Source organism: Pithys albifrons, chromosome Z, assembly GCF_047495875.1.
Source record: "Pithys albifrons albifrons isolate INPA30051 chromosome Z, PitAlb_v1, whole genome shotgun sequence".
Taxonomy (NCBI): domain Eukaryota; kingdom Metazoa; phylum Chordata; class Aves; order Passeriformes; family Thamnophilidae; genus Pithys; species Pithys albifrons.
In genome coordinates, this window is record NC_092497.1 from 55,280,857 (window position 1) to 55,352,945 (window position 72,089).

At 42.3% G+C, this 72,089-nt stretch overlaps 1 protein-coding gene across 1 annotated transcript; it reads right to left on the reverse strand.

Annotated features, from left to right (window-relative positions):
* Positions 1-8,810: 8,810 nt before the first annotated feature.
* On the reverse strand, positions 8,811-47,634 carry RAD23B (RAD23 homolog B, nucleotide excision repair protein). The gene is made up of 10 exons (XM_071580530.1): positions 47,483-47,634; positions 34,523-34,604; positions 29,099-29,178; positions 25,743-26,005; positions 22,316-22,371; positions 18,137-18,264; positions 13,493-13,619; positions 12,094-12,221; positions 11,523-11,699; positions 8,811-9,703 (listed from the first exon to the last, which is right to left on the reverse strand). The coding sequence occupies exons 1-10, from the start codon at positions 47,546-47,548 to the stop codon at positions 9,590-9,592; spliced, it is 1,221 nt and encodes a 406-aa protein (XP_071436631.1). The 5' UTR covers positions 47,549-47,634; the 3' UTR covers positions 8,811-9,589.
* Between the last annotated feature and the right edge of the window lie 24,455 nt (positions 47,635-72,089).

Genomic DNA, 72,089 nt, shown 5'->3' on the forward strand with positions numbered 1-72,089 from the left:
AGGAAATAAATCCCCACCAGAATGATAAGGCTGCATGACAAAAGTAATTAAAATTGAGGACATAGATCAGTTAGGGGCCTCTGGAGATCTTTAGCCCAACCTTCTCCTCCAAACAGGACAAGCCACAGGATCATATCTGAGTGATCTGGACTTTGAAACCTCCAAAGATGGAAACAGCACAGCCTGTTCCAACAGCAAACTCAAATCTCATTTTATTAGTAACAATTACCTCCATTACTCAAATAAGCTCAGACACAAATGATCCTGAAACCTGAACTGATTCTGTGTGAGCAGTGCATCCACCTGACAACCTGACCATAAAGTTTGGGCTACCCACAGGAAACACTGATTGAAATTCCAATGCTTCACGTTTCAGATAGTGGTGAACACCACACAGCCTTTCCACTTGATCTAAAGCAGCAGCTTATAACCTTTACAGGGCATCATCCTTCAAGCATAACAGTAAGGAGAACAAGATGACAGAAACTCTGTTAGCAGCCTTCATAGGTATTTGCTGACAGCAAAGGACACGGTGCTCCAGATTCTCAGGAGTTCCAGAGTTCAAAGTGCCACGGCTTAGTGATTCATACCCCTGTGATCTGCACTGTATCTGTAAGCAGCCCCATAAACTGCTGCCAAGCAGAAAAGGAACACCTCAAAATAATACATAAGCAAAAAGGAAAAAAAGGAAATTAATAGAAACGTCATCAATGGAGACCTTGAGTTTTACATCCCTCTAAAGCAGCACAACATAGTTTCATTTGCTTTTATTTTAGGCCCAAGTGGCTCAAAAACTCTGCCTTTTTCAGCACAAGTCTGACCCCCTGGGCTCTCTTCCTTTCCACTGCTCCTGTCCAAACATCAAGCCTACAGATTCCACGTGTTCAAACTTCTCACAGCAGTCAGGAACTGCCACCTTTCCATGCCTACAACGAACAGGTGGTCTGTGCATGAACAGCAAAACTAGTGTACTCAGAACAGGTCAGGTAAATATTTATGCACAAGACTAGAAGCATTAACTTGCTACATACAAGCTTTCAAATTTGTTGATGTGGGCAGAATGGATATAGGTAAGAATTCCAAGCTTCCAGCACAACAGAAGCTCTGCCTGGACATTTAACATTGCATACCAAGCCAAACCAAACCAAAAATATGAAAACAAAACAAACAAAAATCCCAAACAAACAAAGCCCCCAAAATCAACCCTCATAATTTTTCCTTCTCGTGGCTCCAGGCACATAGGTGGGAAGAAAAATAAACCACATCCAATAGCATCTAGGTATTTAGTGCCTCTGCTCAATGAAAAGACCTTGAAATTTGAAAAAATAACGTCTTCCCTCAATTCTGTTTGACGAAACAGCAGAACTGGTTATTATCTGAAACACTGGCGGGGGGAAGTCACAGGCAGACACCAAGCATGGAAAGTTTCCTTCCAGATCATTTAAAGCTGAAAAGTTAAAAAGAACAGATCAGAGGATCTTAGAGGACGTAAATTGGAGCTACAGCTGGTTCTAAAGAGTACTGGAATGGCAAATATTTTTAAACACCTCATCCTATTTCTTTCATAATCATTGCTTTTTCTGAGTGAAATTGCTAGTCCTTAATACTATTTAAACTGCTCAGATCTGATGAACAGACTACTCTGATCAAGTGCAGGACCCAACTCTGGTCTATTCTCTCAGACAAACTCCAATGACTGTGTTTCCCACCTCTATGGTCAACCCATCTGAAGTTTTATTTGCTCTCAGATTTGGGATAACAGCCTCCATTCAGAAGTAGCACACATTCTGGCATTGTGAGGTCACACTCAGTCTGCATGACAGAAGTGACACAGTTTTGGGCAGAAATAACAACTTAAATCCAACCCTGATACTGCAAACCACATATACTTCTGTATGCCTATAAAAACATCCAGGTTTTTTTCAGGTATTTACCTTCTCCAGACACCTGATTTGCACATTGTTAGACCTTCTAAACTGGGACTTTCAATTCTATGGTCTCAATAGGACTTCACAGAAAGCCTGGCAAAATTTCACCTTCTCTTGCCACAAATGCAGAATGAATCACTTTGCCCTCTTCCCCCCACCTTTCTCCCAGTTACTTTATAAGCCAACTATACAAGATGCCTGTCAGCTTTGTGTGACCCCTTATCTACACTTCTCTAGCTGTTACTTTGACACCTGAACTGTTCATTCCTCATCTCCCAAGTGCAGTCGAGGTCACAATTACAAAATCTGAGTGTTAACATGAGGACAACCAACACTGTGTCTGGGGTCAGAGGTAAAGGGAGAGCAGGATTAAATCTACGCAAACTGTACCACCTGTTCCACCTGATTAAAGCCACTGCATAATGATGACCCTGCTACTGTTTCTACCAAAAAAATTGCAGCCCTTTTCAGAGCATGGGAGTGTCTACAAACACACAGGACTGGATATTAGCATAATCCAATAAAAATACACAACACTTAATTTGTCTCTGCATTCTAAACTACTTGTTTCTTCTCACTTTCTAAGTTCAGCCCCAGACAGCAACTAAGCCCCTACACAGCTGCTCACTTACTCCCTCAACAGTGGGATGGGGGAAAGAATCAGAATGGCAGAAGGTAGAAAACTTGTGGGTTGAGATGAAGACAGTTTAATACGGATAGCAAAAGCCCTGCACACAGGCAAAGCAAAACAAGGAATTAATTCCCTGGGCAGGCAGGAGTTCAGCCATCCCCAGCAAAGCTGCTGACTTGGGAAGACAAAATTACATCATTGCGAAGGTTCCCCACTCCTTCCTTCTTCTTCCCACAACTTTGCATGCTGAGCCTGATGCTGTATGGTCTGGAATATCCCTTGGGTCAGTTGGGATCAGCTGTCCTGGCTGTGCCCCTTCCCAGCTCCCTCTGCACACCCAGCCCCCTCCTTGCCAGAGATGTGTGACGAGCAGAAAAGGCCTTTATGCTGTACAAACCTTGCTCGGCAGTAACTAAAACATCACGTTATTATCAACACTGTTCCCAGCACAAATTCAAAATATAGTCCCACACTGTAATCTTCTTACTGCAAGGAAAATTAACTCTATCCCAGCCAAAACCAGAACACTCACCATAAAGCAAAACTCCCAAGGAGAAAAGGGTCAAAAATCCAGTCACTTGCAAAAATAACACTAATTGTTCCATGCAAGCTATGAAGATGATATGAGAGCCATGCAGAGAGAATTTTTTAAGCTGGAACGAGTAATCTGATGACAGGCTTGCAGCTCCTCCACCTTCAAACCACAATCATGCAAATAACATCTTCCCACTGAGACACCTATTTATGTAAGCACACGCATAATTACTTGGATAAAAGGCATACAAATGGTATTATTAGGGCATGATAATGCCTAGTAAGGCATAACACAGCACTCTAAAGACACCACAACCTCCAGCAGTGCAGCAATGAAGCAAAACTGCAGCATCAGGGTCGTAATTTCAAAATTTAAGTACAGAGAAGATGCATTATAAGAAGTCCTATTAGTCAAACATATTTTTCTTGCCACCCTACCTTCCAATAGGGTATTTCTCTCTAAAAACACCACTTTGTGACAGCATCAACATCGACACTGTGCTTTAAATGGATGACTTCAACTCCAGCCTCACTTTGCATCAGAATGCCCAGCTGATGTGACTCTTCCCAAAACCAGCTGAGTTCAGCAATATCAGCCCTCCATCCTGCTGTCCTGCATGAGCAAAATCACTCTTGTTCATGGCAAACTGAAGTTCAGTGCTTCAGGAATGACAATTTGCCACAGATTTTGAAGGCAACATAGGCAATATACACACACTTCAACCAGCCGTAGAAAATGGCCTTTTTGTGTATTCTGTTTCTTTTATATTTGTGTACCACTGAGCCAGGTATTGAAAATTCTGTGAAATGTGAAAAACAAGATAGCTATGTACTTATTAGCAACAACTTAATTTCTTACTGCAGGTAAAATAAATATAGCTGTTAATTTGTTATAGTTATTTATGGTATAAATGTTATTTGTTATATGTATTATTTATGTAGATTTACGTTACTTACACTCATATTTAATATATTCTAATAGCTTCTCATTTTAACCTCGTTTCTCTTCCAAGACTGAGTATTCCCAGCTTTTGTGGCAGCTTTCCACAGGAGACAGTTTACAGTTTTAGACACGCCCTCACGGGTCATGAATTACATCCACGCTCAAGCAGCATAATCCCATCAGAAACAGTTGTCCAAATGAACCCTGCAGCACTGCTGTAATGCTTCATCCTGCTCTTTGCCAAAGGGAAATCTGATATTTTACATGGAGAGAGAGGAAGCAAGCAGCAGTGTGACTATGAAATGCACACTTCAGGCGGATCAGCCATTCCTCTCACTTCAAGAAACAGACTCCTGAGGAGTATCAAAGAGCAAATCAGGTCTTAGCAATGTAAATGTAACTAGAAATAAAAATCACATTGCTTTTTTTCCTCTACCCTTGAGCAGAAGCACCTCAGTCCCCAGACTACACGATGTCTGAGGTATATGCAGAGATACAAACTGCTTTGTTTCTTTTTACTGCCCTTATTGCTTTATAACCTCTGCCACCTCTCTCAGAGCTGGTTTGAGAAGCAAAGTACTGTGCAAAAAGTTACTGGTCAAAAAGAAACCCATCATTTGTCTCTGAAGTCTCCTTAAATATGTTAATTCTGTTCACAGATTCTCTATCAATCTCATATTTACACATACAGAGTCACACAAAAAGTCTGCTCATTAGCTGACTCTCCATTTGGTCCTGCCCCATCACTCCATTTATTTAACAAACCTGTAACTCTTCCAGGTGTGCCCTTTCACAGACACTACTGCTTTTTCCTGGTGTGAACTCCTCATTTCAGCCTCCCTAGAGAGGAAATCTGTTCAGCACTTCATTGTCCTGTTTCACATCTCATCCCAAAGACTGACCATTTCCTATTCCTTTTTGTATTCTTGAAATATTTTTCTCCCATCACCTAACAGAAGCTGGTATCACTCCCTTTGCAGCTTGCAAAGTTTCTCCAAAATAATGAAAAGAAAGAGAGGGGAAAAGGATATTTAGAGTAATGACAGAGAGGTGAGAGAAAGCATGCTTAATTCAAAGATATAATTAAAAATACATGTCTGATTTTACGAGACTTTGACCAATTCTACAGACATTTGGGAGACATTGCCTTACTTTCTCATTTTTGGCTGCTGCATATTTAAAGTCAAATGCTTCACATTACAAGGACAGCAACCAACCCTTAGCCTGGGATGGCAAACAGGTGCCTGCTGGAGTACCCAGTTACTCCTAGTCTGTCACATCCAAAATCTCTTGTCTCGGCCAACAAGAATCGCAAGGATGCTGCCCCTTGCCATCAGCACCACAGAGTATTCCCATTAATGTGTTGAGCCATGTGAAAATAGAAAGACAACCATTTTGAAAGAAACTTTGCACTCTCGGCCTCTAGGCACAACTGCATAAGTACACAGAACACGAAAGATTAAGTACTAGACTTTCAGCAAATGAAATGTATGGCAGATGCTGCTTTATAAGAGCTCACAAAGGAAATGCCAAAGCAAAGGAATGAAGTGGTGGCATCTTCAGAGCCTACCACTACTTTTCTAGGCTACTGCCATTATTGAGGAACGTGTGTGTGTGTGCGTGTGTGTGTGTGTGTGTGTGTGTCTGAGTGTGTGTGTCTAAGTGTGTTTGTCTGTGTGTCTGTGTCTGTGTGTGTGTCTGAGTGTGTGTGTCCTCATTAATTCCACTGTAGTTTGGACAGGAAACAGCACAGATGCCAATGCATTCATAAATGAGCTTTGATTAGAACTGGAGTTGAAATGTGTGTGTGTATTCAGAGTATTTATTTCTCTTGCCTAGTCAATAAGCACTTCTCCCTATCAGGATGAAGGGAAGAAGCTGAGTGCTGACCAGAACCAAGATGTTTCATGTTCTTTTCTCCCCCTCACAGGTCATATCTTCTGTGAAGAAATATATAAATACAGCACTGGCACTTGACAATTGAAGCCAGCAATACCAGCCACAGCCTGCAGCCATAAGCATCAGCAGTGCTGATGTGTCATGTATTTCGTGGTAATTAATTAAATTATTCCCATACATCATTTAAATCACAGCTGGAATGAGCCTACCTTTCTGGATAGATCAGGGGCATCACAATGTTTTGTAACTCGTGGCTTCATAAACACACAGCTGTAGGTTGAAAATAATGTTTTCAAAAGATAGTGTGTTGGCATCCCAAAGCAGGCAAGAAAGAACTAAAAATGTTACTGACAGATGTTCTCTCCAGTCACACCATATTGTTTCCATTGACCCACAAAGTATTTTCAAGTGCAGAAATTCTGGGTTAGTTTTGTGCAATGATCTGGACTTAGGAGAAATCAGAAAAAAAAATTAATGTGGCTGCCTCCAAATCTCTGTAAAAGCCAATGAAATATCCAGTGAAACCACAGGTGACAGGTCTGTGTACATGATTTGAGGACTTTGTGTCTCAGTTTCACTCATTCATGTGCGTTCTTGAAGTGAAGCTCAATCTGACATTTCAAAATCAGACACAGTTTGAGTTCAGGAGTGATTATCTCACATGTAGGGTAAGAACAAGGCATATAATCAATCAAATTACTTGGGTTTTAGCTGGATTCATCAGACAACTCTGGACAAGGTCAGTGAACCACAGCATTAAAATGTGTACAGAGGACTTAAAAATAACAACTACAGAATTAATATGACTTCAGAGTAATTTTTTAATCCCAATTAAAAGTGCATCATAAATAGCTTTTGACTAAGCAGATATTCAGAAGTTTTACAACAAAGGTAAGGACTCCAATACCAAAACTTAGGAAGAAATACTTTATTTTCTTAGCTACTGTTCAGAAAGCCCTGAGGAAACTGATCCCCATATCCCTAAGAGGTCTGCAGCAAAGAAGCTGAAAAGCACTTCGTGCAGACAGCTCCCGGTAGTACTTGGTAAGAAAACGAGGCACAACATACCCAGAAAGCTTGCTCAGGTCACACCTTCTCAACACCACTTGAATTCCATGTATTCTTCCCTTTTGGCAGCAACTACAAAGAGAGACACGGTTCTCCCTGGCAAGTATCCCGCTACTGGACAGGTAACAGTTTTTGCTAGCAAGTAAGGTCAGACACCTGTTGCTCATCAGAAGTCACAAAAACACTGTTTCACTGCCAGAAAAACGGGAACAGCATTACTAGTAAGGCTTCAAACACAGCAGCCATAAACCCCCTCAGTCACTCCGCATACAAAGTTACAAATGAACAAAGCTACTAGCTTTTTTTTTGCCTTTTTTTTTAAACAAAGAACAAGCTCAACAGACTTTAATTCAAATACACTTATAATAAGTAAACATTTCAAAATCAAAATTGGAGGGAGCGGACTGAAACACCCAGACATTCTTGCTTTACTCTCCACCCTCCTAGAGAAGGAATGGTTACTTCTGATAGCAGTTTGATCAATACAGAAGACTCCCACAAACTAAAAGCTTTTGTCTTAGTTAGGTATTAGCTATATAGTTAAGTACATTCAAAAGTCCTTGTATCAATTTGGTGTTTTTCAAGTACCTGACAGCTGGTCCTTTTACAGATAACAAACATCCCCTTCTGGCCTGCAGTATTACATCAAAATCCATCTCTCCCAGTCCATATATAAACTGAGAATCTTATTTAGGTGAAGTCTACTGGCTGACTCAGGTATTAATGTTAACCTCTCTAAAATGAAAACATTATGAAAGACTTATTCTCTATTTAGCAGTGTCACATCTCCTACTGATAGATTTGGGTTGTGCTCCTGATCACTCAGATGACACACACCTACAAAATTTTAGAAGAATAAAATCTGAATAATTAAAATACACACTATCTGGAAAAATATTAGAGATGTGTAAGATTAGGAATAAAAAAGCAAACAGCTGTAATGCATTTAATTGTTTTGTGCAGGTAATATTTTTACAGGCTATAGCCAATCAATAAAGAAACAATACAAGTATTTCAGTCTTTTTTGCTCCTTTTTTCCAAGACACTTGACTTGTACTTTGAGCTTAAGTAGTAGTTAGGTAGTTAATCTACTGACAGACAATCTAAACAGAAAATAATTTTTTTGTTGTACCACTAAATCATTAATATCATTAGTGGTACAGAAATTCAGTGCTGTACCAGTAATAAGATTTTCCTGGTTCCTTGTAGAGGTAAATCTGTAATCCAGCTAATTGGACTACAACAGTAGAAAAATCAAACTATCCCCAAGTTGTGTTCAGGAAATGTTGCACATAACAGCTTTAGATTAAATTACCATTTGTTTTCATCCAGAATATTGCAATGATGGGCAAAATTATCTCTAAAAGTAAAATGTGTACTAAAAAAAAAGATTAACACTTTATGATGACTAAACAAAATAAATGACAAGTAGGTACCCAAGAAGATTCAAAACTCTACAACCAGAGCTTATTTTTATCAGAAAGGTTTGAGTGCCAATTGTTTCAGGTTGAAATAAATTCATTGCTTGATATCTCAAGTTATGAACTTCTCTTCATTCATAAAGTGAATAAATCCCCAAAAGTCCTTACTTAATAAAAATACCTTGAACATTACAATCTACTTAAGAGCAACATAACACTTAATAGCTGTACTGTAAAAGCTGATTCAACAAAGTTGTGAAGGTGAACTTTGATTTGATAAAGTCTCATTGCAGCACATAAAAATGAAGCTTGCAATTTGTTTCCTGGCAGAAAAAAGAATATTCAATTCACTAGAGTGCATATAACAAAACCAAACATGCAATCTATTGCTTTTAAAATTTTTACTGCAACATAACATTGAGAGAACAGTAATTAGATATTTGTATTTTTTTCCCCAAAAGAAAATATGTAAACAGGATAGTAATTTTATCTGTATGTATACAGCTTCTCAGATTTGAGGGGGACAAAGGAGAGGGTGGTGTTTCTCAATAATCAAGACATTTTGAACTGTAATGGGTTTTCATTTGGGAAAAAAGAAAACACTGTATTAACTCAGCATTAGACAAAAATACTGTGTTTCTTTTACTACTTTCAAATAACTGAAAAAGAGAACCCCAAATCTCCTTCTTTTGGCGTTCAGGATTATATTTGCTCAGATCTTTTAAGATTTCATAAAAGCTGCTACCCAGTGTTGCCATGAAATACAGACTGTAGAATCTACGTAGCACAAGCTGCTTCCAATACCAATGCTAAGTGGAAAGGAACATGAAGCAGTGCATTACACTACATTTCTGGAACTAGTACAATAAGAGTGAAAACCTAAGAGTGAAAAAGTTAAGCTACAGTTTATAGAAGGAACTAATTATGTGCAGAAGCTGATTTTTGGTTGTTTTTTTTTTACACTGTGCGATTTTCTGCGCCTGCCAATTTAAAGCAGAACATACTTGTTGCTTTCTTTGCTTTGTTTCTTATGTTCTCCCTTCCACCCACCCCCTATATACCATACACCAAGCATTATGAATGTAAGCCCAAATATCCCAAATAATCCAGTGAACAAAGTTAGTGTAATGCACTGGGTATGACATGTGAAATAGAAAAAGTTCTCTCAGTCTTCATCAAAGTTCTGTTGTAGAAGAAAGTTGGCAGCCAAGTTCTCATTCTTCTCGCAAGCAAAATACGCCTGTATCACAAGTCCTTCGGGAAACCCTAATGCCTTTAACTGAAGAAAAGAAACACATTTAGAAAGCACTGTTTTTATATTAAATTTCTCTTTATGTTTAGTGTCTTGAGGTGTCACTTAAGCAATTACTGACTTCTTGAAAACTACACTGCTGCCCAGGGCAATACAGCCTTTAGTGAGCAAAAAATAAAGGTGTTACCTCTGTCTTTAGTAAACAGAATTCTCTCTTGAAAAAACAATTGGACTAAGCCTAATGAAGCACCATAAAACATGATACTTCTTTAGTGACACAGTAAGTCATTAAAATGGACCTGGGTCACAGTAATGTCAGGAAGTAACAGCACATTGTACTGATGCAGACAAATAATCTTCAAACAATGCCTATTTCAATTACACAAAGCTCCAAGGGACTTTAAACAAAAATTGGCTGGAACAAAAGCTCCCAGCCTGTCATCTCTAGTAGACAGCCCAACACATCACATTAAGCCATACTGTCAATTGTTTATACTCGATTTTCACATTTTAAAAAATTGACTACACACTGCAGCCAAGAGAAGTAAGTTGAGAGCAATCTGGTTTTCGAAGTCAAGAAACTAAATAATGTCTGGGACACAGTGACAACAGGGCATGAGAACACCAGAGGAGAACTTATTACTGTGCCAAGGGAAATGGGTTTAGCCTGCACTTAAGAGGCAGTGAGCAAATTAAACCTTGTTTTAGCCAAAGGCAAGTACATACAACCATTTGGAGATCTTCTTGAAGTCCTCGTACCACCTGCATTTCACATACAGGACAGATCAAATAATTGTGAAAAATTGTGTCCTAGTATCCCTCAACTATTCCTAGATTTTATTTCGTGCCCACCAACAGCATGATTGGATCAGCTGCAATACTGAGACATTTAAATTCTGAGGTGTGTTTCACAAAACGGAAAGATGTCTCTGTTGGGTTTTAGATCAGACTGGAAGGGTAATAATGTTCTACTGCATAAAATGGCTTTAAAAGGACATGCAGCAGATTAGAGGGGATAATCTGTGAAGTGCATGGACAAACAATTTTATTAGACTAATTCTATTAATTTTCAATTTCCTTGAGATCTAAAGAATTGACACCTATACTCAAGTAGTTATTTTGTGATGATTCTTACATAATCTTTGGCTTTGCCAGATGGAAAAAAACATTCTCTGCGATACAAAACCACTACCACAGTATGGGAGAAGTCTTGCAATTTGTCTTAAGAAGAAACCTCAGAGGTGTTACCATCTATGCAAAAACATATTTAGCCAGTGTTACAGACTGTATTTATGATTGCAATGCTACAGACATGTTTACTTGTTATTTTTAGGAAGCTATAATTAAGTAATTCCCATAGACAGACAAATATCTGGGTAGAGTTTTGATTTCAACTTACCTAATTAATTATGAGCCTTGTTACTATTCAGGTACTCTGCAAACAGTGCTTATACAGACAGATATTTGTACCTGGACACCTATCACAGTATGATCTAAACCAGCACTGGTTGAGGCTTTTGCAAGAGGAATTACTGCCTGAGCTCCCATTCCCAAGGAAAACCATTCAATCATTAATTATCACAAATGGTTTCTGATCACTTAAAAGGCTCTGCATTTTCTCAGAAAAAGACAGATTTCAGGTATTTTAGACTCAATTACTCTAAAGCAAGAGATGTGATCTGAAACGGGACTACAGCAGCTATGAAATACCAAGCATGAAAATACCAAACATGAGGCAGAACTGCTGAGCATAAAACAAAGTTTAAGTTAAAGGATGTCTTAAGCATGCACTGGACTCAACACCCTACAGCAACAGCCAAGCAGCACTTCAAGAAGAAGGGCTCACCCTTTCTATAGCTTCTTTTTCCTGAGGTGTTACTTGAATGTAGTTCATATGAGCATTTCCACCATCTGCTACTTCTCCAGTGCTGGCACCATCATCACTTCCACTTAAACCTTGGCGAGACTCTAGAACTGGCTCATTCAACATATGAATAAAGTGTTCCTGGTGTTGGCTTATTTGCTGTGATGCATGGAACAATAAAAGAAAACACACGTATTTAAATAACTCATGCTTAAGCCTGCTAACAGACACGTAAAAATATTCATTTTCAGAGAATCAAGTAGTCAATGAAATGTGTAAAAAGTGCATAGAGAAAAATTATTAAATCTAACCATAAGAAATGCAATTTCATGTGATCCTTTCCTCTTCCCCATCCCCTTTGCACCCTCTTAGGAAGAGTCTCAGACTCATTTTTAATGTCATAGAAAACATGTTCTGTACAGCAACAACAGCTGAAAAGCCAATAGAATGTTGTAACTGCAGTAACAAACTACCCCAGGTAACATCAACACATGCCTCTACTGTAAAGTAACATCAGAATTATCAAGCATTCTTTTCTTCTTTTAAGATTCACCTGCAGTAGTTGAGGGTTTTCCCGCCCAATCTGCTGTAGCAATGCCGGTAGCAGAGAAGGATTTTGCTGGATAATTTGTCTCATCTGCTGGAACTGAGGCTGATTTCGTAAAAACTCAAGGGGATGTCCTGAAAAATCAATGAGGTACCATGTTTTTCAAGAAGTTACAAAGAATCTTAATGAAATACACATCTACACTGTAACTGTAGATAGAAACAGGACATGAAAGTGGCCAACACACCCCCCACTTAGGAACAGAGGAACTTGCTTCCTCACACTGACTTCAGCTTTAAGCAAGACTTCTCTATACTAAGGTTAAACAATGTATATTCTTTCCACCCAGATTTAAGGACCAACAGCCTTGTCTTTGATTTCTAGCATTTTTCTCTTTATGTCTCATCTCTGAGTAAACTCATTCAGAGACACCTACCCAGTCTACTGTCTTTTCTCTGCTTCTACAACAGAGCTTTCTGTCTCCTGCAACGGGCCAGTTCTGGCTCAAGGGAGTCTTTCCTTCCCATATAACCTAGACTGTGCTGACCCTGAGATTAGCTCAGTTGGTTAAAACTTAGCTGTAATAGTGCCCAAGTCATGGGTTCAATCCCCTGTATGGGCCACTGACTTAAGAGTTTGACTTGATGATCCTTGTGGGTCCCTTCCAACTCAGAATTGTGATTCAGTTATTTACTGCCTTGAACAGAACAGTGTCTGAACTGCTCTGAAATATCCCATGTTCCACATTCTCTCTTTATGGATTATGCCATGTGTCCCTGTCACCACCACCTGTATGTTTAACACTCTGGCTTCTTACCACGGCTTGTATCTTTAACACCATCTCTGCCACAGCCTAAACCAGACCTTCCCTACCCCTTCATTACTCTCATGTATTTATCTCCCTTTAAGACAAAGTTCCCTTCACCAGGCACCTACCACTGTCCATGAGCTGAGTGAGGAGTCCCAGGTCATTCACAGGTCTCTCAGGTGCTACACTTCATGGCCTAATTGCTGTTTTCTCCCTTCATATTCCCACTTCCATGGGGTAGGGACATAAGGATAGCCATGGCCAACAGTGCCCAGTTAGCCAGAGTAGGAAGCCAGAGTTTTTACGTGACAGAAAACACAACTCCACCCACATCTGTGGTCTTACACTTAAATCCAAAGTACTGAATCAAAAGAATTGTGCAAGTCCACTGCATTTTTTGAAACCTCACTGCAGATATATCAACACAGAACAAGCTGCTTGTTCAAAGAAAGCACCACACTTGGCATTTCCACATTACAGCTCTTATCCAGTTCCATTTGATCAGTTCTCAAGCATCAGGAACTTAAAACTGACTGAAGAAGCAAATGATTAAATTAAATGTCTTCATCATATCCTCTCAAATAACATCTTTCTTACCTCCTAATGAACTAGTAGTCGTAGGGATAGTTGCTACTGCTGCTGCCACTGCTGAAGAAGACTGAGAGGTACCAGTGCTTGCTGTTTGAGGAGGTTCAGTCGCAGCCTGATTATCTCCAGGTATACCCTAAAGCCACAGTTCACACAATTACCCACAGAATGCTAAAAGATACTTATTTCAAATGCATGTAATATTTGCTTTTTCAGAAAGAGAGAAAAAAACCCAAAACCCCTTTATGCTTTCACTGCAAATACAAAGCATGATGCTGTGATAGGTATGCATTTACAGCTGAGAGAACACTCTGAAAAGAGTAATTTTATTTTTTGACAAGAAAAGTATGTGGTTTGTATAGCAAGATCCTAAAGCATGCCGTGCATCAGTTTAAAAACACATTTTACTCCATAAAAAGTATTTGCTTTGAATCCTGTTCCAAGGTATTTGATAGGAGCAAAAAAGTTAAGCCCAAATATAGTTAAAATATGCCATAGTGTTATACAGAAGAAGTTACATTACAGCAACAGAATTGCACTATACAGTGCTAACTGAGATTATCCCTGCAATACAAGCTGGGAGGAAACTGAGAGGAAATACCAGAACACAGCCCCTAGGACCTCTTCCCCCAGTACAAAACTGTCATTTACTTTCTCTTAAGTGAGAAAAGGTCTGTATGTAATCAAATTTTAGCAGTTGAAAAAAAAAACACAAACACCCAAATTTAACTTGTCATTTGTTTACTTCCCATGTACAAACAACTTCCTCTAAGAACTGGTTGCTCAGGGGGGTGAAACAGACAGCTAAAAAAGAACAATTATAGTGAACTAGAAAGTGGATTATACAACCCAGACACACCTTTCTATTGCATAGGAATTCTTCAGACTTCCTACCCTAACCCTGTCATCCCTCACAGTCAATGAACTCCTCCACCAAACTTGTCCTTTCAGCCTTCCTCCCTGAATCCTGGAAAACTCAGACAGCTTGGCTTGGGAGAGACACAAGGAAAGAATCCTGTATGACAATCAGTCCAGTGAAATTACCCCAAAAAAGGCCATCCTTCAGTTTGGGAAGCACAGTACATAAGGAACAAGCTGAATGGAAACATTACAGAACTTCAGTGTAACCAGAAACCACAGAGGGTTGTCAAGCCTGCCTTAGAAATCACTGGTAAGTAATGTAGGTTAAAAACCTTGCTGCACTGTGTTCTTCACATGGTATATTCATCACTACAGCTGAAGAAAAAGGACAAATACAGCTAATATAGAAGGCACATGTAGAAAGTGAGAAATGGACTGTGTTCCAGGCAAAACTTTGCCTTACCTGTGTGATAAGAAGCACAGCAAGGTATAAATCACCTAATCATCATCAGGTATGTGTTTAAGTCACTCAGAGGGATAAATTCAAGTTTTCCCTGTCACATACTTCATTACCTTTATATGGCTTCCTACACTTCCCTCCTTCCACAGAGGGGGAGGAAAATTCCATTTATGATACAATTCTGAGGTAACTCTTTCTTATCACTGGCTTACAGACCATTGCTTAAATAACTTTTCCCATCAAATCAGTTGTTTCTAGAAACCCAAGTATAATGTAAAAACTTGGGTTAATCTTCTAAAACTACCAGCTGATTTCACCTGTTCACAGGCATTTGTCATCACTGCAATCTGTGCCCAGATCAAACAACGTGCTTGTTTAAACCTTAAGTTTGCTCTTGAATGGAAGCACTATGTAACCTAGTTTAAACAAATTTACTTTGAAATTATTTGCCATCTTGAGCATCACCTCAACTGTTAAAACACAAGCTTGAGGTGTCACTCTCCAGATAACAGAGACTGTGTACAGTTGTGATCAGACAAGACCAGTGAGGTTTGTTCATAGAGCTACCCGAAGAATAAAACATGGTATCAATTCACATACAAGTCACACTGAATGTAAACATCTCTTGGACAGTGAAAAGGCCACTGTTGCCCTGTGGTGGATGAAACAATTGTTTACTGTTTAACTGAGCACTACAGCAGCTTTTAGCTGACATGGCTCCCCACGGGGTAACAATCCCAGCAGGTCCAGCCCCTGCACAGGACAGAGAACAGAGTAATTCCCTCTGGAAGGTACCTACAGTGATCATCTAATCCAGCTGCCCGGCCAATTCATGGCTGACCAAAAGTTGCAGCCCGTAAAGGACATTGTTCAAACACCTCTGAGACACTGACAGGCACAGGACACTGACTGACCACCTCTCCAGGGAGCATGTTCCATGTGTGTGACCATCCTCATGGAAAAATGTTTCCTACAAATTTCCAAACTAAAAGGCTGCAAGCAATGGTCGGGTTGTTGATGGCAGGACTGTTGATGACAGAGGACAGGACTCCTTCCTGATTAGGGGATAGGAATTCTTGGGTCAAAGGGAGATCTGAATGTAAATGCCTCCAAAGACGAGTCTGGCACATAGAAAAAGAAAGGGTGTATTTTGGAATTGAGACTTCCTTCCATGACCACAGCTCATGGACAAAGGATTACATCCAGATCCTCAGTGATGAAGCCATGAAAACTGAACAGCTGGTCACTTGAACCATGAACAACACGCAGAATTGTCAGGGCTCATCTGAGGAACAGCTACACTTGAAGCATAAGGAGTTCTCTTGACATTTCTTTCCAATACTGTGCAGGTACCTTTGGTGTGCTGGTTCTTTAAACCTGGACAGGGGTATACCCTTAGACATCTTACCACCCTAATTATACTCTGCAGATTTTATCAAAGATGATGCTGGTGATAGTTTGGAGTATCAAAGAACAGTGTCATCAATGGACCTGAATTAACAAAAAGTAAGCCTTTTTTTTTTCATGCAGCAGGACAGTAAGGAACATACTTAGACCCCAGCAGATCAAGAACAGTTAGAAAGACCATTTATGACAAAAAAAATCTCCTAGAAGGACAACAGAAGGAGGCCAGCTAATATGGTCTCCAAGAGCAACACTTTTCTTCCCCATTTCTTTTTCCAGCAAAAAACAGACGAAGAACAAAGAAAATATATTCTCAGTGAGTAACACGAAACATAAAGGGGCCAGGTTATATAAGAGAAGGACTCATTTTATACACAGGACCTTCTGAAGTGGTAGAAATTAACTGTTCAAACCAGTTGGAAAACCTATTTGGCAGATATGACCTGTGTTGAACTCCATCATAGAGATGTTTTACCTCTATTCTGGACTGACTGAACAGAAATAAGATAGAGGAGGGAAATGCCAGGTTAAGTGTGCAAGAACTGCACCCTGTACAGGACTGCCACACACCCGGCAACCCCAAAACTCAGGGGAGGCACTGAATTTATCAGTATGTACAGACCCTGAGATCCTGGTTGTAGTAATACCAAGGTCATGGGTTCAAACCCCTATGTGGGCCATTGACTTAAGAGTTGGACTCAATGATCCTTGTGGGTCCCTTCCAACTCAGAATAATCTGTGATTCTGTGAGTAGATGAACAGTAAAAGCCACAATTTATGGCATGAAAAACAAATGTTTGAGATTGCAGACTTATGATAGATAGTTGGGAGCTACTGCATGGTCAGCCTAACACTAGATGAGAACTCAACCTTTTACATTTTTGTACTCAAAGCAAGAGTTAGTTTAAAATCTGAAGGTTACAAAGTCTTGGGAACACTAATGTAAGCAACAAGCATGCCAGTGACTTGCAGTTGCAACTAGTGAAGAAAAGCTTCATTGACAAAAGCAGTTTTCTAACTGGAAGTAAAGATGCCAATTTTCTCATCAATCCATCAGAAATGCAATCCACACATATTTTGCAAGGACTGGTTTAAGGTGTCTGGTTTCCAGACTTTAATAAAGTTCAGATCTGCCAGAAAAAGCAAAAACCACATCAGGGGAAAAATGGTATGCTAGAGTGAAAACTAAATGCACTGGAAATATTGATTAGGCAACAAGATCACAGACTGATTCTATGGTGGTCACAATTCACCTGTCAGATTGAAACACAGCATGAAATAATACCCTAAGCCCCTAAAACAACTCACAAGGTTTCCACTAAAGTGAAATTACTCTTTTATTTCCTCTCATGCCAATGAAGTTCATTTCACCCTTCAAACTGCATTTATCAAATGAAAATTGTTTCTTCTTGAAAACGCTGCTTAAATTAAAACGTCAGTGAAACTAAGCACACTTCAAAAAAACTCTCCAAATTTTCTGTTTGGAAAGTATGTCAAGAACACTGTGCATTATCAGCAAAAACAATGAACTGGAGCTTAAAAAAGAATGTTCTAGGTGATGTTATATGTACTAATGCCAAAGTACAACTGATCAACTAATGCATGTCACCAAGATGTGAAACAAAGTCATTGGCAGCAAAAACTCTCACTGTAACAGAACACACTTTACATACATATCCATGTAAATCAACAAAGAATAAAAGCAAAGAAGTGATAGGGGCTGTTAGGGATGCCTTTGGTGTTTTCTGTATCACATCACAACCCTCAGGATCTGAATCTCATCCTGCTGGGGAAGCTGCTCCTCTGTGACCACAAACTACTCTCACTGATTGGTTAATATTCAGAATCACTCCTAAATCAAAGTGAAAGTTATTATGTGGAAAACACAAGAACAGAAATAACAAGATGCAGGTAAAACAGCTGCTCACCATTAGGAGATACTCCACTGCTCTGTCAGGGTTGTTGAAACTGGCCCTCAGGGCAGCGATGACTTGCTCTCGTTCGTAGCCCATTGACATGATCTCAGTCACCATGTTCTCATAGGACTGACCCGTCACTGGAAGTCACACGACCACCATTTTAAGGGAATAAGACAAAAAAAAAATTGCAAAATAGTTTCAATGGATGAACCTCATTTCTACTCAAGTTCAAGTCATTCATTGAAAAGTGAAGAGTAGTTCACACTGAATGTGTCATGTGGCTTTAACTCCAAATATACTCTGGTGATTTCATTATGAATTTGATTAGAAATAGGAGAGGGTAATGAACACAATATAAGTGTCTATTGACAAAAGCAGCACTTATGATACATATGTACTTCTAATTGAAATAATGTTCTCTCTCCAAGTTTTCATCTAAGGTCAAGGGTACCCTCACAGCTAATATTCAATTCCTGATGCAATCAAGGAAAGTTTCCTGCAGCGTGTATTTGGAAATCAAAACTTTCAAGGCAGAAATGCACTTGTCAGACTGTTACCCATTGAGGTATTCCCAAAGAAACACTTTTTGCTATGCTGTTGTTGGGTTGATGACCAACAGTGATGACCAAGTTACAAATATATATTGCTACATGCTGGTGATGATGAGCAAAGTAATTTAATCAACTTAACATGGACCACCTCAAGTCAGGCAGAAGACTTAAAAGTTGTATCTAGGAAAGCCACTCAATGAGACCAAGTTATCTTAATTAATTAGTATCTCAATCAATTTAACATTTGACTAGACACCCATCACATCAAATCCCCCAACTCTTATAGTATAGCTGGACGAAAACTGTCCCATACCTGCAGCCATCAAGACAAATGGGTACACACACTATAGAACAGCAATTTAAGGGCAACTGATCACTACACTGACCTCATTGTAGGGAGGATTATTATCTATTTTCATAATCTATTTAACTTTTCTTCCTTCAAAAGCAGATAGTAGATTTAACCATTATAAACAAATGTAACTATTCAATTACAAAATGCAATTGAGCAACATCTTAAAGGTTCTCTTCCCAGGGGGAGGAAAAAAAAATAAAGGGAAAAAAAAAGAGAAAAACCCAGACATAAAATACCATCTCTTTCCCTGGTTAAAAGTATTCTTGATCTCAGTGGAATACAACTATTGACTGACTCTGTAAGTAACAAGCTAGTGACAAGAGAGTTAAATAATTAAGTCACCATAAAAAACAGCTGATTAATAAAAAAACCCAAACAAACATAAAGGAAATAAATATTGGTAGAACTACTCTGTTAAGACAAGTAAGTCACAGCTGAAAGAACCAACAAAAACATCAAGTTTTATTCCCTTAGGCAGAAGGTGTTTAACTCGAGCCAACATTAACACAATCCCATTGCCTGGTTTTTAACAAATGCTTCATCAGTGAATGTTTAGCTTAGGGCAGTAAACTCGAGAACAAACAATAAAACAGCCCTAGCCCAAGGATATTTGTGCATTATCCATAAATAATGGATTTACAACCCTTGACTAATTTGAGCATTTGTTTTTCAGGTTTCAAAGTAATAGTGCCAACCTGAGTTTAAGGAATGGCTAAGTTCATGTCTTCCCACAGAACTACAAGATCAATCATTTTACATCTACCTTCATTTTTTTCAGATATTAAAAAAACACAACCTAACAAACAAAAAAAAACCCCTATCACCTAAACTTTACCCTAGAAATACATATTTTAATATAGATCTTCAGAGACTTAAAAGAGCTGAGCCAAGAATTGTCCCTTCTGCTCGAGTTCTTCCTTACCAAGCACTGGTTTATCCTGACTGTTGCTAACAAACTACTCAAGCAGACAAAGCCAACAGCAGACAGAACACTCATTGACCTAGTTAGTTACTACTTAAAACATTTCTGTAGGGCTTTTTCAATATAAGCTAGGTAGAGACTGGAACCAGTGTAAGAGATTTGATAGAGGAAAAAAGATGCAAAGAGGCTGACCTGCTCTGCTACATGAGCCATAATTAAAAGCAGGAGGAGGAAACAGAATTCCTGCAAATTTAGACATGGGTACTTCATATACAGGCTGCTTACACAAGTTGTGCCAAAGATCAAGAATAATAATCCAGAAGTTGCACACCAGCAATGCCATGATACAGAGTCAGGCCTATCCCTACACAGGTCTAGTGGAAATGTTTGAGGTCAGTGCTGAACTGATTCTGCTCTTTGCTTTTGTCTTTCAAATAACATTTTAAAGCTGGATTAGCTCTCAAATCCAGTTCATCACACTCCCAATAATTCTCGTCCCATGCCCTAAAGACAGCTTAGGCTGCTCCAGTGGAAGATGTGAGTGTATGGTTGCACAGGAACTGCAAGACGTGCAGGTCTTCACGTAGCGCACAAAGCCACAGCAGTTTTCAGCATCCAGCTGAAAACAAAAGCAAATCAGTACAAATCAATTTCTGTTTTTAAAGTCGAGTCAATTAACTTCAGACAATGTGATTGAGCAGACACAGTAAGAATAAGTCTAGGACCCAACTTGGGATGTAAAAACACACTGCATCAATTTGTACCTATTCCTTTTAGGACAGTTTCCAAAGCAGAAGGACCACAGAGTTCATGCCTGCTGCCTTTGAAAATTTTTGGGCCTGCAACACTTCCAGTATGCTTACCCAGGAAATTACACTCAATGCCTGTTATTTCCAAACTGTAAGGGACATGTGGGTTTACTGTATCAGAGAACCAATCAAAGAACTTTCACATAAAACAGATAGTGAGGCAACACTCCTGAAATAGGATTTTTTTTTCCTAAATTCTGAAGAGAACCAACTCAAGGCCACAAGCTTAATTTAACTTGTTAACAATACAGGTAACATGAGTGTTTGTGAAGACCACATCTTGGCCACTAAGGTACAATAAATGGTTAATGAAACACCCTTAGTAGCAGCAGTAACTTCAAAAATGTAACAGAACTCAATTGGTTGTCTCCTACAGTATCTATCAGCTATTTCAGCTCTAAAATTACAGGTCACACCTAAGACCTAAGCTGCAAGACTAAGCCTAGTGAGTACTACAAGTACACCATGACTGCTTGAGAGACTGTAAAGTTTTCCTACTTTTTCCCTTTTGAGTTGGCAGAAAACAGCGTTTGAACCAAAAGACTTCTCTTCCAACTGGAATTTTAAAAAGACAGACTAGAAAAAAAAAACTAGACTACTAACAATTAAAGTAAGGGAAAGGCAAAGGGCACAGACACTGCTATGTCATATTAAATGCTACAGAAACCTATTAAGTTGTTTTTACTTCTAAACTGAACATACATGTCCATTACTACAGCTCCTAAATCACCCTGGGCTACCTAATGACAACACCTGACTCCAACATATACACACAGCCCTACACAAAACTGTGAGGGAAATCCTTTACTTAGTTTAACTTTTGGTGCCAAATTCCAACTTCATATTTACAGGCATAAGATAAAAAACCACCCCACCTCCTCCCTATTTCTGTGCCTTAATTTGCTACACTCTAAAACAACCCAAAAATTTAAGCAGGAGCAAGGAACTGTGGGTTTGTCTAAATTTCCTAGCAACCACAATCACCATAAGTGAGGGGCAGACCTTCCTATGTTTTTATTCTATCTATTCCACTGAGAAACAAAGATATACAAACTGTCAAAATAAAAGTGAATTGACTAAGTACACTGAGGCATTCACTCCTCAGCCCAGACAGCAGCAGATCTGGTGAATTTTCTAATCTAAGTGTGTCAAAAGACAAAGTACTTTCAAGGCTGGAAGAAGTGAATCATAAAGGCAGCCATTTTATCAGACCTGCACTCTGGGGAGCAAAAGTGAAAAGTGTATACATATTTATATCTAGACCTCTATTCAAGCCACTTCAAAGTGAATAGTTAGAAGAGAAATTAAGGCAAATGGAGGAAAAAGCAGGGGGGATAAGGATCTTCCTTTTACACAATAAAAATATATGGTGGGAAACATTGTTCAGTAAAGAAGCTCTTGAAGCTGGTTCCAAGTTATCAACTTCACATCTTAGAGAGGAGTACTTTGATTAAGCCTTTAACAATGACAGAAGAAAACGTCAACATCTGCTAATCCGTCATGTTCCTGCTGCACCAAAATAATGTCTACATTAAAAAACACTCCACTTACCAAGTGCACTTATAGCATCCTCAAAAAGATTTGATCGAGATGTATCACCTGTTGTACTGTAAGATGAAGACAAGAGCAATGACAATTACAAAACTTTGGAAAACTTCCTGTTTAAAAAAAAAAAAGCAGCAGCAGCAGCTGTAACTCTAATAGCCCCTTTTGTTCCTAAAAAACCAACAAAGCTTTCCAAAGAGCTCTCCTTTGGTCCTACAGTGGGACCAGATTTTACAAACTTACAATGGTACCATTTTTAACACAAGGCCAACCTCCCCCCGTTACCCCCCATTAGTTTGGCTCTTGCCCATCTGCTCAGGGATTAGCCATCTGCTTCCTTGAATGCTTTGAAGGGTGGGAGAACAAGGTAGATTTTCAAAAGCACACAGCAGTCTCACTAACTGCTTCTCCACAGTGACCAGTGTGACCTCAATGAGGACTCAAGGGGGTCAGTGCCAAGCACTTACCAAAATCTCAGTATCCTGCTTTCCCAGGAATATAAACTGCTAACATTTGCAATTACTCCATCTCAAGTTATCAAAGCTGTTAAATTACAGGATTAAAGGCTCACCTCCATGAACAGCAAAGGAACACAGAGGCACACACCAGGCAGAAGAATCCCAGTTTACTCAGTGAGAGCCAAAAGTGCTCTTTCCCTGGGTTTTCCCAGGGCTGCCATTTAAAGCATCAGCCCCTTGGTCTCCTGGGGACACCTTTGATGGGTCAAACAGGACTCCTTCAAGGGCATTTCTGCCTGCAGGGTGGTGCAACTCGCCATGGGGTGCCAGGAAAAAGGGATAGTGTGAGACTCACTATGGGAAATTTAGAGGAAGAACCAAAGGCAGGGAAAGGAAACCATCAAGGCACCCTGCAGATGAAAAGCATGAGTCAAGAGAGCTAAAAAAATAAAGAAAAAAGGGCCATTCATATGTAAACACACTTGCCTTACCATGGCCTGCACCTCATCCCCAGTCCATCCTCACTTCTCATTAAATTCCAATTTTCCAACTATTCTTCTTGATTGGAGGGGGGTGGGTGGTGTTTCCATTCTATGTGTGTATGGAATTCTGAGTGTTCACAACCAGACAGGGAGCCATGAGCCACAGGGACCCAGACACTCATGGAGCCAGCAACTGCTGAGCCCAGAGCCCGTGGAAGTGTCAGGGCCACGGGGCCCATGTGCCTGGAGTGCTGGTGCCTGAAGACTGGAGTGCACACATGGATACAGGTGCTGGCACGGATGTGATGACCAGCAAGAATCCCGTTTGCCTACAGGGAGCAGGGCAAGAAGCCTGGAAGCCAAGTATTGGTCAGCTCTAAGTCAAGACGTGCTGCTGGAGAGACAAGACGGTCTAAGAGGAGCTGCCAAAAAGACTTTGAACATTTGGTGGGCAGCTACTGGTAAGGTCAGAGGCCTCAGCCAGCTGCTGGAGAGATCTGTGTGTGTGTCCATGAATGAGGCAAGTGGGAGGCGCAGGGATCCTGGGACCAGCTGCCAGGTTCACGGCTTGTCTGCTGCCAGTGTGTGCAAAGGGAACCTGTGAATCAGCACCTGGCACAGCCTTGCAGGGCTCAGGCAGTCACATGCCCAGGTACCAAACATGAGCAAACTCTACAGGCCTGATACAAAACAGACTGTCTAAGGCCAGATGTTTGAGAAATTCATATTGTTCATATGTATGTTTGTATATATGTATTTTGCAGCAGTGGGGACTTTGCCCTAAATAGCCACAGGGGAACAGGATGAAGCTGCTGGTGTTCTATCTTACTTGAGTGGTTTTTTTTCCTGCCTAGGTTGTCCTAAGCAGGCAGTCATATATGTAGGAATGTACATATTGTGTGTGTATTTTGAGAATTCATACTCAGTCTTAATATGTGACAGACCTGGGGACAGGGAGTTGCACCAACCTCACTTTTACCAGAGCTGGCAACTCCTATCAGCAAGTGACAGATCATCAGATTAATCAGACCAGTTTTTAGAAGATGCCACTAAGAAGATCTAACAAGGCATTTACACATAACTGTGTTTTTATGCAAGAAAAAAATTTGTTCCAACAGTCAGCAGTAAGATTAACAACCAAAAAAGATCAAAGGCAAGACAGGACATCAGCTTGCCTGGCCATGGCTCAATAAATCTCCGCCAGCCTCAGTAACTTGACTTCTAAAGCAAATCAAACAAGCAGTACTCACTGAAATCAAGGCAGGTGATAATCTTGATGTATATGTTAAATTATTCCTTTGATTCCTGTTAAGTATGTACAGAGTTCCCTTACTGCAGTTTACAACAGGGAAAACCCTGTTTTGGTATCAAAGATTAATCTTTGAACCTACTGGACAGACTGAGTAGAAAAGAAAAAGGAAAAAACCCCACCCACTCACTGACATGTTTTAAAAAACTATTTGACTGATAAATGAAGCTTAATTTGCATTCTGTTTCTATGAGATATCCATTTACCAGAGTTGCAAAATTAAATCAACAATTTGTGTATTTAGTGCAAGAAACTTATGATGACTTTTCAAGACATTAGGCAATTGCAAGTTTGGCTTCTTTATCATCATATCTGTATTTGATGGTGTTTAAACACAACCACTTCAAAAATTAATGCCTTGTGCACCAGTATTCACATAAATAATACACAAATAATTAAAAACCAGTGTATGGAAAATGAAGGCTTGAAGCTATGCAGCACTTCAAGAGCCATGAAATTCCAGTTAACATTTTTATCCCATGCAATACTTAAGCAAAAGAAGGCCACAGTATACAGCAGGGATAAAACATTCAACTTCCATTTGATTTTCTTGAGTGTAGAGACTTTGAGGTTAAAAGTTATCCCAATTCCCACAGCTATTTGCAGATGGGCTAAAGAGCATTGAGAGAAAAAAAAACCACACACAAAACGCCCCAACTTGTAGGTTTAAGGCATTACATGATTAGGAGCAATATCATATCCCACATTTTTGAAGAAAAAGCTCTTTCCAGAAATGAAGAGACTCATACAGCAACAAGGACCTTATGGATCAAATCTAACCAACATGATTGGGGTTTATGAACAGATCAGGACACATCTCTCTCATGCCTTTAAGAGCTTTGTGAACAGCAAGTTCCCACACAGGTGAATATCCTCAGTCTGAAAAGAAACTTATGTGATAGTAACTCTGAAATGCCTAATGGGAGCACAAGTCCTGTGTCATTTAACTCTCCACTCCACAGGTTTATTCCCAAGACCACACTTCCCACAGGAGGTGTGGGAGGGGTGTTTCTTATGATCAGTATCATAATACTTGGGTCAGAGACTGAAATTACAGTTAAGAAAGGAGAAAAATTATGTAGATTTCAGACAACGATTGGACTAACACTGCAAGGGAAACTTAAAATCAAAACTAGAAGCAGCAGGAGTGGACAGACAACTCACTTTTGGAGGCTCATTCATACCTGTCAGTTGATGATGGACTGACAGCAGCTGCTGCCTCAGGTGGTTTTTCTTCAGGCTTCTCTTCCTGAGGAGCACTCACAGGCACAGATTCACTGGCAGCCTCATCTGCTGCTGGTGGTGGAGGGGCAGGAGCTGGCACAGGAGCTGCTGGCACAGGCGCAGGAGCAGGAGCTGGTGCAGCAGCTGATGTGGGAGCTGTACTTGTTGGGCCAACAATGGAAGTGGCACTTGATTGTTGAGTCGCTCCAGTTGCTGCTTTGGGCTATGGGAAGGACAACAGAGTTGAGACACAGCACAAATCTCCTAAACCACGCTCTCTGCAGGCAACACACTGGTCAGGCTCTGTTAAGACCATTTGTGTTTGATATTGCAGCCTCCACATCAAGCCCAACATTAAAACAGTGCAAGACATTAAATCTATACTACCTTTCACTGTGGTTAAATAAGCAACTGAGAGTGCCCCTGAAGGACTTATTTAGACACCAAAGCATTCACACTCTGAGTATAAAGTGAAATGCAAAGATAAGATCTAAATATTTATAGACCACAATACTCTAAATGCGAAAACAATCCTGTATTTTACAAAAGCACATTTTCACGGAGAAACCAAGAGAGCTGTCAAAAAACATCTAATAAGTTTAACAAGCATAAGGTTTTCTCACCACACAGGTTTGGAAAAAAGTGATGAAGACAGAAATCACATTTCATTATGAATCCTGTTTGCTGGAAAACAAGATGAGAAAAAAAAAACCAAACCAAACCCAAACCAAACGAAAAACCTTAAAACAAAAAACTTCACCTGCAACAACTTTTCATTATGAAATTTTTACATTCAAAACACTACAATAAATAACATTTTACATACTTTGTTCTGTACTGAGCAGCAAGAACACAGCAGAACCAAGGACTACCAAATCCACACCAATAAATTCAGAGTGGCTAATACTTGTATGCAATTGAGAGCCAATCTTCATATCTCTAATGAAAACATGAATTTTTCTTGGATGCAGGACTGGTCCCACTATACAGAAAGGAAACAGCTCACAATGCACATAACTTCCAGCTATGGTATGGAAATACAGTTTTGAAAGCCATTTCACTGTAATCCCTAAGGGCTGACAAATCTAACCCTCATCTCTGCCTTTCCAAGAGAATAGCTGAACTTTAGCAAAACACAACTCCTTATTCAAGGTGTACCACTTTCAGACAATGCTTTCGTGGAGTAGGACACACTTATTTTCTCCTTTTGTCTGAAAAGACAGGTGAGGTTGAGATTGAGTACCTTCCTGCATGATGGGCACAAGGAGTAACATTTTAATAAGCATTCAAAGAAAAACACTGATACAGCTGGAGTGCAAAGGGGGTTATTTTCTGCTCGATTCCGATGTCTTTAACACAACAACATTTGAGCATCAGACAGAGTTGGTAGTTGTCCCTGTATGTCTGGGCAAGTCTTATCCACAACAGAGTCAGGAAAGGGAAACTGAGCCTAGAAACTTGCAAAAAGACCATAAGGCTGAAGAAACAGCCAAAACATAGGTCACAGAATCACAAAATCATAGAACCAGTTGGATTGGAAGAGATCTCTGAGATCAACAAGTCCAACCTTTGATCCAACTCCAGTCCCTTTACCAGAGCATGGCACTCAGTGCCATGGCCAATCTCAGGTTAAAAACCTCCAGGGATGGCGAATCCACCCCCTCTCTGGGCAGCCCATTCCAATGCCTGAGCACTCTCTCTGGAAAGAACTTTTTTCTGCTCTCCAACTTCAATTTCCCCTGGCAGAGCTTGAGCCCGTGCCCCCTTGTCCTATTGCTGAGTGCCTGGGAGAAGAGACCAACCCCCACCTGGCCAGAACTTCCCTTCAGGGAGTTCCACACATTGCTGAGGTCACCTCTGAGCCTCCTCTTCTCCAGGCTAAACACCCCCAGCTCCCTCTGCCTCTCCCCACAGCACTTGTGCTCCAGTCCCTTCTCCAGCCTCGTTGCTCTTCTCTGGCCCCGCTCCAGCCCCTCAATCTCTTTCCTGAACTGAGGGGCCCAGAACTGAACACAACACTCAAGGTGTGGCCTCCCCAAGGCAGAGTCCAGGGGAAGAGTCACTGCCCTGGGCCTGCTGGCCACGCTAGTTTGGATCCAGGCCAGGATCCCATTGGCCTTCTTGACCACCTGGGCACACTGTTGGCTCCTGTTGAGCTTCCTGTCACTCAGTCCCCCCAGGTCCCTTTCTGCCTGGCTGCTCTCCAGCCACTCTGTGCCCAGCCTGGAGTGCTGCAGGGGGTTGAGGTGGCCTTTAGTAGCAGAAGGTATTGCATTTAGCAGTGCCTCACAGAGGTCTGTGTTTAGAATCACAGAATTGTTTTGGTTGGAAAAGCCCCTAAGATGACTGAATCTCACTGTCAATCCAGCACTGCTGAGCCCAGCACTAAACCACATTCCTGAGTGCTGCAGCCACACACGTTATTTGATCACTTCCAGGAATGGCAATTCCAAAACTTTCCTGCAGTCTTCTGCTATCAACAAAATGAAAACTGGACTCTGAAATCCATCTGAACCTGTTCTGTTGTACTGATAAATGCCCCTATGGCAAAGCACAGGCTACAAAGCTGTTCATTCAGGAAGACAGCAGTAACAGCTACACTCAGTAAGCCACTACCAGGTAGAAATAAAGGGCAGACAAAACTCACATACAGGTTTTCTTTGTCAGAAAGAGGACCTCTAATTCAAAAATTAACTTTGTATCTCAAGACAGAGATGAAGCAAATTTTATTCAGATCACAAGGCCCTAGAATGCCTAGAAAATCAATGGCTTGATCCTGGAAGCAATCTGGCAGCTGGCCCAGAGAAGAAATACTTCAAATACATGACTCCATCTTTCCCTATAAATTGACATTGCAGCCTTTCAAAACTCACAGGTTTGTAGACTGGCATATGTATCCTGCCTCTACTGGTTTACTCTGTTCAGCTCGACAAAAGAAACAGCCATGAGTTATGAAAAGCAACACAGCAAGTCAGAGGATTTAGCAATGAACTACCCAGGTCCTCTCCTTCCTTTTAGTAATATAAGAGCAAATATAACACACAAAGAACAAGCAGTAAGAGCAACCACTAAGAATTTTTCTTCATTGACATAAACATTCAGCACAGAACAGCAACAATCATCAATCAGCCCAGGCAAACTAGGGCAGTGAAGAAGGATTTCATGTCTATTCACACAAGCATTTATTTCTCCTGTTGACCAAAACTTGTACATGATCAAATTTCACTGTTTTTAGGGATGGGCACATATAATCACTTATCACAAGGAAAACGAGTGAAATGAAAAAGTTTCCTCTTGAAAAATAATGACTACTCACTTTTGTCACCATCACCACCACAAAGTTCTTCTCATCTATTTTGTATTCTTTAAGAGCTGTCTCATCATTAAGGATTTTACCTGGAAAATCAAACAGATAGAACTTATTATTTACCAGATCAACAGAAAATCTTGAGATCTCTTCACATAAACAAAAACCCCAGGAAAACATGTTTTATGCAGATTTATAAACATTAAATAACCCTATAAAAATGTTTTGGCTATTAAGTTTTGGCAGTAGAGCTACAATTTTCCTCCTGCGATGTCTACAGTACTGGTCAGCTTGAAGGCTGTTGCCATAAGTGTTGAAGATGATTCAGAACATTTAAAATAGATGTGATAAGATTTATTGTACCCTTAACACAGATACAAGTAGTGTAGAGGAAAGGTTTCAGCATGCCAAAAGCTTGACTGAATAATTTGTGCCTGCTTACATACTCTGGTCACAGTAAGAAAATTCCTCTCTGCTTATCTCCTGTTCAGCCTTCGGGTAAGAGCATTACCTACCAAAAATAAGTTTGTGACCTTGCAACTTTAACAATTTACTCTTAAAAGAAAGCTAAAACATTAGAAAAAACAAGAACTATTCCATAACTTGCTCCACCTTGCCAGAAGGATAAAAAAGGCCATCAGACAAACTCAGAAATATTTGTTATACTACCACTTCTGATGTTTCACACGCAGAAGTCATACTGTGACAAAGTAGATTTGCATCATGTCTACAAGAACACACTAAGCCATGGGGGTTTTGGGGTTTTTTTAGGATAAGCTGGTTTAGAGACAGCACCACAAAACAGAAAAGTGTTTTGGCAAGTTTTATAGCACGACTTCTACCACACAATTTCCAGCAAGTATTCTACAATGTAAGTTGATTCATTTTCTGCAGATGTGCCACAGTCCTCTTCCCTCCTTCAGGATGAAAATACACATTTTCACAGAATCACAGAATTACATCATCATCTTTCAACAGTCCTGGCTCTCTGGAGAGGTCCCAGGTGACTGGAAGTTGGCACGTCAGCCCAATTCACAAAAAGGGCTGCAAGGCTGACCCTGGCAACTACAGGCCTGTCAGCCTGACCTCCATGCCTGGCAGGGTTATGGAGCAGTTCATCCTGAGTGCAATCACACAGCACCTTCAGGGTGGACAAGGGATTAGACCCAGCCAGCATGGGTTTAGGAGGGGCAGGTCCTGTCTGACCAACCTGATCTTTTTTTACGACCAGGTGACCCACCTGGTGGATGAGGGGAAGGCTGTGGATGTGTCTATCTGGACTTCAGCAAGGCCTTTGGCACTGTCTCCCATAATATACTCCTGGAAAAGCTGGTAGCCCATGGCTTGGACAGGTGTACCCTCTGCTGGGTTAGGAGCTGGCTGGAGGGTCGGGCCCAGAGAGTGCTGGTGAACGGAGCTGCATCCAGCTGGCGACCTGTTTAACATCTTTATTGATGATTTAGATGAGGGGATTGAGTCCATCATCAGTAAATTTGCTGATGACACCAAGCTGGGAGGGAGTGGCGACCTCCTGGAAGGCAGGAGGGCTCTGCAGAGGGACCTGGATAGACTGGAGAGATGGGCTGATTCCAATGGGATGAAGTTCAACAAGGCCAAGTGCAGGTCCTGCACTTTGGCCACAAAAACCCCCTGCAGCACTCCAGGCTGGGCACAGAGTGGCTGGAGAGCAGCCAGGCAGGAAGGCACCTGGGGGGACTGAGTGACAGGAAGCTCAACAGGAGCCAACAGTGTGCCCAGGTGGCTAAGAAGGCCAATGGGATCCTGGCCTGGATCCAAACTAGCGTGGCCAGCAGGCCCAGGGAAGTGATCCTTCCCCTGTACTCTGCCTTGGGGAGGCCACACCTTGAGTGCCGTGTTCAGTTCTGGGCCCCTCAGTTCAGGAAAGAGATTGAGGGGCTGGAGCAGGGCCAGAGAAGAGCAACAGGGCTGGAGAAGGGACTGTAGCACAAGTGCTGTGGGGAGAGGCTGAGGGAGCTGGGGGTGTTTAGCCTGGAGAAGAGGAGGCTCAGAGGTGACCTCAGCACTGTCTAGAACTCCCTGAAGGGAAGTTCTGGCCAGGTGGGGGTTGGTCTCTTCTCCCAGGCACTCAGCAATAGAACAAGGGGGCATGGGCTCAAGCTCTGCCAGGGGAAATTGAAGTTGGAGAGCAGAAAAAAATTCTTTGCAGAGAGAGTGCTCAGGCATTGGAATGGGCTGCCCAGAGAAGGGGTGGATTCGCCATCCCTGGAGGTTTTTAACCTGAGGTTGGCCGTGGCACTGAGTGCCATGATCTGGTAAAGGGACTGGAGTTGGACCAAGGGTTGGACTTGATGATCTCAGAGGTCTTTTCCAACCCAACCCATTCTGTGATTCTGTGATTAGAGCAGATTCCTTCTGGAGTTGATCCTTACAGAATCATAGACTATTCTGAGTTGGAAGGGACCTACAAGGATCATTGAGACCAACTCTACAGTCAATGGCCCACACCGGGGATTGAACCCATGACCTTGGCATTATTACAGCCAAGTTTTAACCAACTGAGCTGATCTCAGGGTTATTTTCACAACCTTTCTCAACCTGGTGGAATACACCACTTGACTTTAGCTAGCAGGAACACATCCTTATCCTGATCACTGCAAGGAAGTCAAGCAACACATACCAATGATGGCACTTAGAACACAAAAGATGTGGCACTGTCCTACTCCCTACGGGTTCCACCAGTTCTGCAGGTCAAACTTGCAAGGAGGTATCACATGTACTGCAGTTACAGCAATCCCTGTAGCATTTGACTCAGAAACTAGACAGGTTTACTTACAAATATCTGGTTTATAGGCATTTTGGGGAAGCCTTTCATAAAGGTGTATGGGTGTGTATATAATACATTATAATAGATATAAATATAGATAAAATTTGGCATTCTGAGGGTTACTAGACCTTACCCTAATACATATGGCAACACAGTGGTGGATCTGCCTCTCTAATCAGCTCCAGTTGGGGCATCACTTTGCTTTGCCAAACTATGAAAACTGTAAAGTTTATTTTAACAAAAGTAAAAATGTCATCAATATACTCGTGTATCTCGTGCAAGGGGAAAAAATTACAACCAATCTTTGGAAAGTCTTCTATTCTACATCTTACTTCCTGTACTTTCTACTGCTTGTGAGGATTATACAATATTGCAGGTACATTTTGTCTTCAGAAAACACCCAAGTCATGTCATATGACCTTATGTAGCCCTCAATTTTTGCAGCTACAGAAGCACAGTATTAGGAGCGTGATGCTCTTACACATATTTCACAAAGCATTCTGCCTTGTTCACATTTCTTGATAATGCATGCAACTTCCACCTTCATGTTCTTGACATTCCCTTCACTGAAGTGTAAGAGACATAAAACTTGGTAAGAAATAGTCCTGATGATTGTACAGAGACTCACAACTTCTCTCCCATTATCCTTCCTCTACTGGCATTAGTGGGTTGAGCTTATCAGAAGTGGAAAACCCATACTGGTTACTGAAAAGAACAGGAAAGTTTCTTTCAAGCTTGATTTCAGAGGAAAAAAACACTAGAGGGAGTACTGGAATAGAGCTTAAGTTCTGACATGAAGTGAGAACAAAAAAATAGATTTCTATATTAGTGCCAGAATAAACAAGACAGGTCAATTAAAGCTCAAATAAAGTTAATTTTATGGGGTTTTTTTCTGACATTAGCCTGCTTTTTCCTAGTAAATAATACAGAATAATAATAATACAGAGCTTAAAAGTATTGAAAGCACCTTTGTACAACAAGGATTTGGTGGTGGGTTTCTTTTGTTAATCCAAAAGATATAATCTGGTTTTTAATTCTCTGAGGTATATCCAGAAATGCCTCAGCCATACACAGCATATGTTGAACAAAAGGAAAGAATTAACCCAGAACAGGTGATCTGATCTGCTGAAATCCTGATTTCCCATAACAAAAGTTATTTCTTCTTCGCCACGTGGGGTGATGAGCTGATAAGGCCTGATGGGTTGAGGGAGATGCCTCAGGCCTCTCTGAAGGGGGCGGGGAGCAGCAAACAGATAAGACTAACAAAGGACGGAGTGTTAAGACATAGCACCGCCTTCTTTTGGCTTTCTTCTGAGATACCTTCAAGGGCCCACCGCACCTCAGGACATCCGCATCACCATCACCCCCCCCCCAGTAGATTGACTTTTAGTCACACAAACACCTGGAGAAGAAAAAAAAATATATAAAAAGTGTGTGGAGTTTAAACTCCAGGAGAGAGGGAAAAATGCCAGTGTCTCTGTGAGGGTAACTGCTGCAGCTTGTCCTGTCTCCTCCTCCTCCGGGAACAATGTAGGGGTGAGAAGACATGTGCTTTCTATTTTTTCTAACTTTACTTTCTTTACTTTCTTCCTTTATACATTCTATCTTACATCTTATGCTAACAGCTACTTTGATTCTTACTTTATAAGTATTTCCTTTACTAACTGTGTTTTGCTACCTTAATACTAACTACAGTAACTTGCTTCACACTTTGCTACTTTATATTGGTTATCGCTTTTTGCTATTCTTACTTTATAAGACCAGCTGTTTTGCAACTACAGGAACTTGCCTTACTTTCAATGTGCAGTTCCTTTTCCAACATATGTGTTGATAAGAAGCAGTTCTGTTCCTTCCTTTTGTTTTGTGTTACAGAGAGTGGTGTGCAAGATATTTTATTGTCTTATGTTATTGAAAGAGTGTCTGAATAAGTGTTTTAGGTGGCTGTGGTTTTAATTAGTAGTTCTTTGTTGCTGGTTTCTGTCTGTTGTGAAAATGGGATACATTGCTGTACTGTAACTTGAGTTTAGTGTGTTTGTCTCTAGAATGTGTTTGTGCTGGTTTCTTTTGGGGCCTTTTATTATCAATTAAATACAATCTTGCAGCTGAACGTTATCACGGGCAAAGCAGAACCCACAATAACTGTCACATATTTGTATTAATAAATGTTATTTCAGGAGCTGTTGTGGGCAAAGTCCTTTTCTGGCTTAAGTGTGGCTTCATATTAGAGGTCAGAACCCTTCCAACCTGTGGGCTGTCTGGTAGTTGACAGTGTTGGGAACATAAGTCTCTGATTGTCTAGAAGCGCTTATTGCTAATAACTTTTATTAATACAGTTGAGACTAGAAATCTTTGCACTTCTGTCTCCCTCCTCTCTTTCACGTGACACCCCAAGACATCATGCTGTAAGAGGAAAGGTAACAGACACACCTGGAATAAAACCCGAGAAGTTTCAATTAAAAACTAAGAGTTCCTTTTGACAAAGAGTTTGCTTTTGTGTTAATGGGGTTTTTTAACTTGTCTGCATTTCAGTTCTTATAATCTTTAGCACACTTAACATTCACATCAAGGTCAAAGAACAACACAAAATAAGGTAGATTCATATAAGGTATATTCAGAATATTCATTACCTGCATAAATTAGTTTTTGGCCAGCTACAGGAAAAGCATCTTTCCCTCTTTCTGATTCAATCTTCTCTTTCAGTGCCTTTACCTAAAGCACAAAAACAGCCTTAATGAAAAAAAAGTTCACAAAACAAATCTAAGTATACTTTAGGTTTTAAATACTAAAGAGGAGTTTCAATCATATCTTGATTATGATGAGTGTATCAGCCTCCCAAAGATGTCTCTGTAACTACTTGCAGAGCAACATGTTCCCTTCCCAAATAATCTCCTGTGCTTGCTCAAATTAGAAAAATAATTTCTCCCTGAGAGGTTCCTAGTACAAGCGTACAACCAAATGAAAAACAAATTGAAAAATTTGTGAGAGAAAAACATTTTCATCTACTGACCCATTTGCCCTGTTCTTTCCCTGCATTCAGGACATACACATCCTATACACAGTTGAAGGTTTTCATTATCATAATATTCTCTTCCAGGAATGCCTGTTTTTTGCCAGATCACCATAACATTCAACCTTGAAGTCCCACCATGCAAAGCCTTGTGCAAACTGTTCAGCTGCTTATCTTATGTGAGTAGTTTTCAACCCTTCTCCATTCGCTGTAATTTCTGGAGCACTGCAACAGCAATTTTAAGCCTCCTCATTCACTTGCTTACATGGACCACTGCTGCATCATCCATCCACACTCTCACAGCACCACATTCAGGAGCTCAAATGACCCGTGTCAGAATGCTCCTACTCTCCAGACAGGCTCCACAGTGCTGTCCTGAAGGGATGAAGGATCGTCCTGCAGAAACTTTCCAGTACTGACATATTTGAAGTCATGTTTTAAGACAAACTGCCTGTACACACAGGCATCTTTCTTGCTTTCTTACAAACTCTCTCAATCTATAGCTACATCCATCTATCTATCTATCCATCTATCCATCTAACAGAATCACAGAATGGGTTGGGTTGGAAAGACTTCCAAGATCATCAAGTCCAACCCTTGGTCCAACTCCAGTCCCTTTACCAGATCATGGCACTCAGTGCCATGGCCAATCTCAGGTTAAAAACCTCCAGGGATGGGGAATCCACCCCCTCTCTGGGCAGCCCATTCCAATGCCTGAGCACTCTCTCTGCAAAGCATTTTCTTCTCATCTCCAATTTCAATTTCCCCTGGCAGAGCTTGAGCCCATGCCCCCTTGTCCTATTGCTGAGTGCCTGGGAGAAGAGACCAACCCCCACCTGGCCAGAACTTCCCTTCAGGGAGTTCCACACAGTGCTGAGGTCACCTCTGAGCCTCCTCTTCTCCAGGCTAAACACCCCCAGCTCCCTCAGCCTCTCCCCACAGCACTTGTGCTCCAGTCCCTTCTCCAGCCCTGTTGCTCTTCTCTGGCCCTGCTCCAGCCCCTCAAGATCTTTCCTGAACTGAGGAGCCCAGAACTGAACACGGCACTCAAGGTGTGATTTGGCTGATGCAGTGCAAGTGACCTGGGGCACTGTCCTCTTCCAAAACCTTCTGTGTTAGGCTGCAACAAATGACAGGACTATCTTTCATCCCTTTGGTAGGTGGCATTCCTCTCCAGACACAGGGAAACTTCCATTTACACTACAGGGTCAAGGGAATTGAGTAAAAACATGAGTTAGTTATGACAATGGCTGAACAAGGAGCAGTACTCACAGAACCACAGGATAGTTTGGGCTGGAAGCGATCTCTAAAGATCCCTCAGTCCTAGCCCCATGCAGTGAGCAGGGCCATGTTCGACTAGATTAGGTGGCTCCAAGCCCCATCCAACCTGGCCTTGAACACTTCCAGAGAGGGGCCATTCACAGTGTGATGGGTTTGATCCATGGCTTCCTCAGTAACCAGGTGTAACTAAGGAAGTGGACATTGCATGAGTATTCCACACATGTCTTCCAAGTAGCAGAGGAGGAGGGGAGATAGGAAGGAGTTTAGTCTTCCTGCTTCCGGCAAAGCTGAGAGGAGCAGGAGGAACCTTGACAGTCCCTTGTTTCAGTTGGTTTACCTAGCCTGGGACGTGGTGAGATTGTACCATTGCCTGTTCTCCTCCTTTCTCAAAGTTTTTAATTGTATTTGTCTGTTTCGTTTGGTTTGGTTTTGTCCCTCCTTATACCTTGCTATCTGTTCCCTCTTCCTTTTTCTCTTTTCCCCTGGGATGGGGCCCCACATAGTGTGTACAAATGGCACACGTGGTTATAGATGTTAGAAAAATATAATTTCTTTTTAATTAATTTCATTTTCTTTGAGTTCTTCTTTTTTCATTTTTTTTTACTTTGCTGGAAAGTCTTTGAGAGGAGGGAGGAGGGCACTCCAGGGTTAGTAAAAGAATTAGGCCAAACCCAGACACACAGCTACTCTGGGAAAGCTGTTCCAGGGTGTCACCACACTTACTGCATGAAATTTCTTCCTTACATCTTGCCTAAATCTACCCCTTTGTTATGGGTTCACCTAGGTGGGCCTAGATTTGGGCTCTGAAGTGTGGACTAGGCTGAAGCTGTCAGCTGACTTGAGCTGGGCTGAGCTAACAGCTGACCTCTTCTAGCCAGTAAGTTTGTATTCCATACCACATTATGACATCATCTCCAGGGAAGGAGGAACCGGTGTGGGAGTGGTTAAGTCAGTTGCTTCTCAGCCCTCCTCTGGGGAGGACGCACGATGCTGTCCCAGGGGGGATGGAGAGGACCAGGCCCACCACTGGCTCACAGGGTACCTCAGGAAAGTAAAATGTGTTGTTCTGGGTCTCTCCTTTCTGCTTGGGTTTGTCTCCCTGGGGAATAAGCTTCTTCTTAAGTAATGTGTAGTTAGGACAGTAGAATTTGTGTGTTCGTTAAGAAGTTGAGGTGGGGAACTTGTTGTTGCAGACTCGTGTGAGTGTATATTTGTACTCTCTTCTAATTGTCTCTTTCTTTCTGTGAAAAATATATGTAGATTTAGTATAAATGCAGTTTGAAGTGTTTTTTTTTCTTTCCCCTCTCTTTTCCTCCCTTTCCCTGGTGTTAGGAGGGAGACTTTTCTCTCTGTGCTTGGGGGGGTTGGCAGTTGCTTATCTCAAACCAAGACACCCTTTTAGTTTAAAGCTACTATCCCTTGTCCAGTCATAACAGGCCCTGCTCAAAAGTCTGTTCCCATCATTCTTTATATCACAGAATACAGAATATTTGAGGGAACTGGGGGTGTTTAGCCTGGAGAAGAGGAGGCTCAGAGGTGACCTCAGCACTGTGTGGAACTCCCTGAAGGGAAGTTCTGGCCAGGTGGGGGTTGGTCTCTTCTCCCAGGCACTCAGCAATAGGACAAGGGGGCACAGGCTCAAGCTCTTCCAGGGGAAATTGAAGTTGGAGATCAGGAAAAAATTCTTTGCAGAGAGAGTGCTCAGGCATTGGAATGGGCTGCCCAGAGAGGGGGTGGATTCCCCATCCCTGGAGGTTTTTAACCTGAGGTTGGCCGTGGCACTGAGTGCCATGATCTGGTAAAGGGACTGGAGTTGGACCAAGGGTTGGACTTGATGATCTCAGAGGTCTTTTCCAACCCAACCCATTCTGTGATTCTGTGATTTGTACTCAAATTCTTATCAAATGAATAAAAAGATGAGGAGATGAATCACAAGACCAACTCTGGAGGACCTCCACTACCAACTGTTTCCTCTTTAAGAAGAAATGCTTCACAGAGGGGTTTTTTTAATCTACTTTATAATTCTCTAGCATTCTTCATCTTCTTCTGTAATAGACCAACAGGTTTCTCCCAGACTTTGGGAAAAGTCATCGTTAAACAAGGACAAAAGCTTTCAGTCCAAAAGGCTTTGCTCTCCCTCCCTGAGGGAGGAAACAAAAGTCCAAAGACTTCTGTTTAGAATTCAGGCATTTGCCACACATTATTCTATCCTACAGACACTGCTCAGAGTCAGGTGAGGACAATGCAGCCAGGTCAGACAATAAACCAGCTATAATGAAGCAACAAACTGACCAGTGCAGGTTTTACTGCCCTTAATCAAACTACCTGATCAGCAACTGATTAACAACAAATGTTGTGCCTTCTGCTGAAACATCCAGAGGGTAAGAAACTACTCAGCTCGTAAGTCAGTGTATTTTTACTGGTAAGAACAGATTTGGTTCCAGCTGTTTCCTTTTACAATTTATAAAAGCAGATTTTTCTGGCACAGACCTACATTTTAGTGTTCTCTTACACTGATTTTCTAAACAGGACATTCATATTTAGTCAGGAGACCACCTTGGTGGTTGCATGAACAGATTACTGCCCTACTTCAGGCCCCAAAGCCATAACAGATAAATTAATTGGGAAGAACCAGAGGAGAGGAAGAGCGTTTTGAATCCAGTGAGGTTTACAAGCTTATTAAGTGCCTGGGGAAAAAAACCCAACTCAGTCATACTCAACTAAACAAGGCATTTAAAATTATTCTAACATTTAAAAACAGCCTCACAGACAGAATAAAGCATTCACAAACTTCTGTATTTACTAGCTATGTTTACTGTGCTGAAGTTTGTGTACAAAAAAGCAGCAGCATTGTTTGGAAGAAAAACAGTCTGGGACTGGTAAGGTACAAATCCAAATTTAGCTCTGACATTTTACTTTGTAGGCAATTACCTCTGTCTATCTAATTTCGTCTCCAAAACTGAGCTCCATCTAAATCCAGGTGAAATTTGTAAATGTAGAAGTTGGTGTTATACACTGCTCAGAGATCAACAGCATTAATTTCTGATCTCAGTGTTGGTCCCCACACACTTCTACACCATTTCAAGATTGATCTGAGCCCTGCCTGAAAGAGGAGACACCAGGGCCAGTTTTCTGATGCCAGACAGTGACTAAAGCTGGGCACAGAATGCTTTGCACTAACACAGGGACACAACGATTTCAACATAAAGCAGAGCTTTCAGCTCTCTGCAGCTTCAAGAAATGCATGAAGATGTGGCTGTAGACAGCTCTGCCTATGAAATCATGTTTTAAGGAGAAATGTCACATTCTCCAAGCAGATGACTCTTGCATGGTCACAGTGATTGGCACGAACAACCCTCCTGTACCTTCAGGCAGCCAAATCCTACAACACACACACATTCTCCACAAACTGATTTATGAGTGTAAAAGCAGCACAGTGCTTAGAGCATGAAAAAAACTGACAAGACATTCCAAGTAATTATAAAAAGACACTTCTTTAAAAAGCTTTTTCTGCTCCTGCATGCTGGCAAGCCAGTTGGAGGAGTGCCTCTGACACAAGAACACAAGGAATGACAAAGACAGGGAGAACTAAACTCAGCCTGTAGACAAAACTGAATGGGTGGGTGTGCTCAGAGAAGTGGCAAGTCCTTTGCTCTCTTTTTCCCTTTCCTTTGGTGCTCCCTGCAGGACAGCACGCAGAGAACAACCATCTGGTCCTTACAGAGACCAGGAAGGACACCCTGGACATCCCCATGCCCTGTCAAAGAAACAGTGATAGGTTTTAGAGAGTCCACCCCCTCCAAGGGAACTGTGACCAAAGACAAAAAATGAGTGGGAGAAGATATTGTCAGCGACATCCTTCAGTTCTCTAATTTTAAACTACCCTCTTATACATCTATAGATACTCCTTCAGGAAATTATTTTCCTGTTTCAGGAATTCAATGAAAATATTTCCAAGGGGTTTGTCAGTAAACATGTCCCTGTAGGCACAAGGGCAGCAATGAGACTCTTGACAGCAGCAGGATCATCTGCTCATATTGTTATTCTTAATTAACACGGACTCTCAACTTTCTCCAAGTTTCAAAGGGAACACCTTCCAGCCTGTTGTTGTCCATATCAAGGACAAATATCCTTGCTTTTCAGTCATAGTTGCAAAATAGACCTTAAATATAAGACACAACTATGTACAAAACTATCCTTAAGTGTGTACAACCTGTATATTTAACTTTGAGTCTTCTGGGAATGGTGGTCCAAGAAAGTCTGGAGTGTTGAACACATTAACACTGAAAAACTGTTAAAAGAACAAAGCTAACTTTTCACTGCTGACAGCTAAACTGAGTAAGAACATTATCAGTAAAACAGTTGTAAAATTATGGACAAAGCCAATGTAATTGAAAAAATGGGTAACATGTAAAAATATATTCTAATATGTATAAAATAATTCAGTTGTATTAAATAATTTATGCTATCTTATCCTTTCCTTTATTAAATTTTAAAGAAGTATGTGTCATCCTGCCCAAAGTTATTTGGAAATTGTATTATAACACTCACTAGAATTTAAGGGGAATATTCTTGAACAGGAAGGCCTGGCCTTCCTCAGCCAAGAATCAGAACTTCCCTTGCTTGCAAATTCTAACTGTGGCCAGAAAGCAGAGAAAAGGATTACCTACCAAAGAAAAGTAATAGCAAAAAAAGCAACAACCCAGAGAGTTTACTGAACAAACACAAATTATCAGAGAACACAATTCTCATAAATGCCACAGTTTGGGAAGCATGAAAATAATGAAAAAAAAAAGGAAAAAAGCAAATGCTCTGCTCTGTGCTTCCTGTGGAAGTCTCTGAAGTTACAATTTTGCAGAGTCATGTATCAAACCTCAGCGGCAGGAACAAGCCCTTGAAATTCACACCTCCTGTGACTGTGCAAATTCATACCCACGGATAAAATCCTGGGAGATGCAGGAGCAACATGACAATCCTCCAGCACAGAAAAAAAATCCCTACTCTAAGAATCAAAGCATACTTAGAGAAAAATACCAGGACTTGAGACAGAAAGACACCTTTGACCCAAAGGGGTATTTCTGGACTTTGAACAGGACCATGAGAGCACTTTTCCTGTAACCACTAAAACGATAACCTCTCAGGGAAATATACAAACAATTCCCTTACCCACAACTGCTGCAGGATTAACCTGCCCTGAGACATGTAGGAAGGAGGTTCATTCTTCATGGGTTACAAGCCTTAAAGTCAGCTTTTACTATCTCACCCAGACTCTGATTCCTGCAGAACTGTTTCACAAATTTAATTCTTCTGACAAATAAACTACAAATTCAGCAAAAGTAAAATGACAAAAATTAAATCTATTACACTCGTATCTTCTTCCACCACACACAAAAAACCCCCAAACCTTTGATCTTCTGCTGGACCAGGTTTTCTTTCAACAGGAGCCCACATGTCTGACACCTTTTATAAGCAGCCATTATTTGTTTCCATTCATATTTCCTAGTCCTAACAGAAAAAGAATGGATGCAAAGCTTGCCTTAAAATTACACACTTTTTGTCCTTATCTCCTCTTTTACTATATTCTTTAGTAGAGCTCTCAATATAAAAAACATAGATGTAACAACAAATTTTTGTGAGCTCCTGTATTCACTTTTGTATGGGTTCACAAACCATACCCTACCCCTTCAATCTGCACTAATTCAGAAATTCATCACTGCACTCTCTGAAGAGAATTAAAGCACTTGCACTTTTGCCAGACGCCTCCCACATAATTAAGAAGCGCCCACCCCCTTGTATGTACCATCTCATCACTGTCACAAAGCCAAACCCCCTATAAACCAGAAAATACAAATTCTTTGCTATTACACTGCCTTTTGAAAAAAAATGGAAGTAGTATCTCTTTTTCCCAGTATTTATGCTGGGAAAAAATGAAGTATTTGCCAAACTTCACTTTTTCCTTATTACAAACCCTTTGGATCACGCTCCTTTTTAGCTGGAACAGACTCACCACACATTCAAGAGAACTTCAGGTAGAATCCAGCCTAAATTTCTAAATTTGAAGACCAGAAGCTTCTAGCACTGAGGGGCACAACTTTAGCATCTGGAAATGCCCATAAACGTGTTTAACAATAAAGCATAAACATCCTATGGACGCACCAGAACAGAGAGAGGTTCAAACTCCCACAAGTAAATGTTCTGCTGACACAGTGTTAAACAAGCTGGTGTTCCCTGGGTGTTCAAACACTGTGGTGGAACAGAGACATAGAATCACAGAATGGATTGGGTTGGAAAGACTTCCAAGATCATCAAGTCCAACCCTTGGTCCAACTCCAGTCCCTTTACCAGATCATGGCACTCAGTGCCACGGCCAACCTCAGGTTAAAAACCTCCAGGGATGGCGAATCCACCCCCTCTCTGGGCAGCCCATTCCAATGCCTGAGCACTCTCTCTGCAAAGAATTTTTTTCTGCTCTCCAACTTCAATTTCCCCTGGCAGAGCTTGAGCCCGTGCCCCCTTGTCCTATTGCTGAGTGCCTGGGAGAAGAGACCAACCCCCACCTGGCCAGAACTTCCCTTCAGGGAGTTCCACACAGTGCTGAGGTCACCTCTGAGCCTCCTCTTCTCCAGGCTAAACACCCCCAGCTCCCTCAGCCTCTCCCCACAGCACTTGTGTTCCAGTCCCTTCTCCAGCCTCGTTGCTCTTCTCTGGCCCCGCTCCAGCCCCTCAATCTCTTTCTTGAACTGAGGGGCCCAGAACTGAACACAACACTCAAGGTGTGGCCTCACCAACACAGAGTACAGGGGAAGAAGGGTCACTGCCCTGGGCCTGCTGGCCACACTAGTTTTGATCCAGGCCAGGACATGTGAAAGCCCATATTATGTGACACAGAGGCTGAAAGACTCCTGACATCCTGAATGTTCCTTGCACTTCTCTGCATTCTGACAACCAGGTTTTTAGGTTAATGGTGCAGGGGAGCTGAAAACGAAGCAGGGCAGGCTTTCTTTCGCCTGGCATTTCACTACAAAGGAAGTTAATAATGTTTATTGGGATACTGTGAAAAGCCTGGTCCGTGTCTACATAGTGATAACTACCACAGAAGCCTACAAGGGTCATCACTGTCACCTCAGCAAGGGATGTGGCTACACAGACCTGCATCACTGTCAGACAGGGCTTATTACTCGCTCCTGACACAGCACTCAGCTTATTTACTTTCTCACAGACAGCCAACAAACAGAAGCAGCAGCTTGTGCAGATAGACACATGCCTTCATTTATCCTGGTTGTCTGAATGCCCCAGCCCTGAAAGGAACATCAGAATGATCACTGTGGGTAAATCCACCCCTCTATGGAGCCAGACAAATGCAATACTGATACTCCCATACAACTGAACAAAACCAGCCATGTGTGGGGATCGAGACTGCAAGTGGTTCTGATCCGGACAAAATATGGTCTCCCTGGACAGCTGTAGCAGGAAGAGATGGGAAAGAACTGTGAGAAAAACTGGTGGTATAGCTGGAACAAAAAGAGATAAGAAAGAAGCTGAGAAAGGAGCAAGTTGTGAGAATGGGATGTGTGCTGACAATTTCTCATGAAACTAAATTTACATCTGAAGAGTGTGTAATGTCCAATCAGAAGTTCTGGCAGAGTTATGGACATTGTCATGGACCTATGAAAAGTGACCTTGGAAGGGATTTACAATATATAGAGAGTAACTCGTAGATTGAGGCATCCTTCTTTACTCCATTTTATTTTATTTTGAGTGTGTTACATGTAGGTTAATAAAATTAGCTTTATGTGTGACACCTGTGGCCTCTGCTTCTTGCCCACAACAACTCAACAACGACAGCCATGCCCGCAAAAATCTATTTGATAACAAAGCCTTCCCCAATAACAGGGCCTGAGGCTAAATCTTTTCAACTTCGTTTAGTCAGCCCAAGTATTTGAGTCTTCACCTGGCACTTTAGCAAGTCTAGTTTTCCTTCAGTTGAAATACTCAGCTGGCCAACATTTTGAAACACATCTAAAGCAAAATTAAAGTGGTATTGTTGAAGGCAAGTTTAAAATTCAACTGATTTAACTGGAAAAAAAGATCAGTTACTTGTGCAAAAGCTGTAACAAGGCCAACTAATTATTAGGAAGGGTGTTGCTTCCAATTCTCCCTGGAAGGTTTGTGTAAATACTCCTTACTATTAATGACAGCTCTCGGTGATGAGCACAAACTCCTTTTAGAATGCCACCTTGGCACAGCAACATCAAGTCTCTTCAGATTAATTTGGTATTGAGAAAAAGGGGAGAAATGGCCAGAACCAGAAACTGGTTTTGGAGGACCAGAATCCAACTTCAGAGCAACAGGTTTCCTGTGTCTATCACAACTACAGGATTTTGGCCTTGTCACAGTACAGGGCACAGCTCCAAGTAAACAAGCAAACCTCCATCTGAGAAATACACACATGGTCCAGAGACTAAAACTAATGTTTCCCAAACTCCACAGAACGTACTTGTTTCAAGGTGCTACAGAATTAACCTAACAAACCAGCTAAAACTGCTATTTTTCAAAAATCAGCATATATTTTTGAAACACTTGCTTAACATACTAAATTTCAAAGCATTTTCCTATTTTAAGATTTGGTTTCTTGCTGAAGGCTCTTAAGTGTTCTTCCCTTTATTAAGTTCTACAGTTTGCAATAAACACTCTCAGCAATAATTCCTCTGTGATTTTTTAAGAAGTATTCCAAGGAAATGTAAATACATTTTTTCACCTCCACAGCCAGTAAGAAGATCAAGCCTTTACCTTACTCTCTTTAAAACAAAGTTCTACCCATTTTTCCCTCCATCTTACCACCCATTCCTGGACAAGACCTGAAGTATTATGCTCATGAGAAGCATTCTTATTCTAAACTCCCAGAACAGCTACATCTATAAACAGAGGGTGCAATCTCATTTCACACAATCCAACTTGTGGCCATTGCATTCCGCTGCCTCATAAATTGGTGAGGCCTTTGACTGGCAACATTCCTTCAGTCCTCTCCTTGAATTTACTTCCCAGGACCTCAATGAATGCAGGAAGCAGGAGAAAAGATGGAAAAAGAGCTTTCCTCAGCAACGGGAAGGATGGGCATTTTAAATATTTGAAGGTTTCTAGCATGTGCTTCTCCCAGAGATTTGCCACATCCCTCAAATGAGCTCTTAGTCCAAATTTAACAGTCATCCTTATTTTTATTTAAGGTGGAAGAGAGCAGAGACTTGGTAAAGCAGAAACAACGTTTCTTAGTTTCCAGAGCTTGGCTGCCCACATGCCACATGAAAGAATCATAGAATGGATTGGGTTGGAAAAGACCTCTGAGATCATCAAGTCCAACCCTTGGTCCAACTCCAGTCCTTTTACCAGATCATGGCACTCAGTGCCATGGCCAACCTCAGGTTAAAAACCTCCAGGGATGGGGAATCCACCCCCTCTCTGGGCAGCCCATTCCAATGCCTGAGCACTCTCTCTGCAAAGAATTTTTTTCTGCTCTCCAACTTCAATTTCCCCTGGCAGAGCTTGAGCCCGTGCCCCCTTGTCCTATTGCTGAGTGCCTGGGAAGCTGCTGCAGACAACACTCCAGCTGCCAGGCTCTCCAAATCTCTCAAACCAAGGCCACAACTCTGTCTGGACTTGGCTCTCAGGCAAGTGACAAGGCAACTTGCAGCTCAGCCAACTCACTTAAGGCCCTTCTCCTCATTGGTGCTTTTTTCTGAGTATTTTTCAGCAGACTCCCTCATGCCAGCAGAGAATATCCATCCACCTGAGAGCAACACACATCTCCTCCCAGCCTGCAGCATCATGAGCCTGGAGAAGAGGAGGCTCAGAGGTGACCTCAGCACTGTCTGGACCTCCCTGAAGAAGTTCTGGCCAGGTGGGGGTTGGTCTCTTCTCCCAGGCACTCAGCAATAGGACAAGGGGGCACGATGGGCTCAAGCTCTGCCAGGGGAAATTGAAGTTGGAGAGCAGAAAAAAATTCTTTCCAGAGAGTGCTCAGGCACTGGAATGGGCTGCCCAGAGAGGGGGTGGATTCCCCAGAGGTTTTTAAAGGGAAATTGGCCATGGCACTGAGTGCCATGATCTGGTAAAGGGACTGGAGTTGGACCAAGGGTTGGACTTGATGATCTTGGAGGTCTTTTCTAACCCAATCCATTCTGTGATTCTATGAGAGACACACAGTCACTGCCACACAGCTGAGTGGCGGCCACGCTGCTGTGGGTCCCACCACACACCCCAACATCCCTGCAGGAGCCTCCACCGAGGGCAGCAGAGTCTCTCCTGCACTCCCTCCCCTCCCAGCACAGTTAATTAGTCCCTGCAGCTCAGCCTGAGAAACAAACACCCACCTGCACCAGGCACAGCACACACCTGTGCAGGCACACCTGCGAGCACACACCCTCCTGCCCCACAGCTCTCCCAGCGGGAATCCATGGAGGGGTGGGAAGGACCACCACCTTTTCCTTCTGCTGCACTTCCTTCCCCCACCCCCGAGGGCATGACCCACTCCCAGTGCTCCCAGTACAAACCAGCAGCGACCTGTGCCCCATTATCCATTAATCCCACGGGTGTGGGCACCTCGAGTCCAGAAAACAAATAAAAAACACACTTTTGTTCCCCTATGGTGCTCCTCTCTTGTCCAGCAATACGTGACTTTTTCCACCTTCCGGGCTATCCCCCCATTCCCGGGCCATTCCCCCCCACCTCCCCATTCCCGGGTTATCCCTCCATTCTCAACTCCCGGGATGTTCCCCCCATTCCCGGGCTACCCCCTCCCCATTCCCGGGCCATCCCGGTCTATCCGCCCATTCCCGGGCCATCCTCCCCATTCCCGGGCTATTCCCCCATTCCCAGACTATTCCCCCACATTCCTGGGCTATTCCCCACCACCACCGATTCCCGTGACATCCCCCATTCCCACCTCCCGGGCTATCCCCCCAATCCCCGGGCTATTCCCCCCCGGTTGCCAGGCCATGCCCCCCTTCCCAGCTCCCGGGCTATCCCTCCTCCCACCTCCGGGGCGTTCTCCTCCAAAACAAGGGGGAAAAGTCCTTCCGCCGGGATTTGGCCACGGCAGCCCCTTTCCTTGGGCCATGTTCCCTCACCCATCCGCATCCCAAACGAAAAGGGGTCCCTGCTGAGCTCACATCCCTCCCTCCTCTCCCAAACCCCCCCCCGGTCGTCCCAACACCCCATCCAAGAGCTCCGTCCCTCCCTTTTTTCCCCGTGGGAGAGCGAGGGGGAACGGGATCCCCCCAGGGAACCGCGGGAATGGCCGCACCGTCTCCTCGGGGTCGATGTCGATGCGGAAGGTTTGCTGCTGGAGGGTCTTGAGCGTGATCTGCATGGCGGCGGGTGGTGGCGGCTCCGCGGCCCCCTCGTCCCTTCCCCTGGAAGAGACCGGGCAGGGAAGAGAAGGGGCGGCGGCGGCAGCAGCGGCGGCGGCGGAGGAGGAGGAGGAGGGGGCGGGGGCGGTCCCGGCGGGGCGGGGCGCGCATGCGCGGGGGGCGGGACCGCCATTGCGCATGCGCGGAGGTGGGTCGGGCCGAGCCGATCTCCCACACACACACACAGAGAACCCTCAGCACAGAGGGGCACAGAGGCATTACTGTATGTGTATTTGTATGGCGAGACTTCGCCAACGCAGATTTGTGAAAGGTTCTCCCCACGTGCCCTTCCAGCCTGCGCAGTGGATGTTTTAGGTGAGGCTCAGCGTGCGCAGAACTGGCCCCACCGTTTCAGTCCCAAGGTCCATCTGCCACGGCCGAGCGAGCTTGGACAGTGACAGGGAAGTCCTCGGGACTGTCACAGCCCCCGGTACTGACCGGGGTTGACCCTGCTGAGCATCTGAGATCTGACGGGATGGGATGGCAGGGAGGGATTGAACTGCCAGGGGACGGTCCCACTGAGACTCGAACTCGACCTTGGGATTCAGTCTGGAGTGCTCTCCTTTACACGCACGGAAACAATTACCGCAATTAACGCCTAAAGGAGCTCTGAAGGCAGCGACTCCAAGCTGTGTCCGAGCACCGCCGTGTCAAGCAGCCCTCGGCGCCACGCGGTGTTTCCTTGAGTACCTCCCAGGGGCCGGGGCAGCACCGCCCCCTTGGTCGGTCTGTTCCCGTGTCTAACCTCGCTTTCTGTGGAGAAATTCCTCATCGTGTCCAAGCTAAGCCTCACCTGGTACAGTTTGAGGGTATTTTTCCTTGTCTTGTTCCTTGTTCCCTGGGAGCAGAACCCGATCACGCCCTCCCCAGCTCCTGCCTCCTGTCAGGGGGTTGTAGAGACACATAAGGTGTCCCATGAGCCTGTTTCGTCAAGCTGAGCGCCCCCCCAGCTCCCCTCTCGTGTCAGATGGTTGTAGAGAGAAATTAAGTGCTCCCTGAGCCTCCTTTTCTCCAGGCTGAGCCCCCTCAGCTCCCCTCTCATGTCACGGGGTTGTAGAGACACATAAGGTGCCCCCTGAGCCTCCTTTTCTCCAGGATGAGCCCCCCCAGCTCTCCTCTCATGTCAGAGGATTGTAAAGAAAATAAGGTGCCCCCTGAGCCTCCTTTTTTTCCAGGCTGAGCCCCCCCAGCTCCCCTCTGATGTCAGGGGATTGTAGAGAACGATAAGGTGCTCCCTGAGCCTCCTTTTTCTGCAGGCTGAGCCCCCGCAGCTCCCTCAGCTGCTCTCCATCATCAGGCTTGTGCTCCAGACCTTTCCCCACCTCCCTTCCCTTCTCTGGGCTGGCTCCAGCACCCCACTGTCCCTCTTGCAGTGCACACAGTGCTGGTGAATTGTTGCACATGTGTATTAACACACACTCGTGTGTTTATAGTGCCTCAGATCTGCCAGTTCTGGTTTCATAGAATATTAAAGGGTTGGAAGGGACATTTAAAGATCACCTATTCCCAACCTCCCTCTGCCATGGGCACGTCTACCTTGACTGGAGGGACTTACTGATTGATAACGTTATTAATTGATACATCTGTCATAGAATTTGCTTAATAGTTATTATAAAAATCACTATATAAAGTAGCTTAGCATATGGGAAAAATCATAAGGTACAGATATGTAGGACCTGTCCTTGAAGGTTCTATACTAAGGGGGCTTAGGGATTTCTTATGCTAAGTAAAATAGACTGGACACCATATGAAACAAAGATAAATCAGAAGACAAGTCAAAAGAACAGGATAACTTGAGAAATTCACCAATTAAACCAGTTACAGTTGCTAACAGATCCGTTTTGGAGCAGTTTTGAGCCAAAAGTAGAAAGCTCATATGAGGAAGACTACAAACTTCATCCCCAAAGGCCACCAGAAGTCCCTCGCCCCTAATTCCCAGGAAGAAAGGTGCAGGCTTAAGGAGGAGGTCCACGAGGTGGAGAAGATGGAAATCAGTTCTTAGACTCATTATAATAACCCTGCCTTTTCTAGGAAAATAATGTTTAAGCATGAAGAAATGAATATGTATAACTTATTTGCATAAAAACACGTTGTTAACTCGACCAGGTGTGCACGTTTTTGAAGGAGCCATCACCCCTGCACCCGGACCTTCAATAAATGATCCTCTGTATGACCTTATCAGATAGAGAGTCTTTATTCCACAAATCAACCTTCCATTGGACCACGTTGCTCAAGGTCTTATCCAGCCTGGCCTTGAACACTGCCAGTGCTGGGGCATCCACAGCATCCCTGAGCAACCTCTCCAAGTGTCTCACCTCCCTCACAGTGAAGAATTTCTGCCTTATATCTAACCTAAATTTCCTCTCAATTTGTACCCATTACTCATTATCCTGTCACTACAGTTCCTGACAAAAAGTACCTCTCCGGCTTCCTTGTGGCCCCTTCAGACACTGGAAGGTGCTCTGAGGTCTCCATGGAACCTTCTCCAGGCTGAACAGCCCCAACTCTCTCACTCCACAGCGAAGGTGGTCCAGTCCTCTTATCACCCCCATGGCCCTCCTCTGGACTTGCTCCAACAGTTCCATGTCCTTCCTGTGTTGGGGACAGCAGAGCTGGATGCGGCACTGCAGGCAGGGTCTCACAAGGGCAGAATAGAGGGGGAGAATCAACTCCCTCAGCCTGCTGGCCACACTCCTTTGGATGCAGCCTAGGGTTCGTTTGGCTCTCTGGGCTGTGAGCACACACTGCCCGCTCACGGTGAGCGTAGTAGTGTAGTGTTTCCGCAGTTAGTGTGTCCTTTGGATGGGTTATTAACCTCTGTTTGCCCTGGTGCTCCTCAGGCAGCAAGGGGAGAGCGCTCATAGGAATAAACTTTAAATTGACGTGACAATGCTGGTAAAAAAGACCCCTGCCCTGACTCGTTATAGCCTCTTTCATCAGTGTTAAAGGTTCAAACACAGGGAGGTGATGGTGGGAGGAGCCCCCTCAGAGAATTTTTCTCACCATACCAACACAAAGGTTTAGGCTTGGAGTCCCAAGAGTGAGGACAAAGGATAGGTGATGACTTTCAGATTCCAGCTGAATGGTGGGGTGGACTTGAGAAACAGAACCCCAGCACCTGGGGGTGGGCAGAGTTTTTTCTTTCTTTGTTCCCTGTGTGCTGGTTTGACTTTTTGGGGTTTTTTCTTTGGACAGCTGCAGAAAAGGAGCCCCGGCTTGCTGGTGAGCTCTTTTTTCTGCCTCTCCTCTTTGCTTTTCCCCCTCCATCTCTGGGCACCCTGACCTTCAGAGAGAGAGAGAAGAGATGTGAGAAATGCAGGTCTAATTCGTGTCAAAAGTATAATATATTATACTGTATGACTTGACAAATCATTCAGTGGGATTCTGGAAGCACTGAATCTGGGTGTTGTGGAATATGCTGTAAAGATTCAGCAACAGAGCAACTATAAGCCAGACATCAACTTAGTTTAACATACATAAAGGCAGTAAAAGAAGAAAGCCAATTAATGACTAAGCAGTCTTTGAAGATAGAAACAATGTAAACAAAGATAATCCAAGAATGCCTAAATACAATGGAGAAGTAAACCCAATCAAGATAAGGAAGAAACACCTCAAAACAACAGGTAAGGCTTAACTGACAAGATTGTCTCTAGTTAAAGTTAATAATCACACCAAAGAAGAACTCAGCCCCCACGACCACGGAGAAGCAACAGGAAGAATCAGATGAAAGGATCTCAAAACGGAGAAGAAAATCATTTATTGGAACTGGTTAAAAATAAACCTGCTTTGACTGTATAAAAAAGGAGCCTGCGAGCTCAAATGTGTGTCACTGATGGAGCAGAGACTCGCAGTGTCCCCAGTGCTGCGCTGGTTACTCTGTAGCTTTCATTATTTGTAAAATTAAACTACCCTTTATACCAAATGATTGGCTGTTTGGTTGGTCGTTTATAACAGAGGGGAGACACAGCTGCTTCAGGACACTGCAGACTTTTTTTTTTCCCTCTTCCTGGGGATCTATTCGGACTGCAAGGAGATTCCTAGGAACTATCACCTTTTCCTCCACTCGCAGCTTTATTCCTTCTTCGTTTGGGACAAAGGACAAGGAGAGAGAGAGTATTCATCTGAGTGCTCCCTGATAGTCTCTGCCTCGCTGGGAAAAGACTGAGAATTCATCTCGCAGCCAGCCCAGGTGTGACAGTGACACTGTCCATAAATAGAACTGCTGCAGGAGGAACTAACAGGCTGGGGGTTGTTCTCTTTTGTTTTTACTTTTGGTGCTGGGAGAGTTGTTTACTCTTATATCTATAGTTTACAGTTATATCTATATCTACATATATATGTATATATATAGTTAAGAACAGTTATCCTTCTTATATCCATTTTCTAATTAAAGTTCCTTTTCTTAAATTTAATAAGGAGTGACGTGATTATTGTGGAGGAATCCTCCCTCTGCTTTTTGGTAAACATTTTGGATTTTCCCTCAAACGAAGACAATCAGCAGGATGGGATCTCCCTCCTTGTCACCTGTTCCATCAGCAGGTGTGGGATCTTCCTCCTCACAACCTCTTCCATCAGTATATGTGGAGTCTCCTTATAACCTCTTCCATCAGTAGGTGTAGGATCAGGGCATTTTCTTTGTAGACAAGGCTGTCCTTCTGAAAAAGAGGATGCTGATGTCAGTCTAACTGTGAGGAGTGTGATTCGTGGTAGTAAAAATGAGTGGGTTATTGAGCTCCTGTCGTGACATGAGAAAAAACATATGGCCAGCCAATTAAACAAAAATTCCAACTTACACACACATGGTGAGATAAACAAGATAGTATTAAATCACTTTATCTCCTTTAACTTCGTCAAGGGCTACGTGAGTTGTACCAGGAAGGTTAAAGAGTTAAAACCTTCCCACATCTAAGGGGAACAGAATTTATGGTGGGATTATCACGAGGGTTGTAAGAGTGACTTAGCTATAATAGTATATGTTAAACTGCTTAACAATGTACTTAGAATGTTTATGCAAGAGTCAAATGAATATGTATGTAGAGACTAAATAAATGTTGGAATTACACTGTGTTGGGTGTGCAATGGTGAGCAATGCTTGTGTCCATCACACCCAGCATGCTGAAATTGTTTTTATCATATAATAAATTTTAATTAAAATCCTACGAGGTTGAGACTTTGTTTCTCACATAACCTAATACTGTAATGTAATTAAACTCCAAATTTGCTGTTATTGTGTAATGGCTGGAGAAGCTCTAGTCTGCCACATTGTCAGCCTAATGTTTGTAATAAAAAAACATCTTCTAACACATTTTTACAGTAAGCTTGGCTTCCTAACCATTTCCTCCCAGCAGCGTGGCAGAGCAGGGGCCAGCAGGCTGCACTGCCAGGCAGAGGGAAAGCGGGAGGGAAAGAGAGAAAGCAGGAGACCCCTCTGCCCGCAGAAGTGTGGGAATGATGTATACGTGTCACATGTACACACAGAGCGGGAGGTGCTGCCTCTGTCAGCGCCCACCTCGGGCTCTGACACACACTCAGCTGCCAGACAGCCAGAGCCTCTTACGGCTTCCGCAACCAAAAAGGAACTGCTGACTGGTGCTAGTAGGAATCCAGCATTCTTGGCAACACAGATAACTTGCTTGCACTGCATGGAGAGCCATTAGGGAAAAAAAGAGAAGAAAAAAAATGAGGTACTCCTTGCTGTTTTTTGCATGGATGGTTACAACGTAAAATATGCTGCTTGTTCACTTTCACTGTTGCCTGATACCAAATCTAAATCCGTACTTTGCCGATAAAAGGCATTTTTTTAAACTTTTCATTCAGCAGTCCACTTGCAAATGAAAGTACCTCATGCTGAGTGTCAGTTTCACTACTCCTTTCTGCTCAGAATATGTTAAACGCAAACTACTCATTCTGCTTTCTGTGGTTGCTATGTGGAGGGCGAAGCAGTTCTGCCCGCGGTGGGGTGAGGGTTTGTTTACTCCGTGGCTTTTTAGCTCTGCCGTGAGGGCTGGTAAAAGCCTCACAATAACTGGAAATCGACTCCAAAGGCTGTGACTGCTCAGGATGAAGTTTTCCTGATCGTCTATTTGAACTTTGAAATAGAATGAGGCAAAAAGAGGGAAAGAAAAAAACAAACAAAGCTGTGATTTTTTTTTCCCCCCTCTGAGTGTTCCAGGAACTCAGGAGAACTCATTGTATGGGGAATATGATAAATAAATTCTTGGTACTTCCTCTACCTGAGCCCTTTCAGCTCCACAAAATCTGGTAGTACTTGACTCTCCAGGTCTTTCAGTTGCAGAATTGAAGGTTAGAGTTTTTTTCCCACATTATTCTCCTCATGCAGTTTCATAGTATGTCTCCTTGGTAGCCAGTGCTTGGGCTTTTTTCATTCTGTGTCTGAAGTATTTCAGGTAATTGTCCTGTGTTCAGACTGGAGCATCACAGTTAATAACTTCATTTACAACAGTTTATGTGCTGACTCAGTGAGCACACAGACCTCTTCTATGCAAATAGAAAAACCTGAGTTGGTTTGAGATACAGAAGGAAGCCCAAGAGTTAGAAAGACATTTCTGTGGCAAATGCATACGGTTACTCTTGATTTTTCGGAACTGCTGCTTCCAAGTAACTTGACCTCCCCGGTGCAGTTTCTCCAGCTTCGTGCTGCCATAGCTTTGTTCTCCTTAGCTCTTTCTTGGTCATCGCTGATTCCCAGAAGCTCCTCTCTACACATTTCTGTTCAAAGCTGTAAACACACTCCTGGCTTCAAGGGCCCTGGCTCTTACAGAACTTACTGTGCCTACCAATATAAGTGTGTACGTGTCTGTGTGTTGTCACCTCAGATTACGTGCAGTTCACCTCTTCAGCTACAAAAGAAGTCCCTACTGCATGTTATTACAGTTTGTCTGCTTACTCTTGGTAAAAGTTTCCATGGTTTCTCTGACAAACACTGAGACAAATGCATCAGCCAGTGCTCTTGGTAAGTCAGTGCATTCAATCTCTCCACTAAACTGCAGTAAGTACCTACACCCTGTTTGTTACAAGTGTTACCCCACTGTCTTAGACACCTGTTTTGTATTAAGGCTGTCTGTCTTTATTATCATTACCATAATTTTTGCAAGTCCTACCCAGATACTGGGATTGATGGCAGATAAAGAATAAGAAGGTGGCCCTCACCCCAAAGAACTGACCATCTAGTGAAGCAAGAGTTGAAATAGTGCTTCAAGAAAGCAGCACATCTTTTGAGATGGATGCAGGCTTTTCAAAACCAAGTAAGCAGCTACAGGAATGGCCTGAACAAGGCCATGAAGGTGTAGTAAGAGTCTTGTCTTGGCTGTGTTGAACTGGGGGGGATCTATGGAGAGGGCAGTACTCCAGCGGGGGATGCTTGTCAGTCTGGATACCAGCAAATGAACAGAAGCAGAGATATGGAATGAAGAGGATTTTGAGCTTGTTGTGGTGGTTAGTGTGAGCTGTTACACAGGTAGATGTGTAGAGGGGCTCCAGAAGGGCTGCACAGTCTGGAGAGGCTTCGAATCAAATGAAGCACACACTAGTAATGGGTGTCTTTTTGTTCTCCTAACTTCCTCTTCTCGATATTTGGGTAACTTAAAGTTATATGGGTTAAAGTTTGCTTAGTCAGTGCTTTGTGAGTGCCTTACTTTGACTGGATCCTGCTTTAAAATTTGCCTAGTACCTTATTCTACCTTAATGTTCTAAAGTTTGAAAGTAAAAGTTTGTCATTCAACCTGAGAATTTTGTGTTTTCTCCTGTGTGCTGCCAGAGTGAATCAAAGCACCTAAGCCCCTTTAAAAACCTAACTGAGCAAGCTCAGGGTGTGACAGGAGGTGAACCAGTACTTAGATTCCAGTTTGCAGTAATTGATACAGTGTAAATTAATTCACCCTTAATCTAATTCTGCTTGCTCTCAGGAGCTCTATCTGTCTGCTGTGGGCAGCATTATTTCTTTCACTACAGAACTAATTTGGGGATTTACTTGAGGTATGAAATGGCTACCAACCTTCCACAGTCATCCTCATTTATTGTGCAGCTTCACACCATTTGTCACAATAGTAAAGAGCAGCTGCCCAGAGTAATCAGCTAATTAGACAGTGAGGTATTAGGTGGTAACCTGCAGCAAGGTAGTTGTAACCACTTCAGCCACTACCAACTGCAGGCAGAAGGGTCTGGATCTTACTTTTCACTGGATTTATCAGTGATCTCTCATGTCTGCACACCCCGTGGTCTGAAAAAAGGAGTCATCAAAAGCATCTGGAACCTTCAGACTTGCAGAAATCTTCCTCTGAAGCACCGGTACTCCCTTGGGTGAGGGAAATCATTTTCAGCAATACACACTCAGAGGTATGGAAATTCCTGTTAAGAGTTTCCATCAGCACATGGACACCATGGATATTACAGAAGCACCTGTACTTCACACACACTGACAGAGTCAATGTGATATCCAAATGAAACCCAACCTTTAGTGATGAAAAGGGACTGCAATTTCTTTTATACAGGGGTTCACACTTGAGGTATTTTATTTTGAGAGCAGTTGTTTTTCTGTTTTTAACCTTCTATCCTGATTGACACTCAAACAGCTGCCAAGAACACTAGGAATTCACTATTAAATAGTAGCATGGCAAATACATTAGACTATCATCTTGTCAGTATATTTATTATACTAATTATGTGGGTGTAGTAATTGTATTAGGAATATTTAGATCATGTCTCCCATCAGTAAAATCAGTACCAGGCATAAGTTGACTCCAGTTGACTCCAATCTGCGAATTTTCCTTGAACATATAATAAACTTTTTCATTCCGTTGCAAAACCTTTTATTTTGATTTATTTTCCTAACACTGAGATTTAGATGCAGTAACTTCAGTAAGTATGTGAACTTCCTTATTTGAAATCAGTGTTAATTCATTTCATACCATTTCTTAAGGGAGCAAGGGACAAGGGGTGGAGAGAGGAATCTCAGTTCGGGGAGTGGCTGTAAGATACGCTGCCCCTGAGAGCTATTCTTGGAGCATTGCTCCTGACAGTCCAGTGTCACGCCAGCACTGTGTCTGCACTTGGAATCGTACCCATTCATGTATCATTTTATTTGTTTATAGGCTCTCTTCAGTCATATCAGTGTCATTTTGCTGCTGCAGGATATGAGGTTTGCCAAGAAAGGCAAAATGAGACTTGAAGTTGAGCACCAGGCTGCATAGTGCTTCTTGCTCCAAGCACTTTAAAGCAGAATTCATCTTCCAGGCTAGTAACAGCCATGGCTGGTGGCTCTGGAAGCTTATCCCATTAATGTCAATGCCCGAACACACTATTGATTAGCACTGGAATTAAACTCTGTAAATCCCTGTGTGCAGAAACTACTCATCAATTAGGTATTGAATTCTGTACACTTCAAGAGAGTGTATTTTGGAATGCAAAAATCTTTGTATCTATCAAAACGTCCATTACTTAATCACTGGTTTCTTTGAAGCTCTAGACAGCTGAAAGGGAAGGGAATAAGGGTTTGGCAGTTCACTGGTGTCTGTGTCTGCTTGCAGGAAGGGTTGTTGTGGCTCTAGGGGGCTTTACAGTGTTTCAGAGTGCAGACTCTTTGCCAACAATTCTAATATCAAGGCTTTGTTTGAGCTTCTGTCCTGTCTGTGTCCCTGCCTGTCCTGTAATAACAAGGACAAAGGAAGGCAGGAGCTGTGTATTGCCCTTCTGTGGTTCTGCAGAGCTGCTGTGGAAAAGCCAGACACCTGAATATTTCCAAATATTTCCAAAGCAAGGCCAATTATTGCATCAGACATTAGGGTGGCAAATATGACAGCCAGCCAGGGAAGCCCATTGCTATTTCTGTGATTTGACAGTTGTCACAGGGTGGGTCTTCCCAGCTCCAAGGCTGGACTGAGCAGTTGCAGAGTGGATTGGTGAGTGCACCATAAAAAGCTCCTAAGGAAATGACATCAGAAATTGTCAGCAATTAATCTGGAACATTGATTCCAAGAACAATATTTATCTGAAAAATAATGAATCAAATCCTACAGGTCTAACTGGGCCTACTATGAATAAATTAGATCAGTTTATTTTTATATGAGTCATTAATCATATTACAGTCATCACTGTGGTTATCTGAAAGTATTTTAATTTAATCAAAATGCAGTTAAAACTCATGTAAACAAATGTGGCCTCAGTTGTACAGCCATGCACATACAGACTAACGTTTTCCACCAAAGTGGATCTTTCTGTTGAGACCTGACTGTGTATTTATGCATTACTTGATTTTGAGCATGCACTTTCCAGCACTTCACCCTCTGTACTGACTGGCAGATAGAAGAGAACAATGCTCTCTGCTCTGAGGCTTTTGTCACAGTGTTCATAGCTTGGACAGGCCATCTGCTGTGGAGTAATGTAGCTGCTACAGTGCATTGCTTTCCTGGCACATGTGTAACCTGACAGCTGGGGAGTGTGAGCCCTCTGGATTCAACAAGAATTCACTTGTATGTGTAGCTACTCTGTCCTCATAGAGCCTTATGTAAAACAATGCCAACCCCTGGGTCACAGAGACCTCAAAAGTATTGTAGTTTACATGGACATGGATGGCTTCTACCCTGAACTTCTACTTGGAGTAGAAGGATGAGTTCAAGAATGAATGAAGACCCTGGTGCTCAGAGCTTTATGCAGCCAGACATTGAAAACCTGCAGTGATCCCACATCCTCTTCTGGCTGTACTGCTTAATTATTCTAATTTTTCTCTTTCTAACCGTATGCTGAACCTCTCTGCTGATCTGACTGTCTCTTGCCATCCTGCCAGGGAGTTGCACTTCTCTGGGAAGACCATGGCTCCATCCCCTTGATCTCATCCCCATGGGCACAGGGCTGTGCTGTGAGGTGCCCCAAAACCTTTCCTGCCCCAGCCCCACAGACACTTCTCTCAGGAGGATTATTTCAGTTCCACAGTCCCAGTGGCCTTCCCTGAGCTTTTTTGGTCTGTCAGTGCATGTCCCACCTGGAACCCCAAACAGGACACAGTGCCCAAATGAGGCCTGATGGGTGTTGAGCAGCAGGGATTACCTTTGCCCACCTCCCTGCACCTTGGATAGGAGAGAAAATAGGACAAAACAGGCATGAGTCTGTGGGGCCTGATGAGAAGCATCCCAGCATCCTGAGGGAACTGGCTGATGTTGCCAAGCCACTCTCCATCCTATTTGAAAAGCCATGGCAGTCAGGGGAAGTCCCTGCTCTCTGGAAGGAAAGAAATATCACTCCTGTTTTCAAAAAGGGGAGAATGGAAGACCTAGGGAGCTCCAGACCAGTGAGCCTCACCTCTGTGCCTGGGGAGATCATGGAGCAGACCCTTATGGATGCAATGTTAAGGCACATGGAAGACAAGGAGGTGACCCAAGACAGCCTACATGGCTTCACTAAGGGCCAGTTATCCCTGCCAATCTGGTGGCATTGGAAGGAACCTGGGGATTCTTCTGGTGGGCATAAAGCTGGATGTGAACCAGCAATGTGTGTTGGCAGCCCAGAAAGCCAACTGCATCCTGGGCTGCACCCAAAGCAGTGTAGGAAGCAGGTCAAGGGAGGGGATTCTCTCCTTCTGCCTTGCCCTCATGAGACCCCACCTGGACTGCTGCATCCAGCTCTGGATTCCCCATCACAGGGAAGATGTGAACCTGTTAGAGCTGGCCCAGAAGATGCCACAAAGATGCTCAGAGGGCTGGAGCACCTCTGTTATGGAGACCGGCTGAGAGAGTTGGGATTGTTCAGTCTGGAGAAGAGAAGGCTCTGGGTAGACCTTTGAGCACTTTTCAGTACCTAAAGGGGCTACAAGAGAGCTGGAGGACTTTTTAAAAGACCATGGAGTGACAAAAGAAGGAGAAATGGCTTTAAACTGAGAGTGCACATGTAAATTAGATATGAGGCAGTAATTCTTAACTCAGGTGGTAATGAGACACTGGAACAGGCTGACCAGAGAAGTTGTAGATGTGTCACCCCTGGAATTCTTCAAGGCCAGTCTCTGTGGGGCCCTGAGCAACCCAGGCTGATCCATCCAACATCTGTGTTATCCTTGACACTCCAGAAATAGAAATTACCCTACTGGCCTTTCTCTTGTAGCAGGTGCGAGGAAGGATGAACTCCCCCAGCAGAACCAGAGCTAGGGACCAGAAACTTGACCATGGCAGGAATAGTGTAGTTCTGTGTCCACACTTGGTGCTCTAGCTCAAATGTAGACTGCAGGAATATGGGACAGGGCCAGCAGATCAAATATGTGTCCCTACTTCCTAGAAACATCTTAAAACAAATTAAAGTTGGAGGGGTTTGTTGTTGTTGTTGTTTAGTTCAGGGAATTTTAATCTTTTATCTCCTTATGAGCAATAAATTATGACGAATCAGTAACTCCCTCTTTTGAAACTGAATGTCATCCTGTCTCCAGTATAATGTGTTTGTGATCAGTTTAAACCTGTTTGGTCTTGGGTCAACATGACCACTCAGGTTTTCAGCATTTGCCTGTATTCATGCACAGTAATTGTACTACTCTTGGCTTTCATTTTGTGAGACTAAATATACCAAACTGCTGTAATTTTGCCTTCTTTCATATGATTATTTTAGTTTCATTCTCCTCACCTGTTCTAAATTCATTCAATTTTTCTTGGACTTGAGCTCGAGCCTGTGCAGCATCTCATTAGTGTGATTCTGGATTTTGCTTTGCACCTGCCCTGTGAAAGAAGGACTTGATTTTCTCACAACACTCTCTTCTTAGTGCCACATAGATACATTAGGACCAGTTACATACACTTGCCTGTCTCTTTTGACAGTTTTCAACTACTGCTCTCCAGCTCAGAGCAGAAATTCTTGTTATTGCTGCTGAAGGGATGAGTTTGGAATCTGTACTGCTTGCATTTATACACCTTCTTCCAGTTCTCAGGGCCATATCTTCCATGTGGACCCTAAACTTTGACTTAGTACACTAAGTTCCTGCAAGGTGTTTCCACATTTTGCAACTTTAAATGAAATTTCTGGTGACTCTCTGAAGAATTTCTCAAATAACTTATTCCTGAACTAATGATCCTCTGTTGTCATCACAGATCTCCCTGTGCCTTTTCTTCTCTACTCTTCCTGTAGTCAGCTTCTTACTTTAGCTGTAAGCTCAGTGATACTGATACCCACTTAAGTCAGTGCTGCTAATTATTTCTAAGATGACATTGAGCTAAGTGAATACCACTTTTGCTGTGCAAAAGATATCAGCAGAACATGCAAAATTTTGTGATGGCTCTTGACTCTCAAGACTATTTTTAAATGACTGTAATGGAAGGTGGTTCAGCCTAAACTATGCTAACAAGCACAGGCTTTTTATTGCTTCAGATGACTTGGGCTGAATGGTGCTGGTGTGCCCACACACTCCCTAACACACAGGTGGATACACACACAAACACACAGACACACACAAACACACACAGACACAGACACACATCCCTGTGCTGTTCTTCTGCCTTCCCTTGTACATTGTCGATGTCATTTTTTAGCAAGGCATTCACAGGCATTTGCACACAAGTGCCACAGCAAGTGTTTGAATGCTAATGGGGCAGCACACTCTCTAGGAAGCTCTAACTTGTTTCGTTAGGTGACTGAAAATCATGCAGGGCACTATCTTTAAGAGAGATCTGTACAGATTCTTAGTTGGCTGCAACTACACATTCCAGTTGAACACTACTTACCAGCCAAATTTCAAGGTTCAGCAAACAATTCAGCTATGGCAAGACGGAATAATTACAGAGTTGTGAAAGGCTGAAATGTAACACAGATGAACAGATTGTTCCCTCCACCTGCCAGCCTTGGGAGGGGGGAAAAAGTTCAGCTTCTGTGTAAGTCTGTTAGTTCCAAGAGGCCTTCCCTTTCTCTCAAGGCCATGAGTGACATTCCAGTGTAAAAGACTGCACTGCACACTTCAGTGCCACATCTTCAGTTAGCATTTGGTGTTTCTGATACCCAGCTTATCACCAGGATTCCTGTACATGTGGTAGCTGGTGCAAATACTAGATGCCTGCAAAATACCCTGTCCAAGGATGCTGTTACCAAACTGAGTCCTGTGGGATCCATCGAGTCCACCAATGGACTTGCCTGTTTGACTGGCTATTTCATATTTAGGGCTTGATCACTACTTAACTCCTCAGGTAAAGTTTTTTCTAGTGCTGAGGCAGGGTTATGTCACCATTAATTCATTTGCCCTTTCCCATTACGCCTATTCTTGTCTCTGTCTGCATGCACTGAGGGATTGCAGTACCCATGAGGATACCAAGTTTGGCTCTGATTTCACATGGCTACCAGTAAAAGTAAATAGGGATAAAATAGAGGGCTGATTTCCCTGGAATTTAGTAGCATGCTTTTCTTCTTTAGTCCCAATTGATTGAATTTTTTTTCTACCACTCTGTGCTCCTAGGTTTCCAACTGCAAATTTAAGAGTGGGTAGTGTGTCTGACTGGGAGTAAAGAGCCCTGCCTACTAATCCTGCCCAAGGTGAATGATAAGCTAATAGTTTTGATTTTAGCTGCCTGTGGTTCTATACTCTCTATGGGAAGAAATCTGCAAAGTGCAGTGACTTAAAAATTAGTTTTGTGATACTTTTATTTTAATTAATATGTAAGAAGAAATTAAATTACCATCAATGAGAGCAAGAAATAAGTCATCCACTAATTGTTTGTTGGAAGACAGGTTCAGTGAAGGGGAAAAATCAAACTTGATTGGTATTGCTGGGTTTGTCTTCATACTTTCTTGGCTAAATGGCGTTTACTGAGATCAAGGAGAGGACCAAACAAGCAGCGATTCTGTTTCAGGATTTCTGCAGTGTTCATTTGCATGTCAGGTTACAAATAGTGATGGTTACAGTGACACTTCATTTCTGCTACAATTGTCACATACAAATAAGATTATTAAACATGCAAAAGGCCTGAAAGGGACAATTTGCTTGAGGTGAGAACTTTAAAAGCTACACATAAACTCATTCAAGTTGAGCATAAAGGGCAAACATCAGATCAGGCAAAGCAGGCGGACTTTAATGAAGCTTCAGGGAAATGCAATGGAGAGGTCATGCTCTCCAAGTTAATTGGTGCTGAGGAGAGGAATTAAAGCAGTTTTCAGGAGTTTTAAGTTATTCTTTCTCCTGATCATTGCTCTTTCATGGCTGTTGTAAGAGGAGAGACTGAAAGGATTCTGCTGCCCTGGATGTGCACACTTACAGAAAGGAGAAGAGGAGAAGTGATGGGGTAAACAGAATGAAGCTGATAGTGGAGCAATAGTAGAACATGTTCAATAGCACTTCCCATTGAGAGGCAGAAAAGCTAAACTGCCATAAACTTCAGCAGTGTGCTGCTTCTTATGAGAGACAGGCCTTTCGTGTTTCCAGCTGAAGCACCAGACACCAGAGACAGTTTGGGTGAATTACATGCTTTTCCATGTAAACATACCACTCAATGCACTCAGCAGGTCACTCATACCAGCTGAGAACAGGACAGAGCACATGTCCCATGTACAGAAACCCAAGAGTTTTCAGCCTCAGCTATTCAGCACATCAGCCATGCACTGGATTGCTGCAGCTGGTTGCCATGGCTCAAGCAGTGCTGGGATCCCATCAGAGGTTTCCATCATTGCAGAAGACACTAAATATCCAAAGAAAGTCTAAATACACAGCAGGATAAAAAGGAGAGAGCAAAGGACTGTCCAAAAGAGCCAGAAAGCTCCACAAACAAAACTGCAATGGAGATGAATTTGCTTAGCTAGAAGATTCATGTCTGCATTCCCCAAGGAAACAAATTTTAAAACCCAGTGTTGGTCACACCTACACTAAGAATTTAATTGTAATCTGATAAGTGTTGATTTCACCAATATGCAAATATTGACTGTATTGAGTTGGGAAAATAACCAGCTCTTGCCTCAACATACATTTCTCAGGTATCTGATTGCTGCTTTGGGGAGAAGATTCCCAAATTTTAAGCTTCACTTATTGTACCATCTCATTTTCCTCTCCCAAGTGACATTGCCATTTGCTGTCTGAAGTGACAATGTCACAATGCTTACTGTTTTGTGTATGTTACAGAATTTAACGCTTCTCAGTGTGAAAGTCCAAACTTGCAGAGCAGAAATCTGGAGTCCAGTAAAATAGACTAGAAATCTCACTTTTGTGGGTCTTCAAAGGACATCAAGTCCTTTGGAATCTTTTATCCCTAGAGTTTTATTTGTCAGTCTTCTGCAGTTTACAAGGAATATGTAAATCTTGAACCATCTGTACTTGCAGTTTTATTGTAGTTTCTTCTTATGTCTGTCAACTTTGAAGTATAAGCCCTCTTGCTTAAAGCTAGACTTCAATGCTAACTTTAGGACCCAAACTGAGAGGTTACTATCTTGAAAGGAGCCTTGCTGGAGAAACTTTTTCAAAAGCTGTGATGTTGGTGTCCACTTTCCTCTTTCTTGAAATGGTTATTCCCTCTTTGCATAGAAGGTGTCAGTTTACTGTCTTATGTCTTTTATTCCTGTTTTTTCCATTCCCTAGAGAGCTGTCCAGTCCTAACAAGGATTTGTTTTCTATTTCTGGAGTTACTTTGTTAGTTACCAGCAGCTGTGAGGGCAGGCCATGCTCAGATTTCCATGTGGAAATGGAAAAGTGCTTCTTGGATGTGTAAGGATCACTGCACTCTTTTTACCCATCCAGCAGATGGCATCGAAGCTCCAGAAACGTCTGCCCGTCATTGTTGGGTCCTGCACAGGTTCTTTATGGCTTCCATATTTTCAGTTTAAACAATCCTGGTACCAACGGGAATATTTTAGGAGACTTCAATTTAGTTTGCTAATAACTTTTAAAAACTTATGATAATAGTATATGTATATATATTTTAAAAGCTGGTGACCTTTTTGCTGAGGCTTAACATTCTGGAAATTTTACTTTACTCCTTCAGGATGCTTACAGGAAATTTAAGAATTTATTTTATAATGCTTTTAAGTGAGGTTACATTTTATTTCTCAGTTTAAATCTGATTTTTCTGCTTCATTATTAGACTAATGTCTGTGTTCCAAGTATATACAGAAGTCTGGCTGTTATGAATATTGACTTAGGTAAAATAGAAGATGTTAATCAAATGTGTTGAAATAATATTATTTCTAAATCATAATGTTTCCTGATGTTCATTTTCACAGTGCTGGCTCAGTTTATGCATAGCATTCAATAACTTATGAATACTCAGTGCAAAACTTATATGCCTTAATAAAAAAGCCCATTGTGACTACATAAGATCTAATAAATTCAGTTGTGCAGTCATACATTTATTAAGTTGAATCTGCTTTCTATACTTTGTTAGGAGAAAGGAATTTGTGATTACCACTTTACTTCTTATGAGAAGTAAAATATAACTCTTTTGCTCTTTCATTTCCAGGATGACAAAAGACAGCTGACTATCTATGTCTAATCCCACACAGACCAGTCTTCACAGAATGTCTCTTGTGCCAGTTTCTTTCTTAGCAAACACTTTTAATGGGTGCAAAGAGACCAAGAAAAAGTGTTAAATTAGTAGGTATTATTCCTGAGTTTTTTGGTTGGTTGGTTGGTTGGTTGGGTTTTTTATATAAAACCATTTTATCACTGCCCAACCACAGGAAAATGAAATTATGCATGAGAGGGGTCCAAATAATTCTTTTAGTTCAGTAGAAATCATGTGGTAGAAGATTTTTCTTTCTGAACTCCAGAATGTTCAATTCAAATAATGCCTTAGCAAAAAAAAAAAAAAAATTATTGAGTCATTTATCCTCCTGTGGGGATGAAATCATTGATAGGCAATTATAGCTTATCCCTCATCTGTGCTATTTAAACCAGTCTGCGTGTGGTACTCAAATATCTTTTTTTGTCTCCCTGATACAAACAATTAAGTAGATAAGAGTTTAAGAAGTGAAGTCCTTTCGGCCATAAGTAAGGCCTTTTCTGGCTATCAGATTTTTCCTGACTTTCATAATCATAGATTGCTTGAGCTGTACCTAGACATTGGATAAGTAATTTTTGCCTGTTCCCTGTTTATACATTATTCATTCCGCTACTGGTGTTGGTAAAACATCAGCATCTGGACCAACAACTTTTTACATCCCTCAGTGGTGTGCATTCTGATCAATGTATTCATTAGGCTTTTCTTGAAGTGTTACTGAGGATTTGGGCAGAGATTGTACAGCACATTCAAATGTTTTCCTCTGTGATTGTTCTCTGTATCATTAAGAATTACACCTGATATTGATTTAATTCTATTATTATTAAGTCTGCTCTTAATAACTATTCTAATTCTCTATGATTAATTCTGTTTCACTGAGATTATCCATGCTGGCTAACAATAATTTTTTTCAGATATGCAATATGACAGAATTTCTCACATTCTTAGTAAATAAATAATATGTTGGGTGTTAATGTTTTTTATTTAACATGTGTCTACCTGACTGCATACGGGATAGCATTCTCAGACAAATAATACTCATTCTTAAAAGACCCTTCAGAAGTTTAATTTTTTTAATATTATTCATTTAACAGAAATATTAATTTATACTCCACCACTAAAGTAAACAAAAGTAACAACTGTAGAAAACATAATATGATGTTCTGATTGTTAAATATGGAATAAATACTGAGAATTGGCTGTTTAGGGGATCTTGTGGCCGACTCAGTAGTTTGCTACTGGAAGCCAAGCTTGTTCTCAGAATAACACACAGGTATGAACAAGAAGGAAAGGCAAGTGGGGGAGAATTTATCAGAACCAGGTTTTGAGTGAGGCTGCTGGACAAGGTTTCATTGCTGGCATACACTTCCAGTGGCCACTGATCTGTCTGAAACCTCAGAGCTCCAGGTGCATGTCCCCTGTGACAGGGCACCTCCTCCCCAACACCACTCCCACAATCTGCTTTTCTGGGATGTGGGTTTTACCAGCTGAGAGTGGGAAGAGAGCTCCATCGGCGCCCTCAACTGCTGCAATACAAGCAACAAAGGGCTTTCTGTTGTTCCAGCAGAATTCTTGCTCAGAGCAGTCTCCTAACACTTGGACTTTTAGGAAATAGAAGGTGATAACACCCAGATTGTCAGTTCTGCTGCAGAACAGGTTGAGTTTGTGAGCATGTTTTAGCTGCAGGCTCTTTCTCTGCCATCATCAAAGCCAGTGAAATGGGAGGGAAGGTCAAACAGAGGTGAGGTTCACTAGTAGCCAAATTGTACTGATGTCCTCAGCTTCTTTCTTTGTCGTGCAGACAGTGCAGCCAGGCTGTAACTGTGCTTGGAAGGCAAGGTACAGAGTAAACAACAACTAAAGGCCTTCTCTGTTCCTTCAGCAGGGAGCTTTGGTTCATAGTTCTATCCCTACCCTAGCTGTCAGTGAAAAGGATCTTTTTCTTCTGCACGTTTTAAGTCTTGGATGTTCACCTGCAGCCATACACTTTCATTAGTCCTGTCTTAGGCATGAATGATCATCTCTCAGAACACCTCTCTAATTCTTTGTTTCTCTACCTCAGCTTGCTAGGTAAATAGCATCCAGACCCACAACAAAGCCCGCACAGGCATCCAGGACAGGCTCTCTACCCATGTCTTCAGCCCTTTGTCAGAAGAGGCTTAATCTGCTTGTCAACAGTTCACACAAGTGGCACATGGGAGTTGCTACCCATCCTTCAGCTACCCCAATATTTGTTGGGAAAGCAACACAGTGGTGCACAAGACACATGCCCTTCTGTTCTGAAGACACAGGGTGTGCTGAATGCTCTTCTGGACATTGTCTTTGCCAGTAATGACCACTTTTGAGCAGGTTTGCCTATAGTGACTGTAAGACTATGAAGTATAAGGTGCAAAGGAGCTTAAGGTAGATCAGTAGAGGGAATAAAGACCCTGAAATGAAGAAAGGCAGCTGCCAGCTTCTTCATGGAAGTGTTAGGACAGATCCCATGGGAGATTGCCTTGGAGGGCAAAGATACTCAGGAGTTCTGGGAGATTTTCAGAGACAGTGTCAAAGCATAAAATTGATCTACAATGCTTCATCAGAAAAAGAAACAGTCTTAACAAGAAAACATCCTGGTTAAACAGTGAGCTACTGAAGGATCTCCAGCATGAAAGAGAGATATGACAGAGATTTAAAAGGTGAGAATTTCACAAAGAAGTACAGAAATATTGCTCCTGCATGAAGAAATGTGGTTAGGAAAGCAAAAGTTTATCCAGAGCTCAAATTAGCAAACAATGTCAAATGGCAAAAAAGCTGTTATTGGTATGTTACACAGTGGAAGTACATAGAAGCTGCAGGTGTGCTGCTAAATAGGCTGAGACCAGCCCCAAAGTCTCTAATCTGAGAAGCAATGACAAACAAATGTACAACTACCAATAATGGGAGAAATTTGATTTAAGAATCATTTCCACAAATTGCACACCTATAGATACCTTCCCCAGTTTCAGAAGGGGAAAAAAAATCACCATGAGAGTAATTAGCCATGGGAGCCTGAAAAGTGGTTGACTTTTCTTGATGAAATTATTCATTACTCAGTTCAGCAGAAGCTGGAGACTCTAATCTAAGGCACTGCTTTTCATGGAAGTTTGAAATCCTCTTCCAGCTTGGACCTTTGTCATTTGTATGATCCTCTCTGGTTTCTGCAGAAGAATTACAATGAATGAAGAACAAGTGGTCTGATTACAAAGCTGTCCCATTAATTAACACTTATGCATAGCTCATCCCTTCAGTTTACACTTCACTTTTTCTTCCACCTCTGCCAGTCTTGTCCCCCTCCACTAAGGACTACGGTAGCTGCCATAGAGAGAGAGGTTTTATTCCCCAAAACACTGAATTTTTTATTCTGAATTATTTGCTCATGTTCAAGCTTTGGCTTCTGGCATTAGCTATTGCCTTCTGTTTCAGGGTCAGTAGAAAAACACTTTTTCTTAATGACAAATTCTTGTTGTAATTTCTGGTACTTGCAGCTATTCACCAGGTTATGTCTTACAGAGCAAGATGTCATAACTCCTTCACTGCTCCCACTTGAACCATTTCTGCTTTATTGCTCTGTTGCTTTGATACATCCATCTCTGTGTTTTGCAAAGCTTTTGTGCTACCACATGGAAAGAGCAAAGCAAGACTTTTTACCTCCATTCCGGGAAATTCTGCCCTCAAAACTCTCCCTCAAACATTTTGGCATGTCTCCTGACTTTTGAGGTTTCAGCGAGGAACATCTGAATTTCCACCCAGGACTAGAACAATATCCACCCAACTCCTATGTTTCCCCAGCAGTGAGTAATGTTTACTTCCCTGAGGTGCACTGGAGCTGATTAGCGTCTCACCAAACAGCATTGCTGTGCTTGCCCTCCAGAGAGGAAAAATCTGTGCTGTCACCAACCTACATAGACTCACTCCAATGTCTTTTGAGTCCCAGCATGCTGAGTCAACTTTGCTGCCATTCCAGTCTCTGCCTGTGTCTCTTGGGCATGCCACAACCTTGGAGGCGAGAATTTCACAGGCCACCCTCCAGGACCAGTGCTGATACCCAGTGTGCTCCAGCTAATTCCTTCCCACAGCTCCCAGTCCAGGAGTTCTTGGAGCTTACCAAATGGTTTTCCCAGGACACACATGATTTCCAGCAAGCCTAATTACTTTCTGGCTGATGCAAGAAATACAGAATGGAGAAAAATATCAACAAAAAAGGAGCAAACTGTACTTATTAGCCTACCTTCGTGCCCTTGTGGCCAAGCAATCTTAAATTTAGATTAGAGACTTTTAAAGAGTCCCACAGTATTCCTCTCCCTTTTTGGTCCTGAAAGTGCTCTTTCCCTTTTCTTCCAGCAGCTGTTTTTCTGCTCCCAGTCTTTCCTCATTTTTTTACATGACTGAAAAGAGAGACCTTCCTAGATTGTCATTAGTCTCCTTGTCAGGAGCCTCCCAGATCAAACCTGTCAGATGTTCCAAATCTATCACCACCTCATCCACAACTTACTTGTTACCCTGCCGAGTTTCAGATTGGAATAATTAGTTTGCCTTGAGCCATTGCCAATTATTTTGCTGCTGTATGATTAAATGGACTGTAATTGAATAGCTGATCACCAGGATTTAATGACCCTCCACTGTTATATCTAGCCAAGTCAAACTTTTTTTTTTCCTTTCTGTCACCTCCCAGGGGACCTCAGCTCAGTCTGGAGGCAAAAGGTCACAGGCCTGCACAACAATGAGAACAGAATTTGCAATGCCATATAGAATAACACAGAGAGTCCTTAATATCAAACAGAGTTTACTAGCAGAGTGGTTAACAGGTTACTTTGCATGCACACACACAAATAAGAAAAGTGAAAAATGGACTTAATTACAAGAACTATGTCTTCTTTCCTAATGAAGAAAACTCTCTTATTTGGTATACAAGCCAGGTGGAACAAGGCATACTCTTAAAGTTATATGCTCAAGAAAATGGATTCTTCATCTATGACTAAGATTCTTGTAAGAAATTAATGTTTGCTTCCCCAAATCCATCTCCCAGCACATAGACATTTGTAATCTAGTTGTAAGTTACCACCTCACTAAAAGAGAGGCATAGTCTTTTTTTACTGTGTCTATGCTAGGTTTTGTTTAATGTTATGTGACTCATCTGTTGAAACTGTAGTAAAATGAAAGAAATTTCTTTGAATCTTGGATTGAAACATTGTGGGCAATTAATCTACAGTCTGGATCAGCACATTAGTGAAAGAATATCAATGGTTCAGTGTCTTGTTCAGAAAAGAAATTACAATGTGTGTGTATATGTGTGTGTATATATAAATTACAATCTATATTATCTATGTTATATATAATCAATGCTATGTAAAGCTTTCAGCAGATGTTTGTTCACTGGTGATCAGCAACAGCATTGACGTGACTTTTGCAGCTGGATGTACATGCATAGTTCTGATCTGAAATTAAACTAATCTCATGCACACAAAGCAGTACCTCCTACATCCCCTGACACAGCAAACAGACAAGCAATGATTCATCAAATCAATGTCCTTTTTCTGAGAAAACCATTGATAGCCTTCTGTGTTCAGATTAATGAAGAAAAAGATTCTACCATTCGTTCACATTCCTCTGGCATCTGCAATATGTGGGTACTGCCCACACATGACCTGCATGTTCCTTGTCCTGAAACATTCCTGCTGTACATCCCCAGAAGGCTTTGGCTGCCCTTCCCCCACTGAACCCCTCTTCTCCAAGCTCCTCTTTTATAACCAGGATGAAATGCTTAGTGCCTGGACAGGACCAGCTGGCACAGTCTGGTGGCACACACTGGTTCAGAGAGGGAGAAGCTGTCACCTATGCAGGGACCTGGGGGCTGTGCCAGCTTCCTGGGCTGTGTCATGTCTAACCACAGCGAGACAATCCCTGAGCATAAGGAGCAGTGGAAGAGCCTTTGGGTGCAAAGCACAGGCTGGCAGTGGGGTGCACCCTGGCCAGCAATAGGCAGGATCCTTGGACTGGGGCAGGTTTAGCCTCAGAGATGCTGGGTCTTTGAATACAGAACGATACTCTAGCTGTCTGGAGATGTGGGGCGGGTTGGGAGAGGAGGCAGAAACAGGCAGGGCATGCAGGAGGAGCAGTCTGTCCCAGTACACACCTGAGCTGACCTTGCCAAAAACGTGCTCCAGAGAAACCCAGCTCTAGAGACCTGCGTGACAGCTGAAAGGACAAATTTTTCATGATGATTACGCTGTGAAAGTGCTCGATCACTGAGATAAGCCCAAGACAGATATTTTCAAGTCATTACTGATTTTTGTTTGTTCATAAGTGGCTTTGCCAGTATTGACAGGACTGTTTCTGGACTTCAGGTTTTTCTCAAAGCTTCAGGATAAAATGCTAAGAAGAAAAACAATATCTATTAAAAAAAAAAACCCTCACGGTCAAAGCAGACATTTAAAAAAACCAGATCTAATTTAACCAATGTTCAATCCTACTGTTGTTGAGGAGAAACCATGTAGGTAAGGGAGTGTTAAAATGAGGTATAATGGATGTATTTACAGACAAGTCATGCAATGAACAGAACCCCAATTCCTGTTGTGTTTCCCTGCATGAAGTCTCCAATATCCAGTGGGATAAGGCTTGGAGCTGGAGAGATACTGTCACTGCTCCTGTCTTCTGTATCAACCCAGATATTTTCAGAGATACTATGGGAAAAATGTTGTCAAGTTTGGATGAAATCTGCAATCAGTTTCAAAGGTCATACACACTGTTTTCACAGAAGCTAAATCCTAGCAAGACCTAGTTAAAGCAAGTCCACTACACCTGCACGTACTGCTGTGTAGGTGCACTAATTAATTTTTTCTAATTATAATTATTCAGATACAGATACAACCATGTCTGGATTTAATGTAATCACTAGGAAAACCAGGGTGAAAATCAGAAACTCTTGTTTTGCTCCTTCAGAAGTTGATTGTGTGGACATCCATCTGTGCAAAAGAAATACGACTCTCTCTTGCAGACAGCAGATAAATATCATGTCAGGTCACCTCTG

Bases quoted from the DNA above. Each gene is read 5' to 3' on its own strand.
- RAD23B (XM_071580530.1), bottom strand. From the start codon at position 47,548: ATGCAGATCACGCTCAAGACCCTCCAGCAGCAAACCTTCCGCATCGAC. The intron at 26,006-29,098 runs GTGAGTAGTCAT...TCCTTCCCATAG, and splicing joins TGGTGGTGATGGTGACAAAA to CCCAAAGCAGCAACTGGAGC. The intron at 22,372-25,742 runs GTATGAATGAGC...TTCATCTTACAG, and splicing joins AGTCCATCATCAACTGACAG to TACAACAGGTGATACATCTC.